This window comes from Danio rerio, chromosome 20 (genome assembly GCF_052040795.2).
Source record: "Danio rerio strain M-AB ecotype USA chromosome 20, GRCz13ab, whole genome shotgun sequence".
In the NCBI taxonomy this organism is placed as follows: domain Eukaryota; kingdom Metazoa; phylum Chordata; class Actinopteri; order Cypriniformes; family Danionidae; genus Danio; species Danio rerio.
In genome coordinates, this window is record NC_141040.1 from 28,312,781 (window position 1) to 28,384,869 (window position 72,089).

Consider the following 72,089-nt stretch of genomic DNA (forward strand, 5'->3'; position numbering starts at 1 on the left):
ATTTAGCAGACGCTTTTGTCCAAATAGACTTACAATCGAGGAGGCAATTTAACAAACGAGACTATTATGCTAATTATACCAAGCAACTGGTAGAGCTCAGAGAATTCAGTGCTAGAGTAGAGGGGAGATATTTTTATAGTTTTTTTTTTTTTTTTAGAGTGAGAGAATGAAGAGTGTTTCTACAGGTGGTTTGTAAAGCTCACTCACATGTGTGAAGCACTCTTCATGAATGCAGTTCTTCCAACTAGCAGAAATTTATACAAGCAAACAAAAACATGCTTAAGGTAAAATAACACTCACAAGATGTACACTACATGACAAAAGTCTTTTCATCAATCCCAGTTGTTAGAGCAACAAATAATTACTCGACTTTTAGTTGATCATTTGGAAAAGTGTCAGAATCATCTGTTGAACTGCATCCTAATCAATACAGATACTGCAGAAGTATAGACATATTGGAAGACATTTCATTTCCACAGAATCAGTCAAGATTGGTAAGAAAAAAATCATGGTTTGGGGTTACATTTAGTATGGGGTATGCGAGAGATCTGCAGAGTGGATGGCAACATCAACAGCCTGAGGTATCAAGACAATTGTGTTGCCAATTACATAACAGACTACAGGAGAGGGCAAATTCTTAAGCAGGATAGCGCTCCTGCTCATACTTCAGCCTCCTCATAAAAATTACTAAAGCAAAGAAGGTCAAGGTGCTCCAGCATTGGCCAACCCGGTAACCAGATATGAACATTATTGAGCATGTCTGGGGTATGATGAAGGCATTGAAGATGAATCCAAAGAATCTCGATGAACTCCGGAATTCCTGCAAGAACACTTTCATTGCCATTTCAGATGACTTTATTAAAAAAAAGTTATTTGAGTCATTGCAGAGATGTATTATGTAACTGGCAATTTTTTTGTATAAGCAAAGTCAGACCTCACTTTCCTAATTAAATAATTAAAAAGCAAGGCAAATTAATCATAATCTAGAGGCCTTTAGCTTTCATATAATCTACTTTTGATGCCAAATGATCAACTAGAAGTCAAGTAATTATTTGTTGCTCCTAAAACTTGGATAGGCGACAAGACTTTGTCAAGTATACTGCTGTTCTTCACAAAACACTGACATCACTTCAAGTGATTTTTAATTGAAGTTGGATTCAAATCTTTTCTTGACGAACAATGCATCAAACATTACTACAGGGTTACAGTAAGTGTACTGACACACAATGCAGACACATTGTGTTGTAGTGCTCAAGTGGGGATTTTGGCTCAAATCCAGTCTGTGTTTTATCCTGAGTATATTTTATCTCACATTTACTCTCGTTTCTCTGATTCTGTTGCACAAAACGAGCTTAAAACGACCTATTAAAGTTACATAAAGACCTACCGTTGTGGTATTTATGTGGTTCGTAAGGGATATGTTAAAAAAAATTATATTTGATGATAAAATTATACTCAGGTCTCAGCAGAATTGCATGGTTTCAGCAGCAAAGCTTCATTTATGTTTATTCAGCATCTCCGAAGTTCTTCCTGCAGAGCTGAAACTCACAAACGCTGAAAGTACATCCCCATCTCTTACTCCCACTGTGACTCAGAGTGTTTGATCAGCAGAGGAGCAGGGGAAGCATTATTTATGAGGAAGTGTTGGCAGGACCCTGCTCCTGGACACTGACTTTGCCACCTGTCCAGAGCAGGTTAAGGTAATGTACAGGAGACTATATTCACCCAGGACTAATTACATTACCACCCTAATAAACAGCTTGTACTTTGATCAACTTTTTTGCTGGTGTCTATACTTTTGGACTTGCTGCCTTTCAATAAATATTAATGACACGCACTGAACTCAGAAATGCTTTTTCCCCTCTTCTTAGCCTATCTGTGAGTCAAGGTTATGTATCTTTCTAATAAAACATAGCCTGTTTAATTAAGATATGAGCTTGAAATTATGCAGTGTAAAACACGTCTTTTAATTAACAGTTGTGTGTCTTCATGTATTTTAATAAACTGTTCATAGATTGTAATTCAGTGTATTATGGGACCTTTATTTGTACACAGACACCTTTTGATGTTAAACATTTAACTCTGCAGTTTAGCAAAGTAAACTTTATTGAGATTTTAAGTATTTTAAAAGATATATTGTCTCATTGTGTCATGCAAATTAAAACACACACACGCACATACACACGCACACGCACACAAACGCACACGCACACGCACACACACACACACACACACACACACACACACACACACACACACACACACACACACACACACACACACCTTGAGCTACTTCCTATGTTATTTACAAACTTATTTGAGTGTAATCCTATGTATTTCAAAAACTGAAGAAGCATTTCTATCAGAGCGTTCTTTTATCTAATATTGTAGTTTTGCAACACTTACTGTACCAAGTGTTTAGAGTTAAATAAATTGGATAATGCACTAGGTTTCAGAAATAGCAGCAACTATAATCTTAATTCATGTTAAAAATATATATATATATGACAAAAAATCCACTTGCACATCAGTGTAAAGTTCTATTTACTTTAGACAACTTTAATTGTTTGAGTATCAATTGATTTATATTTTTTACTTGAATAAAGATAAAGATTACTTGAATAAAGATAAAATATTTGCCAAATATAATGTGCTATTGCAAATAAAAATGTTACCCCTTATGTACTGTTGAGGATGTTTTCATCCACTCTGGGGTGATTTTGTGTCTTAATTTGACTGTAACTTTTTCTGTGTTTCAACTAGCAGAATGATTTTTGGTAATAAATCTTATTTTGACACAAACTATGAAAAATAATTATAATAAAAAAAGCCTCAACAATACACTCTGGGCAAATTTACTATCCTTTTGTTATGTTTGGGATGAAAACATTCACTTAATTAAATTGCTGTAAAATTACATCAAATAAAAAGAAAATCTATTTAATTTTTTTTCATAAAATCTGTTAATCAACTTCAGTCCTAATCACTGCTAAATTGTTTGGTGAATTACAGGATTTTAACTCTTCAATTGCGAAATTCATAAATGATGGCACTAATTTGGTGAAAAAAAAACACACCAAATTACGTACTTTCAATATTTCAACAATTCACACTTAGCTCGTGATTTATACATAGCTTGTTTGGCATGCTGTTCCATGAGAGAGCCCTCAGCTCAAGGGACCCACTACCTCCCCTCAAAACTCCCCACCACCTCCCTTCAAACACTCCCCTCAAAAGGCTAAGGTGAACTTCCTGAGAGCAAGACATTAGAAAAAAATTATTTAGGCCTGTTTTATATATAATATAGAGCATATTTGGACGGTGCGAGACAAACGGGTAACCCGGGGGAAACCTACGCAGACACGGGGAGAACATGTAAACTCCGCACAGAAATACCAGATGGCCCAGCGAGGACCCAACACCATTGGTATTCTTGCTGTCAGGCAACAGTGCTAGTCACTGGCCCACCGTGCCGCCCATTCTGGTTAAAGGTGAAAGAAGGGGAGGAGGGGGGTGTTCAGACGAAGATAGTTGTAGAGAGGAAATGAGGATATAAATCAGGGGTCAGTAACCTCTGTCCTGGAGGGCCAGTGTCCATGTAGGGTTTAGCTCCAATATGCTTCAACACACCTGCCTGGATGTTTCAAGTATACCTAGTAAGAGCTTGATTAGCTTGTTCAGGTGTGTTTGATAAGGGTTGGCGCCGGTAGGACACCGGCCCTTCAGGAACAAGTTTGGTGACCCCTAATTTAAATAGTGACTTGGGTTCCTTTGACTGGAGGATCGTGATTAGCTAATGTGGGCCAGCTGGGTCAATGAGCATGAGCATGTGCATCCTCTAGAAAATAGTTTAATATTAAACTTCAGAAAAAGTAACTGTGGACTTTTTTTTTTTTTTACCTTTTATCAAAGTCTTGGACATGTGACACAACTTAGCCGTTGATGCATTCTTTTTGATTCATTTTTTCTAATTTACTGTTGCTGGCTGTTTTGGCCCTATTGGCTTCCATTATAACATTGTTATTTGATAACAAAACCATGCCAGCATATAATCATGCATTTTTGATTGTTGGAGGTTTTTCCTGTTAGGAAGAGATCAAATTTTACTGTTGAAAATCAATTGGCACCATTAACCCTTTAGATAGGCATGTGCAATAAAAAAGCTTATTTCTCGATTTTATATGGTGTATAACAGCAAATAGTGTGTATGTGTGTCTGTTAGTGTCTGAGAGTGACCTTAATGCACTTACCTTGATGTGTCTGAATGAATGAATGAATCTAATTATGCATCTCAGCTCTCAGAACTACATGGATTAAACAAAAACAAATACTGTGTATTTGTGCAACATCAAATTTGGCTATAAGTCAATGGGACAAGAACAGCCACCAACAGTAAATTAGGGAGAAAAAATAAAATCTAACAATGCATCAAAGCCAATGTTGTTACTGATGTTTCACATGATAAAGACTTGATAAAAGGTTTAAAAAGATCCAGTCCACAATTACTTTTATGTTAAAAATATGTCTTTTTTACCAAATCAGTGACATCTTTTACGGATTTTGCAGTTAAAGAGTTAAAATCCTGTAATTTTCTAAACAATTTAGTAGTTTTGATCAATACTGAGGTTGATTAACAGTCTTATGCCAAAAAAAAAAAAGTTTATCCGATGCATTTTTACAGCTGTTTACAGTGTTTTCATCCCAAACATAACAAAAAGGTAGTAAATTTGAGCAGTGCACAAGAGTTAAGGATGTTAAGATTCCTATTTGAAATTATTGTTTTTTTTTTTGGTGATCAAAAAGTCCATTATTGACATTGTTAAAAATACAAATATTTTCAAGCACCAAATTATGATGTGACAGTAAAGACTTTAGCTTTGGAATTTAGCTTTGTAATCACAGAAATAAATTACAAATTTAAAATAAAAAATATTAACAACCAAAATTCTGAAGGGTATTCTCTTAAAAAATTGTTTCTGAACTGATGACTTTTGGTATTTTCTATCATACTGCTTGTTCAGATTAGGCTAAGCAGTAACAACAACAGAAAAACAAGGTCTGCTTAAAAAACACAAAGACCATTACCTGTTTTCTTGTCTTTAATAAGCACATTGTGTAAACATTCAAAGTGCATGGTGAAAAAAGGATATGAGTCCCACACTGGAACATCTCTGTTGACTTGTCAATGGTTCATAAAACACTACACAAGAACAGTGCTCTTGGGAGGACGCCATAGAAGAAGCCAGAGTCCTAAACAAACTAACAAGCAAAATAAAAAAGAAAAATGCTGAATGTTTGAAGATCACAAAAGAGTCTTTGGATGAGCCTATTGGAAAAATATTCGGTGGACTAAAACCAAAAATGTGTTCTGTGGAGGGGAGCAGCCACAGTAGACTAACATCAAAAGCTCATTTTGGTTTGGAACTGCTGCCTCAGAGCTATCAGTGACGGAAAATGTAACTTCCAAGTTTATCAGAGATAAATTTGTTGAGGCTGCTAATTGAAGCTCAACAGATGTTGGGTTATCCAACAAGACAGCGACCCAAAGTGCATTAATAATTCAACAACAGAACAGCTTTAACAGAGGAAATTCAGTTGCTGCTGACTGACCTACTCAGAGTCTTGACCTCAACCCAACTGAAATGCTTTGCCATGACCTCAAAAAAAGGAATTCACTTTGGACATCCCAAGAGTGATGATTAAAAGTGGTTTTGTAAAAAAGAATTTTTCTGACTCTTGGGCATGTCGGATTCACAGAAATATTTGGTGGAGGTTATTGCTAGGGTCAACCAGCTATTACATTATTCACGTACATTATTTAAAGGTAAACAAAACATATTATTGGATGCCTGTGTACATGTGACTAAATAATATCTTTTTAAAACAAAATTAGGCCACGCACATTACCCTTTTGCCCCCATTTTTTCACTGCCATTTATTTCAGCCCCATTTTAAGTTTTCTATTTCCTGCTCCCTGCTTAGCCATTATATATATTATATAAACCTTAATGGATAAATGATCATGTGTATTAGTTTTTAAACCTAATGCTCTGCCTCGGTAGCAATGTTTGAAAACATAGGTCTACTTCCATTCATAATGCACAAGCACTAATGCACATATTCTGTTATATGGGAGCAGGAGCTGAGAGGGGCACGGGAGACGCATGCAGCCGTTTGATCAGAGCTAATGCGCTGGAAGCAGCCGAGGATGTTACCCTTACCGCACTATTCCCAGGAGAGACGGCAAGCGAGTAAAAGAAAGAGGGAATGAAGATGTTCCCAGCGGACTCCTGCAGAGCATACATCACCTTCATCCATCAGGAATCTCCCCTATGAGTTAATGCCGGCAGGGAACCATCCTGACAGGTTTGGCCTTAATGGCATGTTCTGTAGAGAACTGAGAATATTGTAGAAGTGCTAGTTAACTTACGGTGTGATCCTGCAATGCTTTTTGTGTGGTGTGTTTACATCTCAGAATCACATCAGCTTGGTGGCACGGAGACCAACCTGAAAGTGGAAGCCAGTTATGAGGGTCAGACAAAACACTTAAAACTTGAGAAAAGCTTTCAAACCTTGCAGTTCCACTAGAGTCTTTCAAAATGTGCTGAACATGAATATAGCACTCACATGGTGAATTAGTTGGTGGCTTTTACGCAAACCTGAATTGCACTTAGGTCTATTGATTGAGGCTGTTATTGTTAAAGACTGCTCATATTCACAGATGAAAAGTGTGAACGCATTTTTACTAAGTCTGTCATGCAAACGGTCACAAGCAGTTACATCTCTTTGTGTTTCTTAGCCCTGCAATGTCAAATGTATAGTTAATGCACAGATTATTGTAACTCTATACATTTTATCTTATAATAGAAGGCTTTGATGAAATAGAAAAATTACATGTGTTTGTGTGTAAATACAAAAGCATGAAAGAGCTTGTCTCTGTGGGTTGTGATGAGGAATACTGGATATGCTGCAATAAGCCTAATTGTGTTAAAGTAGCCCTATATGGCCTGTTTCCACTGAGTGGTACGGTATGGTACAGTTCAGTACACTTTTATAGCTGTTTCCAATGTCAAAAAGTACCAAAAGCAAACCGCACCATACCACTTTTTGTGTACCTTTTATAATGTTAAAGAATCTACTAAGGATCTGAGAATCCTGTAGCAAACTTATTTGTGTGTTGTTTCAAAAAATCAACCATTTGTTTGTGTTGTGTTTTATTTTATTTGTTTGTATTAATTTATTCTTCATTATTTTTATTTTTTCCTATTTAATCATATGATCATTAGTAATTTATATAATTGTTTATTAATTCATTTTCTTTTCAGCTTAGTACCTTTATTAATCTGGGGTCGCCACAGCGCAATGAACCTCCAACTTATCCAGAATATGTTTTTTATGCAGCAGATGCCCTTCTTGCAGCAACCCATCACTGGGAAACACCCACACGCTCCCATCCACACACACTTTTAGCTTACCCAATTCATGTCTTTGGACTTGTGGGGAAAACCGGAGCAGCCAGAGGAAACCCACTCAAACACCATGCAAACTCCACACAGAAACGCCAACTGACCCAGTCGGGACTCGAACCAGCAACCTTGTTGCTGTGAGCCAATTGTGCTACCCACTGACCCAACATTCTGCCCTTTTCCTAGCCAATATAGACTAAATTATAATTATTCTTGACAAAAGGGTCTGACAGAGATGTATTTAGAGCTGTATTTATGCGTTCTTAATTTTTATAAATCATAGGCAGAAATTAATACCAACCTCTGCAAAAAAGATGACTTCTAAAAGTATATTGGCATCCTTTCACTTCAGAAAAATGATGGTAAGAGCATATGACATGATGCATAAATGTGGAATAAAGACTTAAAGAGCCCATATTATACATGAAATAGGGTCATATCTTGGTTGTAAGGGTCTCCAACAACAGTCTAATATGCATGCAAGGTCAAAAAACACTTTCATGGTCTTATAATCTGCATTTATTTTTACCTAATTATCCCAGCGACTCCCGTATGAATCGTCCAGTGATTCATTTGTTCCCAAACCCCACCTTAGCGCGAAGCTAATCTGCGCTGATTGGACCGATGACAGTCTGTTGCGATTGGTCCACTGCCTTCAGTCAGAGAGTGAAATGCCCAAGAGCTAATCAGCAATATAAAAAGTAATCACAGTTCATACACGCTCGATAGTGTAGGCGTGGATTTTAGCTGCCACACACACACCTCCGGACGACAACGCTCCCGCTTCCGCCCGCACCCGCCAGGTTTTAGCCTGAGAACCCGCTCCTTTTTCTGCCCGCCGCGCCCGATCCCGCTAGAGCGGGGGAGAACACAACCAAAAATCACCCAGCTATACAGTCCAACAGCACCAAGCACACAAAGCTCGCTCTCGCTCTTTCTCTCTCTCTCTCATACGCGCGCGTGCGCACTAACACACACACACAAGCACCAAGCAGACTCTCTCTTTCTCATTCGCATAGCAATATCCGTGATATTGCTAGACAGCCCGCTCCCGTCCCAAATTAAACCTGTTACCGACCGCTCCCGCGATTTATTCGGAAATTTATTCCTGCGCCGCAGAAATCTGGCGCGGGGACAGCCACGGGAATGCAGAACTCTACCACGGAGCTCCATAAACAAAGCAGCACGCGTCGCGTTTTTAACGTGACTTTGCATGCAATAAGAGAATATAGCCAGTTAACCTGATACAGTACACTCGGTTACAAGTAACAAATCACAACTAAATACATTTGCAAGCTAGAGTCAACGAGGCAACAACTTTAACCACACGTACTTACACTTGAGAAAGGTAGGAAGAAACCCATCCTGACATCCATCAGTAAGTTACTCTTTACTGATCCTTCCTTCAACAAACTCAGATGAAGTATTCTTTGTAGCATGTAGCTTCCAGAAGTGTTCAGTAGTTTCCAACTGCTTGGTTATAATGCTGATGTTTCATCTTTGGGTAGAGACTCAATATAATATCCATCTGCAGTGTGACTTCAATCGACCGGTGTTACACCAAATTCTGCGACCGTCGTATTCTGTGACTCTAGTAGGCGCTGTTCTCACTGTTTAACTTAAACTCGCTCCCACAGGCGGACTGGACACGCAAAAAGCGTACATACTCTCACGTGAACGCGCTCGGTGCCTGTACACATTATATGAGCGCGTCAATATATTTCATCGTTCTCTGTTTACTATTATTTTTCTTGCCTTTGATATATAGATGCTAAGTTTACATATATTTAACAGCCCATCAAAGAAAGCATTTTACTAAAATATGACCAGTACAGCGATAGATTATATCTATCTATCTATCTATCTATCTATCTATCTATCTATCTGTCTGTCTGTCTGTCTGTCTGTCTGTCTGTCTGTCTGTCTGTCTGTCTGTCTGTCTGTCTGTCTGTCTGTCTGTCTGTCTGTCTGTGTAGTTTGTCTAGTTTGCCTCGTTAATACCTTGTTAATGCACCCAGGTTGCGTGTGCTGAATGAATTGTTCAACGCTAGTATCTAATCACTCGTATTTCACACAGAAAAAAATAATGTTCTCTAAATGCAAACAGCTTACATGATAATAAAAAAAACTACAATTTTGATAATACATACACAAATAATCTACTGAAAAAACACTAATTTGAACATTAAACCGATAATGAAAAAAATAAAAAAATAAATAATTTATATATATCAAATGGTTCAATCAAATGGTTTGTAATAACGTTTCTGGACAGTTTTGCTCTCTCTTTCTCTTTTCACTGCGTACTTGCATCTTTCAAAATGATATACAAGGCTTTTTAATGCTCGTTTTAGTATTATTATCGTATCCATATTAAAGGACTATGTGTTAATTCATGCATCAGTATATAGATCTACACCATGGTTTCGTTTTGAAGTTTTTATTTGGTCAGCAAAAAACTAATTTTTTTTTGCTTTTATTTCTAGCATTAAAGATAACTCTACACCTAAGTTTATTTAAAGTTTATGCAGATTATTTTTTTCCAAAATGCCAAATCACAGTCCTCCGTGCATGCCAAAACAGTTAGGAAAACCATTATAACTACCTTAAAAATACATATATAAGTGTTACCTGACATAGCCAAAATAAAAATAAACAAAAATGCAAGACTCTTCCCTGTCTTACTATCTTTTTTAAGTTTGGATTTTTTTTTTTAAATCACACAACAAAAAATGTATGACACATATAAAAAACAGTTACACAGTTGTGACAAGACTTTGACTTACTGTGGAGAGTCTCTGCAGTTTGCAAATAATATCTCTGCAGTGGACAATGACAGGGAAAAAATTGCCATGAGACTGCTGAATGAATCTGGTACTTTGTTTTTCACTGCATAAAAATAATCAAGTTGTGTGAAAAAAGGTATAATTTGGAGATATTTTGCCTTTTGATATTTTTTATTATAGAATTGTGCAAATTTAGAAGATTTTAATTCAATATTACATTTTAGAGATAAGTAATTGCCAAATTGTCAAGCTATTATGTCCATGGTAACTTTTTTCCCACATCACTAAGACCCAATTAACCCTTCATATAGTTGTATATAAATGTATATTTTGGTTCAATAGATGACCTTAGTGAGCTGTGCCACTATTGTGGGGAGAATAATATAGAAGTGGAAAAAGAAAGGGGAAACGTACAGAAAACCATTACCTTGTTCCTGGGTAACCTTCTTTTAAAATAAGATGGCAATCTCAAAACACTTATTCCTTCGTTACAGATTCAGTGACACGTGTGACCGGAGGTATCACATGTGTTTGAGCCTGACCCCATGAAGCCCCTACAACTGGGCAGAATGTTAATCCCATACCCTGTCTTTATGTTAATAGTTTTCAAGTAATTGTTAAGTTAAATGTTATCTTAGATTAAACCTTTTTGAAAATATACACATAAAAACATTTCATTTTAAATTAAAGTATGCACTTTACTTATTTTAATTTGTGTGCGTACATTCTATTAACCAGTATTTTACACACACATTCCACATTTACTTTAATAATTTTCTTTTTAATTTAAAAGCCAATTAAGAAAATTCTATAAACATATTTAGGGAAACATTTAAAAGGGATCAACAGTAATCTACATAACTGCTTACAGGGGAAAAAAGGCTAAAACAAACTAGACTAATTACACAGACAGACAGACAGACAGACAGATAGACAGATAGATAGATAGATAGATAGATAGATAGATAGATAGATAGATAGATAGATAGATAGATAGATAGATAGATAGATAGATAGATAGATATAATCTATCGCTGTACTGGTCATATTATAGTAAAATGCTTTCTTTGATGGGCTGTTAAATATATGTAAACTTATCATCTATATATCAAAGGCAAGAAAAATAATAGTAAACAGAGAACGATGAAATATATTGACGCGCTCATATAATGTGTACGGGCGCCGAGCACGTTCACGTGAGAGTATGTACGCTTTTTGCGTGTCCAGTCCGCCTGTGGGAGCGAGTTTAAGTTAACAGTGAGAACAGCTTTAACAGTGAGAACAGCTACTAGAGTCACAGAATACGACGGTCGCAGAATTTGGTGTAACACCGGCATGTTTGTGTGCGTGTGTTTGTGTGTGTCTGGGTTTCTGCGTCAGAGGGCGGGGCCTCAGGTTTGAAATCTCCCGGGTCTGCGCGTGCACGTGAATAACTTGGTTTCGTTCGTACGTCATGGCGAAACACCTAATGACTCGGTATCAAGGCGACTTGTTTAAAGCACTATGAGTCGACTCTTTTATAGATGAATCAACCGTTTTAAACACTGTATTTTTGCAGATTTAAGCCTTAGCTGGATACTTCACTTCACTTAGAGCTGTGTTACACACTACATGGAGGGGAATTTTCAAAAACCCATAATATGGGCTCTTTAAAGTTTGCAGTTTGTTCATTGCTTAATTACAAACATACACTTGCTAATGATGTGACAATTAAAGTGATTTGTTTTGATTTCATTTGACATCTTTGCCTTGCTGCAAAAATGCACATAAAATACAACACCCCTGGTGATGCAGTGGCACTGTGGGTAGCATGTTCGCCTCACAGCAAGAAGGTTGCTGGTTTGAACCTTGGCTTAGTCAGTTAGCATTTTCTGTGTGGAGTTTGCACCCTTTCGTGTTTCCTCCGGGTGCTCTGGTTTCCCCCACTATAGTCCAAAGACATGTGGTATGGGTGAATTGTGTGGATGAATATGTTTCCTAGTGATGGATTGCGGCTGGAAGGGCATCCGCTGCATATAATAATATGTGCTGGATAAGTTGGCAGTTCATTCTGCTGTGGCGACCCCAGATTAATAAAAGGACTAAGCCGAAAAGAAAATAAATGAACAAATGAAACGTTACTCCTGTAGAGCCCTGCTATTGTAGTGTTGATTTTTTACAGATTTATTTGAGCACATTCTGCTACCTTACAAATGGGTTTAATTTCAACTTTACATCTGAAATTGTAGTTCATTAAGAAGAATATTAACTTATAAATTAATAATTAAGTAATTAATTTTATATGTTTAGGTTAATGACCTCTAGAGGTTAAAAGGGCGGGGCTTGTAGACGGAAGACAGTGAATGGAGAGTAGAGAGTGTGACACTGTTTTGAGTTTTGTATTTTAAAGTTTAAAAACAAATTTTTGTTGAAGTTTCTGGTTTTACAAAGACCTAACATACACATTATCACATCTGTCGATCGATGGACATTTTGTGCTGTTAAACGTTCAGTGCGAGGGAGTGAAAGTTGTTGGACCTGCCGCGGACGGGAAGATTGACTAGAGAGAGACCGAGGCTTTGCTGATCGTGCCTGTTTGCATCGTGAACGGAGGATTCGTGAAGGCGGTTATACAACTCATCTTCGTGAGCGCGGACGAACGTTTGTAGACTTCGCCATTTCATCGGATTTTGTGAGTACTTATAATTGTTTTTTTTTTCTCGCGCCAACGAAAGACCGAAATCCCAGCTGGGTATAACTTTATTTATGTATTGATTAATATAATTTTGCTGTAAATGTTTGTTTACTGTGTATATCCATTTAATTGAGTTTTGCTGTCACTGAAAGTTAATTGGGTGGTTTAAAGTGATTTAAACAAAGAGAAAAAATAACACCTTACCATAACACTTAATAAATGTAACAAGTTTATTGATAATTATGCATATGTGTAAAGAAATTTCTGTAACGTTAATTGTAAGATTTGAATTATTTTATCTTATAGAATAACGTAAATAACTTCTACTCCGAATAATATTACAAATATCTGAAATATTTGTCATCACTAACTGATAAACACACATTAATAATTTAAAAGTTATTGGAATGGACCTTAATTTTATTTTAATTGTACTATAAATTTCCCCATTTCCCTAGACATAGGCCTTCTAATTCTCTGAGCCAGTAACGGGGAGAAAGTTACACCCCCATTCAGGATGCTATTTAATGTGATTATTTTTTAAAATTCCAAATTGCTTACTCTTCTATAAAGCATGTCCCATTATTAAATAAGAGTCCCAAGTGTTAGTGTCTAAGTACTTAAAAATATATTGGCTGGTCTCTGTGGGTTAAGAGTGTTATACTGGGTTTTATACTGGCCCTTTAGTGTTTTTCACAATAAACATAAAACATGGGCAAATGGTACATAAACGACTGTCCAAACTTTTTTTATGGCTTTAAGGTCCAGTTCGGATTTTTGACCATGTACTTGGGTTATCAAAGCACTCTGAATTGTCTATAGTTATGCAAACTTATGCTGAGTTCAGACTGCATGATTCTAGCCCCGACTAGCCGACAGCCGACAGGTTTTGAGAGATCGAAGACAAATGCCTGAAATCACAGGCCAATCGGTACTCATGCACGTGAGTGACAATCACACTGTATGATCTGTCAAAGACGCGATCTGAGAGAATTGCAGATGAGTCGCAGATGCCTGTGAGATATTTGGCATGCTAAATATTTGGAGCTGTCGGCGATTTAAATCATGTCATGTGAAGTGAGTTTTGACTGCAAATAACATCGGCGATCGCCTACAGCCAATGAAAGAGCAGCATTCACTTGTGTCTGTCTGTGAACCTGCTGGGCAGCGGGAGGTTGAGGGAGTAGTTAAAAGCGATCATTTTCAGTTCATTTGGACCCAAGAAATGGAGGAAAAACTAATGGAAGTTTGACAGGAGCACTTGTGTCTGTTTGACGTTTCATGCAGAAAGTTAAAAAAGAAAGTTGAGGAGAAATTGCTCCCTTCAAACCCAGGTGAGCATGAACATTTTCTACCCCATTAAAGGCTTCTTTCTCGTTATGTAGTTAATAACAAAATATGTACTTCATGTTTTTGGCTGTGAGACGTAGTTTGGACGAAGTTTGATTCTTTCTATTGTAAAGTCATGCAATATGAAAGCCCCTGTTGCAGCGACAAAACACCAACCCAGATAGTCATGTAGTCGTGTCACAAATGTTTTCACACTGCTTTCAAAATCATGCAGTCTGAACTCGGCATTATGCGTAGTAGAATGCAATTTACTGTGTGTTGTGCAGTAGTCCTTCTTTTGGCCTTGACAAGATGGGGATAATCTTTGTGCATTAATGAGCTTTGGGAGCTAAACCACTTGTCACTGGTTTGTGTACTGTATATGTCTCCTCAGACCACTATTGGTAAATTCTCACCACTGTTGACTGATAACAACCCACAAGGCGTGACCCATAACAAACTGTCTCTCTGCAAATTCTCCATTTCTGCCCATTCCTTCTACACCTATTACATTAATTTGAGAAATGATTGTTTGCTTAACCCCTAATCCACCCTCACCTTAATATCTGATGTAATTTGAGCATTGATATTTGCTTCACCTTTGACTGGTCAAGGGTCATTAGTTTATAGTAATCATCTAAGTTTTATCAGCAAATTTTATGTTCTTCTGCTTCCCTTTGATCTTGACTGGAAGCTATTTTAGTTCCCAAAGATAGTGATGGGATTTCCTATTGTTTTGACTCTTCAGTAAACACCTGCATGATTAACTTTAATGTTGTATGGATGTACAGTATGTACTTTCCAGTATGTACTGAGTTTCATAAACCACTAGTTCCAGCCAATTTCATTTGCAACCTATCTATCAATATCCTCCAGAGATGGATGTGGAGGTAAAATTTTGGGCCACGTGTTAGTACAGTTTGTGGATGTTGTTGGCGAGTTATTGCGCGATGAGATGTAACCTTGCTTCCTGAAGGAGCTTGTACTTGCTCTGAGGCATGTTGGTAATTATGTCAACATAATTCATAGCAACTTGGACTTCAGGGAAGAACAATGAAACAGATTTAACAGATTTATTACCTCACAATCTGGATTCTCCATTGTTTTTTCTTGCCCTCCCTCACGAGACCATGTAAAGCAGCCTCTCTTGAAAGTTGCTAGCAATGCCAGATGTTTTATAGAGAAGAAAACCTTGACACTACGAAGTGTATAGGGAACAAACAGAGGCGTGAGGAAGCTGGGAATGTCACTGAGGTACACACGAAAAGCTGAATCACTTGATCAATCATGTGAGCAGTAAATCATGCAGTCATCCACAGTACAGTATATCGATTTGGCCAGTTTTGGTGAATTTAAAATGAAACATATTATTGCTTTGCATATGACTTTTGATGGAAAGTGATGAATTGCGTTAGATTTTCTTACCTTCAGCCAACAAAGACTCTTCCAAAGAAAATTGCTGTCTATTTTATTCCCTAAGCTACGTTAAATTTATTTGCATGCCATAACCATACGAATGCTTTTCCCAACTGTTTACTGCAGCATAATTTGTTGAACATAGGAATCGTCCGTGTGAGACACGAACTGGAAAGTGTGTTTCTTTTTTTTGTATAGTTATTTTTTTTTACTCCTATTCATTATTTATTATTCACACAGCTTGTGCACATTTGACCTGCATTGTCTGTATTTTAATGAATTGTACTTGTTTGTAAAAAAATTAAATGGGTAATTTTCTTAAAGGGACCAACATAATCAACTATAATATATTTATTTTCTTCTTTGTCCTTTTGTAAAATGTTAGCATTTGTAAAGTGTTAGCAATCCACTTATATGGTGGATTGCTTTAAAGCAAGCAGATTGTCAGCCTCGGTGTTGCTTTCAGTTAGATTTAGTATTTACATTTCTACAAGAAATCATCTATTTAAAGTGTACTGAACAGAAAAAAAGTGCAACTAAAAATGTCTCCTCAAAGAAGTTCGAGCTCCAAAGCCATACCTACAATCACCATCAACCAATGATAGTTTGAAGATGTTTACCAGTAACTTTTAGAATGTTTTTGAACTCTTAAAATGAACTTCATATTTGGCCTGATTTTGTTTGAAAGGGTGTCACCCAAGTTCTCTCTTTGATTTCAAAGTATAGTTTGAAGTATATCATGGCCTTTAAAATCTTTAAACTCAGCATGGGACAACAGTTGAAAAAGAAACAGCTTCTTTAAACAAAATAAAACGAGGAAAGAGACTTAAAATTGTCCATCAGGAGTTAAATAGGATCACTGATGTTCATTATTGTCCTTGCAACAGAAAAAATACAAGGTCATTAAAGAAGCGATGAGACTGAATTAAATAATAAAACTAATAATAATAACAGTAATAATAATGATGTGCAAACCAGCCTTAAAGGTCCAAAATTGAGATTTAAACATAATCTGAAAACTGAATAAATATACTTGTCATTAATGAATTTTAGGATGACAACATTTGACCAAGAAACAACTATTTAAACTATAAATAAAACATCTAAATATTGAGAAAAAACCTTCAAAGTTGTTTAAAGCTCTCAGCAATGCATATTAGTAATAGACTATTCTGTTCGTCCCACAGGTTTAAAATATACCTGCGGTGGAAATCTGATTGAAACACATCTTTTACACACGGCACCTGGTTATGCGACAAATTGTTGTTGTTTTTTTTATTAACAATAATTTTATTTTAATATGACACTGTTACACACTGTTTCTTCAGTGGGTTAAAGTAAAAAAAAAGACTGTTGAAATAAAGAAATCCACTATTTGTTTAACTTTTATTCTATTAAGGAGCCATGTGCACCCAGTGACTGGTAAAATCCGCTGTTCACATTTTGTACAGTATTGCCATATTATGTTAGATATGTATAAAATATGGAATATGTCAACTTCATCTAATTAAAAAAATATATACAGCAAATGAGTATTCAATGACAAAGGAACAAAAAAGACAATATATCTAAAAAGTATCATTTTAAGAATAAAAACATGTAGATTATTTAAATAATGCAAATGAGTTAATTTACCATTTATAACGGTGTATTATATACAGTTGAATCAGAATATTAGCCACCCCCCTTTGATTTTCCTTTTTTTTCCTTTTTATTATTTCCCAAATTATGTTTAACAGAGCAAGGAAATTTTCAGAGTATGTTTGATAATATATTTTTCTGGAGAAAGTCTTATTTGTTTTATTTTGGCTAAAATAAAAGCAGTTTTTAATTTTTTATTAACCATTTTATGGTCAAAATTATTAGCCCCTTTAAGCTATTTTTTTTCGATAGTCTACAAAACAAACCATCATTATACAAAAACTTACCTAATTACCCTAACCTGCCTAGTTAAACTAATTACCCAAGTTAAGCCTTTTAATGTCACTTTAAGTTGTAGGGAAGTGTCTTGAAAAATGTCTAGTAAAATATTATTTACTATCATCATAGCAAAGCTAAAATAAATCAGTTATTAAATATGTTGAAAAAATCTCTCCGTTAAACAGAAATTTGGGGGAAAAATATACAAAATAAAAAGGGGGGGCTAATAATTCTGACTTCAACTATATATTTTGCAGCCAGTTAAGATTAAATTTTGTCAGATTAGATAAAATAATTAATTATTTAATGTTTCTCTTGCGGCTCTGCACGCGCTGTCGAGAATCAACTGCAAAGCCAAGCAAAAGTAAATCAGGCTTAAAAATAAATTTGTAATGCAAAAACGCATACATTTTAACGGCGAAAACAAAAAAGTGTAAATCCATGATAATAGTACAAAAATAAATGTCACCAAATATACTTGGGTGGCCATTATTATACCTGGGTAATACCTGGGTATACCTGCCCAAGTAAAGTCTATGTGTGGGAAGGACTTTTACAAAGTGTCATCATCGAAGATTATCTTTAGTTAATGTGTGTTTTAATTCTGACTCATGCAATGTATTGTTGATTATTCCTACAAACGTATCTGTACAACTGAGACGCACCAAGCCGAAGGTTGGCCATTGGGCTTTGAGAGTCTATCGGTTAGGCTAGATAATTTTGTTTGTTCCACATGTCCACTTTCATCGGGTTAACATCGGATCAAGGTGGCCCAAATTAGTAGAAATCTGACCATTAGCTTAAAAGAGCAGTCTAACTGGTTATTCAGCAATGAATCAGAGCATGAGTGTGACGTATAGTGAAGTGACATGACAAGTAAACAATTCAGGTCAAGAAACATTAAAGAAGTCGGCTACAATTTCACTACATTTCGCAAATATTACAAATTACAAATATTCGCAAAGGATATGGATTATCAGACATATTTGCATAAGCAAATTCCTCCATGTTGATTGGCAATTACTTTGATAATGGTACTAAATCAACATTGTTTATGCTTTGCATGCATTGAAAGTTTGCTTTTTTTTTTTTTTCAATTCAATTCGCCTTTATTTGTATAGTACTTCAAAGCAGCTTCACATAGAAGATCATAGTAAATTGAAAAAGTGTCAGTTCAGTTTTCAGTGTTCAGTTTAGCTCAGTTCAGTGTGGCTTAATAATCACTACTGAGAGACACTGAAGAGCAAATCCATCCATGCGCAGCTCTACAGATCCTGAATCATGCAAGCCAGTGGTGACAGCGGTGAGGACAAAAACTACATTAATATGCAAAGGTGAAGAATTAAAAAACCTTAAAAGAAACCAGGCTCAGTTGGGCACGACCATTTCTCATTTCACCTGTCCAAACGTCTTGTGCAGAGCTGCAGTCTAGGCGCTGGAGAAACCAGCTTCATTTCCCTTTTTGGAAGGAGAAACCAGATTACTGCCCCCTGTGGTGCCAAAAGACATTTCCTTTTGCATTGCTGCAGAATGCGGCTCTTGTATTCATTTGGTGTTCACGCGAATGTCTTTTTGTCCAAATGCGAAACAGCGCAAAGTGACAACACAGTTGGGATTCATTAGTGATCATTGTTTAGTGTTGGTTTGGTTTGTCCTGGCTTTAAGACTTGTTTTGTTAACCAGGTTCACAAATAATTTAGAACAGTAACTGAAATTCTCCCCAAATCAATCAAACAATCAGTCAGTCAGTCAATCAATCAATTGTTGTCAATTTTGACAAGTTTGACAACCAACATTTCATTTCACATGTGTTAATTTCCAACTCTTGCCTAAGTATGATCAGAAAATAACTGATCTTGATAAATCTTCATAAGAGCATTGAAATGACACTTTTTAGATGTTAAGAATGTTTGTTCCCTATAACTGATAAATTCATGCATTTTTACAATACTTTAGATGTTCTTAACATGCTGTCTAATGTCATCTCTATTTAGGATTGCTTTTAACACTTCAGAGTTCACTAGAGATTATTATTCAGAGCATGGCCGAGCTTGAGGGAATTCAGTATTCTTGTGCAGTAAACATTGTTTTGACATCATGACAGCTGTGAAGCAAAGATGCCTGCAGCAAGTTTGCGCCGTTGCACAAAACTTTATCTCTGCTGTGCCAAACAATATTCAGCCTACTCCAGTAGATGAAGCCGTGCGCAGCAGCACGGTAAACCTGTAACTACTGCTCAATTAAACACAAACCCTTGACATCCGAGTGAATGAGGGCTGACAAATGTCACATGACGGTGAGGTGCATGAGTACATCTGAGTTTACTGATGCAAAGAGAAAGAGGGACTTCACTACTAGCCTATCATTAGGAAATGCGGTAGTGGACTCAAACTTACTCGCAAGGACGAATGCCTTAGTTCAGTTTGCACAGCTGTCTGATTCTCATGTTTGAAATGCTCGTGAAGAGTTGGAACATAATTGGTTTCTCTCTCTCGTACACCTACGTACAAGCTCTCTTATCCGCTTGGATGGACGGCTCACTATTGCGCTCTAAATGCTCTTCCCTTTCGCCATGCTGTAAACCTGAGATAATGATGAGTGTTTAGGGCTTGTTTACCATTTTTTTTTTCTAAGCAGAAACAGTATTTCCAGGGCACTCTGCACTCATTCGTGGCATCTAAGGAAATAACTGTTATTGTGTCACGCTTTAAAGCTGAAATGTGTTATTTTTCTTTCTATCTTAAAAGACTTGCTGCTACTGCAGCTTAATGGAGGGGTGACTAGAAACAAGTGAACTGTGTACTAGATTTCCCTGAAAAACACTGCAGTAAGGAAAATAGTTTGTTTTGCTTTGATTATATTTTTATTTATTTATGTTACTATTTTCTTATTTTTTTATTACAATTTTTTTTAAATATTATTTTTATTTTAGAAAATATGTTACTTTTTTATCCTATTTAATTTTTAATTTAATTTAAATTAATTAATTAATTTTCTTTTTGGCTTAGTCCCTTTATTATTCTGGGGTTGTCACAGCGGAATCAACCGGCAACTTATCCAGCATATGTTTTGCAAAGCGATGCCCTTCCAGCTGCAACCTATACCCATCACTGGGAAACATCCTTACACACTCATTCACACACATAGACTACGGACAATTTAGCTTACCCAATTCACCTATACCGCATGTCTTTGGGCTTGTGGGGGAACATGCGAACATGGGGAAAACTTGCAAACAGCACACAGAAATGACAACTGACCCAGGCTAGAACCAGCGATCTTTTTGCAGTGAGACAATTGTGCTACCCACTGCGCCACTGTGACACAGTGGGTGAAATTTTAATTTAATTTAATTTATTTTAATGTCTAAATTAAGTATTTTATTGGCAATACCATTATGGCTTTTTTGTACCGTAGAGAAAGGCAGCTTTTTATTGTGTGTTATAAGTGTTTATTGAGACTTCATTTCCTGTCAGCTAAAAGTATTGCAGACCTTATAAAAGGTCAGGAGCTAAGTCTGGGAGCAAATACGCCCACTATGCACAAGATAGATTAAATACTTAAATCCAAGTGTATACTGCTTCTCTGAGACCGTATAGCTTACTGGCAAAACATGACATTACAGCAGGCTATTTTTCTACATATTCTATATGCGTGAAGACATCAAGCTTTCTATACTATGGATCTCATACTCAATGCTGCCTTGTATGTGCAGTTCGGATTTTATTTGCCTAGAGTGTATTTAAATGGACGTGTACTTTACATGGCTTTATGGAGGAGTTAGTGGCAGATGTACGTATACTGCCTTGTTATTGTTAAATGGAAGTTGCAGTAGTGCTTGTATTGTGTCTCCTATATTGGAATGACTTTATTTAGGCAGAACTTTATTTTTGTCTCTCCATTATTTACTGGATTGTAGCTATTTTTCAGTCCTTCAAATTGTTAAAAGGAACACTCAACTTTTTTGGTAATATGGTTATTTTACAATTCCCCTTGAGTTAAACAGTTGAGTTTTGGTTGCATATGCCCCCGAAATTTTATCTATGCGACATCAAAATATATTTGGAAGCATTTGTGAGAGTGCATACATTGTTGCTGTGACTAGTTTTCACAGCAAAATGTAAATTGCATGCACGAATTTAGGACGCATTCATGCAGAATGCATCATTACAGCAAAAAACGCCTAGCTCAGGAATGGTTTAAAATAGTTCACATGCCAACTTGCTGCAGTAAACAAAGGCTGCAATAGTGATCATGTGATGACTGTTAATCCACCATTTACACATTTCAAAGAGTGGATAAAAGACCATTGGGTTAAAGTCTGCTATAAAAATGAGTAAAGCCGTTCACGGACGGAGTTTGCAGGTAACAGCGTTTGCCACATTTACACATTTTAATCATGATGATATATTCTAACGTTATTTATTCTTTCATTTAATTGTCACATTGCTGTCAGTCGTGTGACTGGCACTACATTCACCATTGCAAAAGAGCATGTATTCACTGAGATTAAACTATTGCAGCTCAAAAAAAGACTGTTATTGCTATTAAAAATGACGTATGCAAATAATAAGTTATGTCAATAACATCTGTGCAATGTCAGACCACCTGTTGAAACAGGTCAATTTTAGCATACATAATTCACCTGTACCACATGTAAGGTGAGATGGCTTTTGCGATAATTTGATTTGATTTTACAAAATTGCAATGGAACCTTTTTTTTTTGTGTTTCTAAAATAGCACATGTAAAAGTCTCATGATCATTATATATACATATGCCTATGCATTCATCTGTAGAAACTGGCTCCCTTGGGCACAATGCTGCAGGTGGTAAGGCCATATTGCACAGCATAACTTAAAACCTTGATCATCCATATCATTAAATTCATCCAGAACTTCTGAATCCACAAGTTTCTTGTGAAATGGTGCACTATTACCTCCCAGAAAAAAAAAAAAAAACATAAGTGGCTGTTTCCAAGTCTAGGGTGTTTGCCTTGCCATTAAAGCTTGTATAATGTGCATATGTCTCATTCAGTGAACAAATAATAGCTAATGCACTGACAGGAATATGAATAAACATAATACATGTTGCCATGGTTTCTTGAATTAGTTAGCAAAAGGACAACTTCTAATTGGATAATATTGGTTAATGGAAATGTTATCATTATGCAGTCGTTTTTATCAATAATTAACATTCCTAATGTTTTGTTTCTATTTTACCTTCTGTTTGCAGTAGACATTTATTACACTTTCACATTCAAAAACTTCAGCATAAAAAACTTCCGCTTAAGTCTATATCAATAGCAGACACTTTTTTTATTAAAGAACCTTAATAATTGAATACAATTAATTTGCAGTGTATTAAAGTTCAGTAGAATTACGGTGTGTGTGTGTGTGTGTGTGTGTGTGTGTGCTGGTGGTTTGGCTTGATTAAAAATAACTCTAACACTTTGGGGTTTTAGGTGCAGTTGATTTTAAGTGTGGATGCTGTTGTCTGAACCCTGGTGCACACCAAACAAGTGAACCAAGACCCCAGAAAAGATTGCTCCTCTGAATCCAATGTTTTTGGCTTCCAGTATCATTCACTGTAAGATATTTTAAGCTGTGCAGAACAGCCCTTCATGCTGCTTGATGGTAAACTGGTGTTTTTTGCCACATATTTTTAATTGTCTTAATTATAAACATGCCAGTTCGAAGTGCAAACCCACTTTGTTATATTTTTATTATTTGCTAAATAAATTGGAAGTCACATTCACAGAAAACTGGTTCACTAGCATGTTGAAAAAAGATAGATCGAACATTAATTATGAGTCAATGCTGTATATGTTTGACAATTTTCAGCTTTTTAATGAAGTTACTTTCAGATTCAAATGGTCAATCAGACTGAAGTGGTTCAAATAATGGATTATTTTTTTGATTTTGTTGATTAGAAAATACCAGGTTCGATCATCTTAAAATTGTCATATGTTGTTGTTTCCAGTGAAATGACTGGATAGTATTATTGTGTATTAGACAATTTAAAGACTACTCATACTATACTTAATAGACAACAATATTACAGTAACATTTGATTTCATTGTGACTTTAGTAAAAATAAAAGCTTATATTTCATTTTGATATTTTTATTAAATTTTACCATTTAAATATAAAACCATTTTCTGTTGTAAATCTCATCTCAACCGTGTCAAATCTGAAATATTAGCATCAAGATATTAAAGTAAAAAAATGTGAACAAAATCTTGTTTTGACAACTTACAATGAGTTGTTTCTATCATTGTTAGGCTTTAAACTTAGGAAACAATGCCTTGTGATTTGAATGCATTTGTTGAAGTTGCGTTAACTGTTTTTCTTAAAAGAGTTTCCAGTTCTTGAAAGGGATCTCTAATGATGATGTTAAATTAATACCCTGAAGCAGATAAACGTAACAGTTATTGTAACAATTGGTCTAACAAAGTAGAAAGTAGCAAGCAATTGTATTGCTAATGTACGTGTTTAGCCATCAAGTAGGAGCTAAACTAGTTTCCACATTAAATGCTTACTCTCTAATGAGATCCCATGCAGTATTCACAGATGGAATTTGTTAAATTTTAAATACTCAGAAACAGTTTTGTGGAGTTGTTATCTTTACAGCTCATTTCGCAAGCTACACGTATATCCTTAAGCTGCTGGTGGATGCCATCACAGTTTACTTGACTTCCTCAACTCTCTTCCAGCACTTTCTCAGATGCGGCAAATTTGCATTAATTAAGCAAACTCTGTGATTCAACTGAGGTGCAAGAATGCCGTTGCAGTTCGGAATATATTTGAATCAATTTCACAGAAAGGAAGTAAACGAACAGACTGTCGGAACTCATCAGTTGTTCATGGTGTGAAAAAGCTGCTAGACTGGTGCTGCTTTTACAGCATTTTATAAATGTGCCCTGCGTCTAACTCTGTTTTTTTTTTCTTCACCCGTTGATCTCTCGCATCAATGCTACAGTTTATTGTTTTATATGTGCTCTCAGTGCAGTTGATGGTCTATCAAGCAATAAGTGTGACAGACTTCAATGACAGCTTTGTTGTATGCCATATGCGTTTGTTTTAGGATATTTTTACACTTGTGATTCATCGGATTGGGCATTGAATCATGTTTAAGAAATAGGCTTATATTTTAAAAAAGCATAACAGCCCCATTAAGTTTCTGTATACAAAACATGGTAACTGTTCATAAAATGAATTGCCTTTTATTAGAGCCTAAACAGGTGCTTTAGTAGGTATGTTGTGTTATTGCTGAAACACCTTCTTGTGATATCTTGCAAACAACACGTTAAATGAATACTGATAAGTAAATCATGCATATTTGAATACGCCTATTTAATGGTCACATCTTTTGACATCATGTCCTATTTTTCAAAACTGCTGCAACTAAATAATGTTTTGCCACCTGTGGCCTATTTTGAAGTTTCAAGTTTATACACCAAGACTAATATGCACGCACACTGGATTAACTATAGCAGTGGGCATTCACATATCACGTGTTTTCCATGCGCAAGTTCCTTATTTCCCAATTTAAGAATATATGCCAATATGTGTGTGCAAGCGGAGCGATGCGCTCACCTTTCAGAAGCACAGAGTAGAAACCATTTCATGCCGTAGCTATGAGAATTGTGCGCGGCTTTCAGTGCAATGTAAACAAAATATATCTTAGACGAATTATTACAAATTATTAAAATGATTATGTATGTATGAACGCAGATAATAACAACAGTTCATTTAAATACTTACCTAATATAAAGCTTAAATTTACATTAGACGTGATAACCATGAAAACATGATTATTCTTCAGACTATAATCGTACAACCAAAATCTACATTTACACAAGTGCCAAAAAATAAATAAATAAGGGAAAGAAAAAACATTGATATAAACATAAGATATTCCTTAAAACACCTTAGGGTTCTTTTGCTTAGGTCACTCTTATGTTTCCCTTTTAAATTTGAATGTTTCAATAACACATAATAATCTTTACACTATATTAAAGACATAGCTGCCAATACCTTTCAGTTGTCCAGAGTTTTTGCCAAGTTTAAAAGGTGTTTGTGCATGAAGCATGTGTGTGTGAGAGACTGGGCGCAAGAGCACTCAATTCACAGCTCTGTCGATATTATGAGCGGCTGGTTTTCTTTATTTATTTATTTTAGAGATAATACATAATATGATTACATCAGAAAGACATAAAAACTTACAAATGACGTGTCCGCTTTTGTGGTGTCAGATCTAGTTAAAAAAAGTTATAGGCTACTGAAATCATTTAAAGAATTACAAATATTGGATATAATAAAAACTAATTAATTAAACCATTATAGAACAAACAAAAGCTATAGCAATTTAGAAATAAATTAAACCATTTTGAACTATTTTAACTTACATTTTTTAAATTTACAAATTTGAAAAAAAGATTTTAGAGATTTTCTAAAAATAATAAACAATGGAGGAGTTTTGAAATATTATTTCTAAAGGATTTGGATGATGGTCTTAATCAAATCGAGCAAACAGAGCATTTTTGTGTGAGCAAAACCATCAGAAACTACCTTTCAATTTCTTTCTGTCATCCAGTCCTGCACTGCTTTACAAACAGATTGGGAAAAACTGCACAAAAAAGTGTTCCATTTCCTCAAACAAGTGTTTATGTTTTTATATAACGTGTTAAAAAAAATTAATTGATATTTTAAATGTAGAGCTTTATCAGAAGGATATTTCATATTTTAAATAGTAATTATGCTTTGAGGAGAATCAGTTTAGATTGGCTGTTCCGAAATATTTAATACTACTTTTTATCAAATATATGACCAGCTACATTTCTTTTTCTTAAGACTGAATCAGATTTTGGTAAGCTGATGTACACGAGCGCAACAATATAGGCTGGCCTATAATTTATTACCTACTCTTATGTCCTGATACACTATTATGTCCTGAAAACGATTTCCTTTACTTAAGATAACCAAATAGCAACATCCTTAAATTATTCTTGTAGGTCTCTCCAGAGCATTTAGGCTGAATGTTTGACAATGTCTACCGAAACAAGGATGTTATAACAATGTTTATTAACAGATAAATTCTGTTATTTTTATATTTTGGACCGTACGCTGGGTCATCCCTCTGTTAGTGGCGAGACCACTTGATGTACTAACAGCTAACGGCGAGACTAACAGTCGGTCGGTGAGTAAATGAGTAAAATGAATGAAAATACAAAGGCCTATGTGTATACACATACAATGCTGTAGAGCAGGGGTCACCAATCTCGGTCCTGGAGGGCCGGTGTTCCTGCAGGGTTTAGCTCCAACTTGCCTTAACGCATCTGCCTGGATGTTTCAAGTATACCAAGTAAGACCTTGATTAGCTTGTAGGGTGTATTAGATTAGGGTTAGAACAAAAATCCGCAGGACACCGGCCCTCCAGGAATAAGTTTGGTGACCACTGCTGTAGAGTAATGTGTAATTTGCTTGTTTCTGTTGTCTCCATTTTAATCGCTTCGTGATGATGTGATGGTGTGCTTTTTCTGCCTGATTCCCGCTAAATTGGACTGGTTGTGTGATGTTTGATTTGTGGGGTGTTCTGGGGGCGGGGTTTGTGTGATGCGCTGCAAGTTATTGGCCTGACAGTGGAAACCTGACAGTATTTCAGCCTCACTGCTCAACCTCCATGACATCCCGATAAAAGCCCTGATTCGCACTGGCCTGACAGTGGAAATGCGGCTATTAATATTATTTTAACATTTCCCAAATGATGTTTGACATAGCATTACCTTAAAGTTAAACAACACTTATAGGAAATATTAAAAAAATAATACAAATTTCATAGAAGGGCTATTGAGATGCTTTTTATTTAAATGCCTAATAGTTTAAATTTTAAAATGTACAGTTTAATTAGGATGCCATCAGATTTAGAATAATTTAAAATAATTAAAAACATTATTTAGTATGTTTTAATAATAAACATGTACTGTTATATATATTATTAAATGGGTCTTAGCAATCAACAGGTCTGACAGAATACATTGTCACATCATATTTCCAAAAATATATCTTACAGTAAAAGTTTTTTTAATATAATAAAAAGAAACTTGTCATTTGTTACATTGTAAACAATGAAAGCAATCCCGTCAAAAGGCATTCCGGCACCATAAAAGAGCTTTCCATTCATCCATTCCTCTGAGATGAAACGTCTATCTCTTAATCTGCAGGAACTGAATTATTAACATGCCTGCTGGCGGTGAGAGAAACACACCTTCCAGCAACAAATTACACACAGCACCCGCAATTAACAAGCTGACACTCTGCTCAAGCACTTCATTGGGCTTTTAAGTCTTCCCATTGCTGCTAAAATGCTAATCGCTTACAGAGATGCCATTGTTAATTAAGCATGTGTTTAAAAATATACAGACTTTGCATCTGCAAATCAAGTCACATGTTTGTATTGACATCATGTCATGTTTAGGTAAAGGTAAAGTGCAATGACCTATGTAGAGTTTAATGCAGGCTATGAAAATCTCAATTCTGATTAGTCTTATTCAGTGGTGTAATATTTTCTAATATTGACAGCCATTCGACACAGTATATAATAGTAGGCTTCTTATGCATGGAAGTGAAACAGTAATATATTGTTAAGAAAATAGTTTTATTAATGCATAAAAACACTATCATAAAAATAATTTATATTCAAATTCTGATCTCTCTTATCATGGATCTGGATTGAGTGTATGTATGTGTATATATGAAGAGTTTTGTTGCAAAACGAGATATTTTCATTTTGAAAAATGTTGGTTATTTGATATTATTATTTAAGACCTCAACAGTTAAGTTCATTCACAATTTTCGTGCATTAAACTATTACTCTAGCTCAGTGAAGGCCAGAAACGCAATATTTTCGAATGCAGGATATTTTTTATTTAATTTTATGTCCATAAATAGTTCATAAATAAGTCAAAAACCAAGCCAAAATGCAACGTATTAATCTTAACATTGTCAAACATCTAAAATTGGTTAAAAAAACTATACATCATAAATATATGTAATAATATATAAAAAGATTGATTAATAATAATAAGATTCTGAGTTAGATTTGGCCAGAATGTACACAACATAGCATAACATAACTTTTTATTATTATTATTACTTTTTTTTTTTTTTTTTGCAAAACGCTATATGTCCACCTTAGACTATATTAGGCTAGCTGGTACTTGAACCAGCCACCTTATTTCTGTGAGGCGACAGTGCTCACCACTGAGCCACCGTGCCGCAATATATGATTCTTGTTTACGTAAGTAAATAAAGGCTAAACATTTAACTGTACAATTATGAAATGTATGCACAGCCTTATATGATGATATGCAGTAATTGAGTAACTTGCTATTAAACAAAAGAAGAAAAGAGGTGTGTACAGTAGAGATCTTCTTCCCAGCATTCATTACGTTGGTGATTCACAGGTTTGCCATTCTATTGTGGATGTTTTTTAAGCTCATGGTTAACTGGAATTTAGATTTATTTTTTTCTGTTTGTAATTCATACTTTTCAGTTTATATTTTACAATAATTTCTCCAGTTAGTTTCAGAACTCTCTATTTAATTTTGAAGAATTGTCAGTTTATTTTTAACTCTGTTTAGAATTTATAATATCCAGGTTATGTTTTAGAATCTTTGTTTATTTTTGAGAATTCTTGCCTTTTATATTTAAAAAAAATTCTGCTTGCATTTTTATTTCTCAGTGTCTATTTAGAACTGTTCATATTTCAGAATTCTGTTCAATGTTGGAATCCCCAGATCATACATTATAATTGTGTTTATATCTTAGATTTCTTGGTTCACGTTTCTGAATTAGGATTGCTTAAAAAATTCTCAGGTTATATTTTCAAATTATCAGTTTGTATTTTAGAAATTTCAGAATTTAGATTTAAGAATTCTGCTTATCTCAGAATTCAGGCTTCAATGACACATTACGAAAACTAGTCTACTCTATAGATATACAAATATATATTTGCTTATATATTAACTGAACACCGATTTATTCAGCTAAACTGAAAGTGCCAAAAGAAAAATAAATAAATAAATAATCATTTTAGAATCATTAAAACAGCTTAGCCTACCTAGCTTGTCAAGTCTGCGTCCAACAAACCACCGCACACCATTTATCTCAGTGGGATACATATTTGTTGCATCAGATTATTATGAATTCATGGGAACGAAGCTCTCTCCATCTGTCCTAAACAAAAGATGGCTTCAACCACAATTCCTCCTGGCTTTTGCTGGAGACATCACTTTTGCATGGTCCAAATGATTTAATGAAGTTTCCAGTCCTTTAAAACATGTTTAATAGTCATCATACAGTTCCAGAACACTCTGTAGGGAGTTGAACTATTACAGCAGTGCACCACAACAAGTGAACTCCCATCCCGACCAAGCTGTGCTCTTCCAGGATGAGGAGTTAACATCCAATCAATAAAGATTTCAGAGAAAACCAGTACACACACACACACACATATACAAACTAGTTGAATTGAATTACCATTGTCTAACTTTGTGTTTTATTTCAAAGTGATTCCATTATTTTGCAGCCTCTGAACAATTACGTATCCATTCTCTGCATTCACAGACTCAAATGAAGTGGAACCGCAGATGAGAGACTCTTCTGCCGTCCTATCTCTCTAGGGAGCAGGGGAGGGAGCCTTTTCCATGAAACCTTTTCAAAGCCTCATCTGTGTCTTCCATTAGCCATGCAGAACGAGAAGAAAGCAAGACGCCCGCATAAAACACACCTTTTCTGGTGTGAGGGGAAACACCAGAGACTCTGATCAAATGTAATGTAATAATTTAGCACACATTTGGGCTACCCTGCCTGTTGCTTTCTTTTTATTGGAGAGATGGTTATGATTGCTCAATGACTTGATTTGATTATTTGCTTGGGATACAGCGGTCTCCATTACTATTGACACCCTTGCTTAATATAAGCAAAGAATGCCAGGGAGAAAATGTTTTGTTCAACCTATTGGTTTTTTAGCTCAAAATAATACCAATTATACTGACGATGCTTGAGCTTGTTGACAGTAGAGGCTTTTTTTTTCTTGAAAGCCATTCTAATAATTTATAATAATGTACAGTAGGTGACATTGATTGTAGTTTTTATGACTTTGACTCTTAGTCCTAAGTAATTTTTGCAGTTCTCCACCTGTGATTCTTAGATTTTTTGGCCACTCAAACCATCCTTCTCAACTATATTTGGACCAAGCGGCAATCTCCCGCTCTCCCTCGTGAAGCAAATATGGAAGCAACTGAAACTGCTATAAAATTCCGTTTGTCTTGGCTCCATGATAGAGCAAATTTTCAGCAGAAAAAAAGGTGTTAACAGCCTGGTATGAAGAATGATTTTGGTTCAGATAGCTAATATTACCCTTCATGACAACTGTGAGGAGGGTGAATTTTTTTTTTATAACTCATCAGTTTAGTTTATATTAAGTTATATTAAGTCTGCATAATTAAGGGCGTGGCCACTTAAGTGACAGCTAGGTCTCTCTGGTTGCCATCATTTCATTTCAGCTGATTAGCCTCTGAACTCCGCATATACGTTGTATTTTTGTTTTGTTTTATGTGGCTTTACACAGTCAGTTGCTTTTTGGAATTATTTCTTACCATTATCAGATAATATAGTATGCTGTGTGCACTTAATTGTGCTCACAAACCATTCACATGGCCTCAATTTCCTAGTTGTGTGAAATTATATTCTTATATACCATCTGTATAAATGGATTTGTTTTATTTTTATTTAAGACAATTTATCATTTATATTTTTCTTTAGTACTTGAATGCACTTCAAAATCTGAAAGATTGATTAGCTGTAGGCTCTAGAACAGTCATCCGAAATGTTGTCATACAGTGTTATGCCTGGATTTCATAAACAGCTTTGCATTTAGTAACACAGACTATATGTGAAGTTTTTGAAAGTAATTAGCATTTTTCCTCCTGTAAAAAAAGTCATAGGAACAATGTTTAGTGGCTCAATGAATTACAACAGTGTTTTTAAAGGACTAAACACTCCCAAAGAAAAGCTTGTCTAAGCAAAATGCTAGCAGGTGTCTCTTTTAAGATAGACGCGGCTCCAGTTGGTGTTGATTGTCCTGTCTCTAAAGATTTGTGAAGTAAGGGATCAGTGTTTTTGTTCGTTTATTCAGATGACAAAGTTAGTTCGTATCGCCAGCAGTACTCTTTCAGTGTTTAAAGACGGACCCTAGTTAAATGATTTTTAAGTTAATATAGTTTACTGTTGGTTAATATCACTACAATATTATAGACTAAAAGATCCACTGTAAACGCGACTCTCCGAGTGTAAACATGTAAGCACCGCAATCAAACTATTTCCGTTGTGTAAGATTTTCGCCGCATTTTGTGACAGGAATAACACACACAGCTTTCTGACGCTACCCAAGTGAGTACATCTAAGTTTCCGAGAAATGCTAAGTTTTTTTTTCTCTTATTCGCCGTGCGATATCAAACATTGCATTAAAAATACATGCTTCCAGCAATTCCTCTGATCAAATATCTTGTCACGAGGGGCATGAATGAAATTCCTGAATGAAAGTGCCCAACTGCAGTTAAAGTCCACTATTTAATAATTTGTCAAATAATATGATTACTGATATCCATGTAAACACAGTCACTGTCTTCTCCTCTGCGTCTGTGTGTTTGTTTTGCCTTTGTGAAAATTAGCGTGTGCTCAAATCGAAACTCCTATTTTTATGCACTTTCCTTCTTCTGACACTCCCCCCTAAACAGAGCCGGACACGCCCACTTTCCTGACTCTTTTTCTAAACTAGCCCTTCATGGCCCTTTAAGAGTAGAGTTGTTGTCACAGCCTCTTTATCTCTTTTCTGTCCTTGGCTAATCACATGCTCTCAAATAATTTCATCTAGGTGTTGTGAAAACAACTAAATAACATTTTATTTTGTATTATACATTACATATATTGTCATGTATTTTACTATATGCTGTTTAAAAACAAACATTTTTCTTATTAATTAATACGTACATAGCCATTGCATGAAGCATTATGTCAATAATATTTAACTGAAAGTCTCAAATAAGTCATGGAATTTTGACTTTATGTTAAGAAGTGTTAGTTAAAGTATTTGCAAAAATGTATCTGAGTCAATATGGTAACATGTTTTATAAGTTTTGACAAGCTATGAGTGTCTAGCAGTTGGGGTCAAAAATTAAGCTTGTGCAGCACTGACAAAATACAGGCAATTTGTGCATGTATTTCAAAAGAAAATGGGACTGATTATTCTAGCCAATCACCAAGAAAAAAAAAAGCTTTTAAAGTAGTGACTGCAGGTTGAAGAAAAATAAAGGAATAAAACCGTCTATTTAAAAAGTAAAAATAAAAAAAGGTACTCAAATAAAAGTAAAGTTACAGATTTTTTTTAAACTACTCAGTCAAGTTACTTCCTGAGGAAAAAAAAAAAAACTACTCAATTACAGTCATTTGAGTATTTGTTACCTTTCACCACTGATAATTACATGCAACCCTAAAATAAACACCTTCAAATAAAGCGTATACTTCAACTGAACTGTGTTTGGAGTTATTTGTTCTCTTTGTGAGAACAGATTGTTAATAGTTTGACCTACAGGTTAAAAGGTTAAACAATAAAAATAATGACAGTAATAAAAGAAACGGCCTAATTTGTTTTATTTTCTTTTACCAAGGGTGCCAGTTTTAGTGGAGGGGACTGGCATGTTTTAAGATTATAACAATCTATGGTTCAGATTGCAGATAGGTAAACTGTGAAGAGGGAAAATAAACATAGAAAGAGCTGATATTTTGAGATCAGGTTTTGGAGGGCACCCCTCTGCCCCCACGCTGTATGATCTCATTTTGCTGACGGTTATTTGATGTTAAATTGAGTTTCGCAAGCACTCACATATAGCTCATGCATGCTAACCTGACAATGATTCATGTATGAGAGTCATTGCTCTTAAATTATTAATTCAAAAGCTTCAATTCAAAACAAACGAGCCACTGCAATGCCAGCAAAAAAAGCTTTTTCTTTAGGGACAGACATTTACTCCTCCGGGGACTGAATGACAAATGTAAAGAAAGTGAGAGAATGAAAAAAAAGTGAGTAAACTTCAATTAAACTACATATCTTTGTTATTTTATTAGATGTATTTAAAATAAAAATATGGCTTAAAGTAACAGTACAATTTCGCTTCTTCTTCAGTGACTATTGTTGAATAGTTGCTATTCTTAAACAACATATTGAAAAGCCCATTATTTCTTATCACAAAAAAGTGTTTATGTAGTCATTTTTACAAATATTATTGTGTAAAATTTGTATTTTTTTTGCCATTTTTGCTTAAGAAATAATAATAATAATAAAACTATAAAACCTCTATTTAAGCTTGTTGCCAACAAAATACATGTAGTTTAAGATTTGAATTAGGATAAAATAACTAAAATTAAAATAAAAACTGTATAGAAGAGCTTTTTGATTATGGAAAAAAATCTGTTACAGTCACCAGTGATCTAGCTACTGCAGATCGCTGGGGAACTACAGCTCTGCCACCAAATAGACTATAAATCACAGCATGCACCGCGCACACACACACACACACACACACACACACACACACACACACACACCGGTTTTTGATCCTGTCTGATTGCAAATACTAACAGCTGAAGCTGCTCAGGGACTCAGACTATTTATACACCACATTTGCTCACACACATGGCTCAGTGTTATTTTCTTTGTTTTGTTAGTCAAATGAACTTGTAACTTTACAAAGTGTTTCATTCTTGTCTAGCCATGTTCATTGATTCTTGTCGTGTTTTATGTAATCTGTTCCTATAGCCTTGTTTTTGTTTTTCTTACCTTTCTCTGGTTTTGACCATTTGCCTGTTCATCGACGATGACTTCTGGATTATATGTATGAACCTGATTGCTCCTGTGTTGACCGTTGCCTGCCTGACCATTCTGTTAAATAAATCTGCATTTGCATTCGCTCCTATGTGAAAGTCTCCTTCAGTTACAAAACCATTATCACAACTATTTTAGCCACAATTAAATTCACATTTCCAACAGTGAAATATATAAGGCTGCTGAATTTTTTGTGTGACCTTGATAGACAAATACGAAACTTACAATCATGCTGTTTTAATGTTGTTATAAAATATCTCTAGGATGCTGAAGTGTCCGTAGTTTCACGCGCACATGCACTTGTGACATGTAGGTTGAAGTGCTCATATATTCATATGTCTTCTGCCAGGACACACACTGCTCTCTCCATCTGTATCACTGACCGCTACACAGTCCACTCACCCACATGCTCATCTCTCTTTCACAGCAGCTCTAGCACGCTGCTGGAGGTGGATGATCACCCATGTACCCCATCATGTTTCTGCTGCAGGTCAGACTTTGAACATTCCTGCAGCTACTTGGATCAGTTGCATCTTACATTAAAGTTTGTTTTATAGGTGAAGGGTGTAATTTTTGGGATGTTGAAACACTTTCACAGATGCATGGACAGATTCAAAATGTGTGAATGCAAAGGTGCTTTGGCATATAGCTGTGCAAAATCCATATTTTTAAAATTGACTAGTCGGTGGGTTTCCTGCATGAACAACTAATAGATTTAAAAAAAACATGAGGTTTTGCACATTCGTAGCCCAAATTCAGTGTTGCTGTGTCAGGATGCTTAAAGAAATGGATCAATGCTTCGATAGCACCACAGATTCAGAATTTTACCTTGAAATATGTTGTATTAGTCAGTTGTGTAATAGTTTAGGTTAGCCTAACCCCAATCAGACAAATAAAACATATGAGAAGTAGACAGCCTTGACTGCCTGTTGTTAAATGAAGAACTCAAGACATTATTAAATACCCCTCGGTTGGTTTCATTTCTGCCTAATAGGGATGTCCCAATCAGGTTTTTTTGCCCTAGAGCCTGTGTCATTTGATTTTGAGTATCTACCAATAACAAAACCTGATCCGATACTTCTGTAATACTTAAAAAAAGGATAAAGTAGAGCAAAGAAACAGATCCAAGATGTTCCTTATTTTTTATTTAATTCAACTTGTATTAACAATTAACAACTCTTTTAACAAACAGCGCTTTTGTGAGGTAGCTTGAACACAAGTAATAAATAAAATAAAATTTTTACTTTTGGACTTTAGTGCAACAGTAAATATATAAAGAAATCTAATATAAAAACTAATAGCACCTCAACTTAAAATACCCGGCAGGCTATCCCAAGTTTACACATCTCACAGTTTGCTATGGCAATGTTGTCGTCATCAACTTTATAATACCTCCAGACCCCAGACATACTCGTGCATTCCACTTCAAGCTGCTTCCGTGTTTTACCTTGCTGGAATTTAACTGATAGCGTCTCTGCAACAAAGTGATGTCATGCCGCACACGTTGCTGTTTCTGTGTGAAGTAAAGAAAGAGGTCAAACTCTGTGCCACCACATAACTATAGATGTGTTTAAAATAATATTAAATATTTTTTCAATATTTCCCAAATAATGTTTAACAGAGCAAGAAAATTTTCACAGCATGTCTGATAATACTATTTCTTTTAGAGAAAGTCTTATTTGTCGTGAATAAAAAAAAAAACAGTTATTAATTTTTTTTTATTTGTTTGTGTTGAAACAAAGCTGCTCTCCATTAAACAGAAATTGGGGAAAAAATAAACAGGGGGTCTAATAATTCTGACTTCAATTGTGTGTGTGTGTGTGTGTGTGTGTGTGTGTGTGTGTATGTATATGTATGTGTATATATATATATATATATATATATATATTATATATATAATATATATATATATACATTGTGCAGCCCTAATTAAATAAGCATAATTACATGCAACCTATGCGAAACCAAACCATCATTGTAACCTTAACTTCATAGTAATTATACAAGTTCTAAAACTTCACTTCTCTAACACTGGAAATTGATTGGATTGTTCTATCATTTGCTATTGCAAGTTATTCTGACTAAAATTAAATACAAAAATTAAAGTTTGCTATTAATATACTCACTCTTGGGCCATCTAAGATGTAGATTTTTAGCCTTGGTGATTCATAAAATTCAGGTGAATAGCTACCATCACTTAGAAAATCAAAACAGCACATGTAGGCAAAACAAAATTACTGTTAAAGTTGCTCCTGATAACACAAAGTCTCATTCATTCAGTTTTTTGTCGGCTTAGTCCCTTTATTAATCCGGGCTCGCCACAGCAGAATGAACTGCCAACTTATCCAGCACGTTTTTACGCAGCGGATGCCCTTCCAGCTGCAATACATCTCTGGGAAACATCCACAAACACATTCACCTGCACCCATACACTACGAACAATTTAGCCTACCAAATTCACCTGAACCCGGAGGAAACCCACGCGAACACAGGGAGAACATGCAAACTCCACACAGAAACGCAGTCTGAGCCAAGGCTCGAACCAGCAACCTTCTTGCTGTGAGGCGACAGCACTACCTACTGCACCACTGCGTTGCCCCAACACAAAGTCTTATGAAGCTAAATGACCGGTCTGTGTAAGAAACTGAACAATATTTACAACAATGTTACCTTTAATTTCCAGCCTTAGCAAACAGCATGAACTTCCTATTGCATACTGATTTACAGTATAGTGATGTACAGTGCACAGGACACAGGCAAAACTCACTGTGCTGTTTATTTTTTAGTAAATTAACCAATGCTATCTCACTGCAATTCGTAACTTTTTGATTTGGTGACCAACTTGTATGAAATCGCATCTCATTCATACAATTTAGTACGATTTGCTTATCCCCCAATGTTGATTGGGTTTAGTGGTGCAATTGGGTGCTAAGTCTCTAAACAATTCTACATTTTCATACGACTGAACTTCAATTAACCACTAAATTGACAAAACATAAAATAGTTACGTTTTCTTTTGGGATGAGACTGGATTATCCTTTTAAGCGGGCTCTATAGAAACACCTAACCGACACTTTGGCCATTTTCAAAACCCAAATTTTATTTACATATTAGAAGAAGTGGGATCAAGTCATTGTTTTTAAAAGTCACAAGTAAGTCTTGAGTCTTAACCTTCAAGACTCGAGCAAGTCAAGTCATTTTTTTGTGAAACTCAAACAAGCCAAGTCACTGCTTATTTTAAGCAGAGGTGTGACCAAGTTATTGTAGTGCAAGTTTTTGCATTCAAGTCTCCAGTCAAGTCTAGAGTCAAGTCCCAAATCTACTTTAATCAAAATCGGGTACTCAAGTCCAGGTCAGGTCACAAGTCATTGACTCGAGTACACAGCTCTCAGCATATTAGTATCATTGAGCATATTTACACTGCATTTATTAAACACAGCATTGATTACATTTGCCTCTACTGCTATTGACATGTCTCACTCACCCAGTCTGTCACTCCATTGCTTTCCCTGTCTCTCTGTCTCACCTCAGGAGCCCTGCTCTGTCTGCTAACATATTCGTAAAGAGTGTGAAAGGAATTGCCACATTCCTGGTTGCCCCCTCCAGCACACAGTAGGAGAACAGAAAGATCTGAGAGGCAGACAGACAGAAGTTTTTACCTCATGCTGCACGGTGAAGGTCCTATCAGGCAGCATTTCTCACCATACCATGCTTTGATGCATAAATGATGAGATATTCCTCTAAACTCATTGAGTAATATAGTCTGTGAGGTTTTCAGGTCGACTTTTCAAAATTTGTTTAGCCTGTAATAACATGGATGGATGATATAAGTTGATGTTACTATTGTTCCTTACTCTCTGCATCCCAACACAGATTTGCATCAAATACAATATATATTATTTATTTTTGCCTGTCAGATCCTTGTATTTTACAAATCTGTGCATGAAGCAGCAATATTCTGTATTATTTGTCTTGAAATAGCTTTTAATGGCTTAAAGTTCACTATTTTCCACAGTGATTTTGTTTCCTCAAGTGAATCAAATTAGATAAATCTTCGGTGATATTTAACTTTGCGCAGACTGCAGGCTCACAATAACCCACTTCAATATTACCACAACCTTTCGGATGGAATTTGTATTAGCACAGACTGCTTGTCCCAGAATTACGCAAAGCTAAAGTACACTTTATGTGTGTGTATTGAAAGTTTAATTAAAGTTCTGACTAACTCAATGTTTTAAGGGAGGCCCATGGGGATTCTTCTGCCCTTTTTTTTTTTTTAAATATTGCTTACTGACTAATTCAATTTCAGAGGCCGCTAGCGGCAGACTGGAGCCAGCGATTCAGTCACACTTCTAGCATGGCTAGGGATATAATAAGGCAGAGGTAAGCTAAATCACTAAAGGCAACAATATCATGTTATCCTAACGATATAATGTGACTATAAGCTTGTAACTGTACTGTACATTTACATCATGGCCATATTAAACTAAACATATGAAAACAACATTAATATTATACCAGACACTGTAAAAGGCTCATTCCCAGCCACTAGACTTTTCTGACAGGGTATTATTCAAGTGTCATCAAGTGACAGATATGTATGTTATAAGTATGTTGTAAGTTATTATAATGGATTATAGAAAGCAAAACTTTTTTTATTTTATTTAATTTTTTTTTAAAGCATAACAGCAAAACAATATTAAAAAAAAATTCGGCATCTCCTTACTACTATGTGCAGCCATGCTGCCGTTGTAGATGGTGTATTCAGGAAAGGTTCCATACCCCTTGGTTTCGAGTGTGGTCCTGAAAAATCTCAGTTTCAAGGGCTACACCCTTCCCCTTACCCCCTACAGCTTCAAGCTAAGGAAAATTAGGAATTGGGTAAGGGGAAGGGGTAGAATTGGGATTGGGCCTTAGTGCATTTCTAACCCTAAGTTTCAGAGGCAGTTTTAGCTACTTAAGGCACAAAAAGAGTTGGTTTTCTGTACAATGAATCAGTGGGTTTATTGCTCTTTGTGTCTTTCTGTTCTACGTTTAATGGGTCAGAGTAATATCCAGTTTTACTGTAAATGGGACAGGTTAAAATGACACCATTTTCAAGTGAGTTATTAAACCTGGTGATGGTGAAAAGAAAGTGCGAGAAGTAGAGAATTATTCCTGGTTGAGTGAGTCAGTGAGTTTGAGGAAGTCAATCTGACACAACGCCTTAACCAGGAATAATATGGCAATATTCCAGTGACAAGCAATTTTTCTGTCTACACCAGATGTGACATAGCTTTGAGCTGTGCCACATGAAATAAATAAATTATAACCAATCAGAAGAGAAGTTAGGAGTTTAACTGTACTAAAAGTACATTGTGAGTGCCTGAAGCAATCTTATAGAGCAGTGCTTCCCAAAATGGGGGTTGTGGGACAACAAGGAGGGTCCCTTGATGATTTCCAAAAATTAAAGAAATTTTATTAAACCATTAGAATTACCACATTTTATCCATAACTTTGATGAGATTAAAAATAGCATTGAATAATAACAATAATAATAATGATTATATATATATATATATATATATATATATATATATATATATATATATATATATATATATATATATATATATATATATATATATATATATAAACAATGTGCAAATAAAAACCAATCAGCTTTTGGATTTAGACTTCTTTCGTGATTATTATATTTACACAGCAATAGCCTCAGTTGAAGCAGATTGAATTCATGGCACAATGTTAAACTTTGATATCTTTACGCCATTTACATAGTCTACATTAAAAATAAACACCATGAATGAACATTGAAGATGATCTCCAAGTGGCAGCCTCCAAAATTGAACCAAGAATAGACTTTTGCTGTAGAACACAGTGCCTACCAGTCTCATTAGATGAGGTTAATATTAAATTGTGTTGTCAATTTGCTCGTTTTTATATAGGCTTTTTGGTGTGTGTCGTTATGTGCAATATTTATATTTTTATCACCACTTCTGAGGATAGTGGAGGTTTGCGAGTAACTGGAATTGTTATTTTGGGGGTCGTGGGCTGAAACGTTTGGGAACCCCTGTTATAGAGTTTGCTTTACAATGAGTTCAGCTTTAACTTTGATACTCATTTAAACCTATTTTCAGCATGTTAAGAAATCATATGTAAAAGCAAGACACATTATTTTTATTGTTTCAGCAGTGACATCACATAAATAGAAAGTGTTCTTGAAATACAATTCAATGTTATTTTAGAGCCACTTGTAGATCACAGTCAGGATTTATTGTGTTGATGCTGGTGAAAGTGTGTACTAAATACTGATAGAGGAAGACATTGTAACTCTATATCCAAACTCTATATCTACACATTCCTTAACCTCCTTACCTCGATTTTTCTCTCTCCTTCTCTCTGTTACAGTTTCACAGTCTCTCTTCTCCTTATTATCATTTTCACTGTGGCTGGAGATTGAGTTTGAGCAGGTGTGCCACTTTCCTCCTTTGCCAGCCCCCCTCTCGCACCGCTACGCCCTCTGCGCGGTGTTAATCGCCTGATCTTGGCGTCACTTTCCCTGCCACTTCTCAGAAATATTCTCCCGTCCTCTGCTCCCTGCTCAGGTAGCCTGCTATTTTTACTGCCTTAGGGCTGCCAGCCTTTTTGTGAGTGTGTTCGCAAGCTTTCAGAGCGGAGCAAACAATGGAGGTTGACAGGAAAATAGGGGAAACACTTTATTGATTTGACCTATCCCTTACACACAGTGAATGGCACTGGCTGCTGATGGCGCCCCGTGTGCAGTCTGGGCCTTTTCACAGAGTCTCCGACTACGGTCATCGACACCGCGTTTTCAAAGGATGACTCATTATGGGTACACAATGAGCTGGGACCAATTTGAACACTTAAACACAGCTGGCATAAAAAAAACAAAAAAAAAAATTCCCAGTGAATTATACCTAGAAGGGATGTGAACCTTATTGCTAAAGTTGAAATCCCAATTAAAAGGTCCAGCATGATGGTTAAAAAATAAACCTTGATGGAATTTTGCCAGTAAATTTATGTAGATGCCTTTGGCCCTGTTTACATTGGTTTAAAGAATTTTTTTTGTTGTTGATTGCAAGCAGAGCTGGGCGATTAAAAACGGTGTCGGTATTTAATGACTGATCACCATTGTCAATATCAATAATAAATAAATAAAAAAGTTTGGTATGAAGTTTCAGTATGAAGGCTATAGTTTTATTAAAATGTGGCTGCTGAGTGTGTGCTTTGGAAGCAATGCCAATAAACTTAGGGTGTAAGTTTGTCATTTCCAATGGAGACGCATCCTTATTATCCAGGTGCACCTAGTTGAAAACATCTCAACTTTTCTGAATGCCGCAATCCCACCATGATTCATGTAGGAAGAACTAACCAATCTGCTTCACTTTATTTGAAATTATCAGTAATAATGGTTGACTAATTACTCAGACAAACATAACGCACTCAAGCACTGCAGTGCTTTTTACTTTTGTCCATAAACTTGTATCCGAGCTGAAGCAATGGTTTGTCTGTTTGTCATCCTCTGAAAAATGGTTGATGGTCGCCTAGTTATGAGAGACGCGAGTGCAGAGTGCATTGAAGATGGTGAAGGAAACCACATGCTCGCGCTTGTCTCTTCAGTTCAGAATAACAACACATGATGCGAACATGTATAGCAACAGTGAGGAGATTGTAAATAAAAAAGGAAGTAAGGATGTCGCCGGAGTGGCTTTTTGTTTTTTTCTTGTGCATCCCAGCCACTAAAACCCATTCTGAAAGATTTTTTAGCATAGAGGGTAATATAGTCATTTAAAAGAGATCAGATATTTTGTTGAAATATTTTTGTTTTTGACTATTAAAAATATTTGCAATAGTAAAGTTTGTAAATTAAAATGAAGTGGTTAAAAAATCCTAATATACCTAAATGAATTGTTAAAAAAATTCAGTAATTGTTGATACTGAAGTGGACAATACTAAATACGTGGAACAGAAATGATAGATGATTTCTTTATTGTTTCTGACAATGCAAACCTAATATCAGTCGTAAACAGGGTCTTTATAGAACATGAAGCAAGCTTTGAACTGAAGAACCATGTTGATCAGTTTCTGAGCTGTTTCACTTTTCATTTCACTTTTCAATTATTCATTCATTCATCTTCAACCGCTTTTCTGGGGCCGGGTCGTGGGGGCAGTCTTAGGGGAGAACCCCAGACTTCCCTCTTCCCAGACACTTACTCTAGTTCCTTCGGGAGGATCCTGAGGCGTTTCAAGGCCAGCCAAGAGACATAGTCCCTCCAGCGTGTACTGGGTCTTCCTCAAGGCCTTCTTCCGGTGGAACATGCCTGGAACACCTCCCTAGGTAGGCGTCCAGGAGGCATCCGAAACAGCTGAAACCTCAGCTGACTTCTCTCGATGTGGAGGAGCAGCGGCTCTACTCTAAGCCCCTCCTGGGTGATAGAGGACCTCACCTTATCTATAAGGATGTGCCCTGCTACCCTGCGTAGGAAACTCATTTCGGCTGCTTGTATCTGAGATCTTGTTCATTTCGTCATGGCCCATAGCTCATGACCATAGGTGAGAGTAGGAGCGTAGATTAAGCGGTAAATTGAGAGCTTTGCCTTTCGACTCAACTCCTTCTTCACCACAATGGACCGTTACATCGACCACATTACTGCTGCCGCTGCACCAGTCTACCTGTCAATCTCACATTCCATCCTTCCCTCACTCATCAACAAAAAGATACTTGAACTCCTCCACCTAGGGTAATGACTTTCCTCCAACCTGGAGATGGCCACCTGTTTCTGGTAGAGCACCATGGCCTCAGACTTGGAGGAGCTGATTCTCATCAGACCTCTAGGTAGAGAACACAAGTTAATTATTCTGTATTTTGTATGGCTTACTGATGTTTAGTTATTGTGGCACTCTAAATCGCTGCTTGCCTCTTTCTATACTGACATTCATTTGCTGTATCTGCGACAGGTTGCCCACATACAGGGTTGGCAAGTCTGCAGTTGGAGGGTTTGCACAAATTAGATTTGAATATAAGGATGTTTGACCAACCAGCAGCCAATGTTATGCAAGTCAAACCAGGTAAGACGGATACAATTTTTTATAGAAGGAGACAGGCCAGCTGTGGTTATGATTGCACTACAGTGAATGCACAGGTAAAATAGTGTGTCAGCAGAAATGGTAACTATAGAAAATTGTTCTGAGAAAATTGTTTTTATACAACAGTTCAATAAACAAGAAGTTAATACTGGGCAAATTGCATTTTAGACACTACATTGCAGTTACATCACCCGTGTTTTTGCTTTATCAACAGAAAGAAGAAATTATCTTTATGAGATAGTCTTTTAAATAATTCTTTCAAAACTTGCTTTGTTTCTCAATGAACCAGGATTATGAACTGGTTTAGTGAATGATTCATATTAATCACTCATAAAAGAAATCACATGCTTTGTTGCTAAATCAGATTCAAATTGCTCTCTAATGAATATAATTATTTATTTCATTACAAAATCAATTAGCAAATGTATGCTTGAGAGTACTTGATATGAGCTGTCTTTCTTAAATGAATTTGCATTTTTTGATTGATTGAACGAAATGGCTTGCTCATAAAAGTAAAAACTTCCATAATTTCTGAAAGAATGACACTTGAATGCATAATTTCTACTTATGTTTTTATATTTGAATATAATATAATATAATATAATATAATATAATATAATATAATATAATGTATATGCATGCCAAATTTAATTGTTTATTCAATATGTCGCGATGCAGACGTGGATAGTTCAGCATTGGTTCAGTAATAGATCATAACCGGTTATTACGCAGTGATGTCATGTATCTCATATGCGCTATGTTGCAGTAGAATACTATGGCAAGGGAGGTGAAAGTAGGTGAATAAGTTAGCTAGCATGAATGTGTCTTTTGAACTCAGGTGCGCACCCATGAACCGTACCCGAGTTCGCCTAAAAGAGGTGGTCTGGGTTACGGTTTGTGCGAACTCTGGTACTTTTCACTTCTGATATATATGCAATCATACCAAATAACAGCAGTGAACCGCCAACTGAACTTTAATTTTCATAATGTTCATTCGTGTGTATGTCTGTGTATCACATACCTTGGTGACAGGTGGGACTGACCCAGTGCAAACAGTGATAATGTCTGGTTGTCTTTACCAAAATGGCTACTGCAGATATTGCTTGATTTTTTTTTTTTTTTTTTAACGTTTTAAATTATTATTATTTTTTTTTAACAGATAGATACAAGTGGTTCTCTGTATTTCGGTTTTGGTAACAACACCAAAAGATTCAGTAAAAGCAGTCACTGTGATATGTGAACATCTCCATTTTTGGCGGTTTGCTTTCATGGTAATCACCTAGCAACAACTGTACACAAAACAGCAACTTGATGTTGCAGGTGTACCAGGGATCAGAAGGAAAAAAAGACGTTGTTAACACAAACCTGCCGAAAAAGTGGTAAGGGTGGAAAATCGAACTTTGGTTTGCTCCTGGCAATTGAACCACATGTGAAAGAACCCTAAAATGCTTTAAGTACTTTAAAAGCTGACAAATGTGTACAATTCACTGCTTGCGAGTTTGCTTCTTTCATAGACACTGATGAAGATACAGCAGAACCCAGCCGCTACTTCACTGCTAGGGAGAAAACAAAAGCTAAAACTCTATCTCCCTCTTTCTTTTCAGATCTTTGAACTGCTTGCATGTTTGTAATGTAACTTTTCCTCTCCTCTTGGCTGTTAAAGCATTATTTGTGGATTCAGATATGAGCTCAAGTTTTCTCCACTGCATCTATCACAAATCAGCTGTGATAACTGCACGTAGACCGTAACCGCATCACTCATCAGTGACAGTGCTGACAGTTTTAGAGCCAATAACTGCGCTTTCTGTTGAGCACGTGAACACAATGACCAATAGGCGTTTAAGAATTTGCTCGACATCGCTTAAAAAGCAAGCAAGATAATATTTAAATTTGTTTATTTGCTATATTTCAGGGGTGTCCAAACTCGGTCCTGGAGGGCCGGTGTCCTGCATAGTTTAGCTCCAACTTGCTTCAACACATCTGCCTGGACATTTCTAGTATACCTAGTAAGAGCTTGATTAGCTGGTTATATATAATATAATATAATATAATATAATATAATATAATATAATATAATATAATATAATATAATATAATATAATATAATCTCTGAAAAGGGTGGGGGCATAATGTTTATCACTGGAGCTGTAGTGGTAAACATAATGAAAAAAAAAAACTATATCGTAGTGGTACATATGAACAGACAATTTTATTCATATTGAAGCTCATGGGAGATTTATCTCTCCTTTGATCATTACTCTCGTGTCATTCAGTAGATCTACAATAATGGCTGCATTCACAGCGGTGCTATTGAAACATTATTGAGAACATTACAAGGCACAGCTTTCAGCTTCCAAGTAACCTAATGTAAATCATATTTGTGATGCCTGCCCACTTAAGATGGAGTCTGAGTGGTGAAGTGGCTTATTGAACGAAATAGATTCAAAGAAGATTATACCCAGAGTAACTATTTGGGTGATATTACTTGGCGATGAGTCTGGCAAACGGATTAAACGCAGGGCAGCTACTTTGGGCATTAGTTTCTAAGCACGTAATATGTTATGTCGTAGCTACCTTCTTTTCCATCCCCAGAATTCAGCACATGTCATTTCGAAAAAGTGCTTTTACATGTCATTGAGTGGTTTAGCACATGCTAATATAATTTGCATGGCACTTAAATTTGACTTACTCATTTCAAACCTTTTTCTTAAAATCCACTGCTACTTTACTGTAGCTTGAATTTCCTGAACTCGAGTGCTCTTAAGACTTTCATTTCTGTTTGTGGATTGGCTAGTGAGGAGATTGCGAGTGAGACAGAGGGAATATTGTAGAAGATGAGACGCTGTGCATTAATGTTTGCTTTTTATATTGCCAGTGCCATGGGCATCTGTACATATCAGTCTCAAGGACTTTCATTCACTCAGTTTCTTTCCCTTTCATAATGTTTCTTTCTCTTATTTCTCTACCTGCTTTTACAACAGGCTGTGGGTGATTTCAGACCTTGTCTGCAATACTTCTCTGTCACTCAATCAGAGAAAAGCTTTACATTTTCTTGTCAGGTACAGTTTCTCTATGTAATATTAGTGTTTTATTACTAACTAGCTATGTAAATTATAAGATATTCATTCATCCGTTTATTTGAAAGCATATTCTTCAATTTTCTTGCAGAAAAATCTTTTCCCACAAACACAATTTCATGTAATTTAATCACTGTTGAATGTTTTGGTAAATTGGGTGACTGTTGTTTGCTTTATTGGCAGATGGTTGAAACTATAGACCAATTACCAACCTACGTCACACAGGATGTCACAGGGGTCCCCGGTTGTCAAAAAAGACAGCCTGCAATAGCAAACAAGTCGTGTTGTGCGGTAGGATGCCAAATTCAAAAACTTGACTTTAACTTAACTTTTACCATACGCCACACTACTTTATTGTCAACTTAGGCTTTAATGATGTTAATGAAGGGAGCTGAATGAAGTGACGACCTAATTAAAAATGATATTTCATACACATTACTCGTTTTTGATTGCAGCAATGATTTCAGCAAAAAACAGTTACGTATGGTTATTTAAACTGCGGACACTGAATGCTAAGAATAAAATGTTTTTTATTTAGGTAAAGTTGGTTTTATATTTACACATTCATTCAGTGACAACTTGTGACACACTTCCTATATTGTTTACCATGGCACTTTGAATATTCAGTCTGAAACAACCTTCAAGTGTGACTTGAAAAACTGTTTATTTGACTGTGAACATGTTGTACTTTGATAGTCATTGGCTGCTAAAATGATTTCGCTATTTAGAGTATGCAAATAATACTTTTATGAAATTATATTATTAAGGAGAAAGTCAGAATGTGCGAATATAAAACCAACTTTACCGCTTTGTGTAAGTTCACATACCCTGCCGTACAGGTGTAGTTCACTGTCAGAATGTAGTCTTTTTGCTTGTTGATGATTAATTACCCAGGCCTTGTAAAGCTCCGTCTTCAAAACCTCGTTTTTTAGCACTACATAGTGTTGAATCTGGTAATCATGGAACATAATTTTTTTCACATCACCACACAGAACAACAATGTTGGCATCCAAAGACTTGAAGACCTTTAACTTCTCTCTTGTAAAATCACTTGGAGCTTCAATGAGATTGTATATTTGGGACTAGCTGCTTGATTATTTCATCTTATTCAATATCCATTGGGAGGGGCTATCGCAAATGGACCTGTTAGATGAACGCTGCTCACTTTAACGGTAATTTTGCCAAACCACTGTGCTTATCACTGGGTGGCAAGCTGTTATAATATGCTGAAAGCATTATGTAAATAATATATATAATATGTAATCAATATATTCAATTAATATAGTCAATCTTTCCGTCGCTGTAAATGCCAGCGCTCCCTGTTTTTTTCTACTACCTCCCTGCGTGTGCATCCTGAATGTTTACAAACAGGGTAATTTGTCTATAGCATTTTTGATTGAACTTGATTATGAGACATGATGCATTTTATTGATTTGTACCGTTTCCTTCAACATAACCTTTTATGTCAATCAATGGTTATTGTTTATTGTACAGTGATTTGTTACACCACGTCAAATCCACATTTACATTTTTGTGATAAAAAATGAACAGAATTGGATAGCTGTGACCTTATATTAAAAGTAGCAAAGTGTAACATTGTGATTATTGAATAGCAGCTGAGCTACAAATAACATTTAGTGTAGTTTATGTGTCAACTGAAAGTAGCATATTAGAAAAGATGGATTTTGAGATTTGGGAATCTATGTTAGTATTGATTAAATATGAAAAATCGGTATTAAAAACAAGCGCTATAGTAGCCACGCAGCTGAAATTTATATCTGTGGATTTAATTTCGCTGGCAAACAAGTCTACTGTCAACATTGAAGTAATATATGCTCTTACATTACATCTCGATTTCTTTATCGCTTAATATAATGTTGGTTGTATCAAAGCAACTTACCATGCAGGAGATGAAGAAAAGAGAGTAAAAAACATAAAGAAGGTTGCTGGGTCGCTGGTTCAAACCTCGGCTCAGTTGGCGTTTCTGTGTGGAGTTTGCATGTTCTCCATGCCTTCGCGTGGGTTTCCTCTGGGTGCTCCGGTTTCCCCCACAGTCCAAAGACATGTGGTACAGGGGAATTGGGTAGGCTAAATTGTCTGTAGTGTGTGTGTGAATGTGTGTGTGGATGTTTCCCAGAGATGGGTTGCGGCTGGAAGGGCATCCGCTGCGTGTAAACTTGCTGGATAAGTTGGCGGTTCATTCCGCTGTGGCGACCCCGGATTAATAAAGGGACTAAGCCGACAAGAAAATGAATAAAAGTTTTTTAACACTCACAAAATATTATTTAGTTCAGTACACACTGTGCTTTAGAATCTTAGTACAACAGCAAATCTAAGCCATGAACATCCATGTCATTGCCACATGTTGAGATGAAAATGTAAGAATGTATTTAGATTGAAAAGTTAATTCTGTGCCATTCCTTTCAACCATAAGATATGAGGTAATTGCCTTTGAAGTATATATGCTTTTCTTTCTCTATCTAAATCCATTCCATCTGTTTTAATCATCCGTCTGTGGTCTGAATAATAGACCAGGACACCTACATACATAAAAGCCCTTGACTCACTGACCCTCCTTTGAGAGCGTTTGACATTAAGAGGGTGTTTATTAATGCAGACGGTGTGGTCAAGCCATGGCCATTTCCTGTGCAAGGAGTTTGACTTGATTACTTTTTGATTTACTCAGTACTTCTACAAGCACTACATCAACAGCCTGTATAATCGCATGTATAATCTCGCATGCAATCACAGCCTGCTTTCAAAAAACTTCAAAGATTGGTGGGATTCCATTGCATATGGAAATGATAAAAACAATTTTTTCTTTATTCAGTTCACTGGTTTTGGATAGAAAAAAAAAAACTATTTTAATATTAACATATTGTTGCATTATGTATTGTGTAGATTTTATTTTGCATTTACAATCCAATAAACGGTAAAAAAACAATCCCCATACATCACCATTAATTATATTCAATTCATCTTCATTTCTATAGCCCTTTTACAATGTAGATTTTCAAAGCAGTTTAACAAAGAAGTTATAGTAAATTGAAACTGTCAGTCCAGTTTTTAAATTTCAGTTTAGTTGAAGTTCAGTTTAGTTTAGTTCAGTGTGGTTTAAATTTTACTGCTGAAAGTCCAAACTCTGCAAATCCATCGATGCACAGCTCCACAAGTCCCAAAAAAAGCAAACCAGTGGCTTCACTCCTCCACAACCTGTGCTCAGGATACGGCCTGGTCTAGGATTAGGGAGACCTCGAGAGAATAAAAAAAAGAGTAGCAAAAGCTTAGATGCTGTTCCAATTATAATGTCTTTTGGGAAGTGTTAGAGTGAATTAGACTGAATGCATAAAAAAATGCCAAACATTATTTTTATGTAACTTTTATGTTTATATATTTAATTACATGCTATATTTTATATTGTCAAGTTGGTGACTTTTTAAAAATATAAATTATAAAAAACATTATATAGTAAAAAAAAAATGTGTGTATAAATGGGCAATATGATACAAATAGCAGTGTTATATGGCTGTATTTCGGCACTGGTGGGAGGCATGCGTTGGTTTGAGGTTGAGTGCCTTAGTGCCCCCCACCAGTGCTGATTTACAGTCATATCCCACTGCTACGAGTGTAATGTTGTGTTTATCCAAGAGTTTGACGGCATAATCATGTGTATAAAAAGGAAAATCAAACACGGAGAGTCTCAAACCTTTTTTTTTTTTTATACAAGAAACTACTTTCTTCTGCCATTTATTCACATCTGCAGCTGACTATCAGAACAATAGAAATTGTTGCTCATTCACCAACATCACTTTACAGCTAGTATTTAAATGATTCTCTAGCGTAATGTCTAAAGTGATGACAAAATGGGTAATTTTTGCTCACATTTTAAGATTATACACTCTCAGACAAAAAAAGTACAATGAGGGTACAATTTTGTTCCAAGAGGGAACAAAATATAAAATTGTACCTTTAAAGATCCCATATTGGTCCTTAGGGTACAATTTTGTACCCAAATGGGCTATAAAGGTACAAATGTCCAGATTTAGGTTTGAAAGGTACATTTTTGTACCTTTTATAGCACATTTGGATACAAAATTGTACCGTAAACGACCAATTTGGCACCTTTAAAGGTACAATTATATATTTTTTTCTCTAAAGGAACAAAATTGTACCCTCAGCTCATGATAAGATCAAGACACTATATAACACTAATTTAAATGTATTAATACTAAACATTAATACTAAAATACATAGTTTAAAAATATAATAAATAAATAAATTGATTGAATTAAATATTTTAATAATTATTTTTTTTTCATGTATTTAAATTACATTTTTTCTCAAAAAAGTTAATAATTTAATTTATAATTGAATATAATTTTAATCATTAAAAACGTTGATACTGGTATTTGCTTACTGTTTAAGACCCTATAGTATATGGGATGTAGAATAAGAACCATGCAGAGTGACAGCATCTTCATACATGTGGTGATGTTGCTGTCTCTTTAAGAATTTGGCTTGTTGAGACGTTATAGTAGTGTTTGTTACTGAGGCGGTCGGTAGAGTATGCTGGCTGTTTACACAGAACTTTGCACGGTTTTCAAAGAAAAGTCTATTTTGGAGTCCACTTTTTTCAGGTAAGAATGTATTAAAGATATATTTTCAGTCTCATTTTTACATGTGAAGCCGTGTTCTGTTGATTTTGTCTGACTCTCGGTCTCGGCTTTCCCCCGCTTTAAGTGCTCCGGACTGCCTGGTGTAAGTTACGTTGGCCTGCAGGATGGAGTTTGCTAAGATGTCTGCAGCTTATTAAAGAAGTTAATACATATCGAAGTCACCGAGGGACATAACGTTATAGACGGTGAGTACTATATGCTGTTAGTTTTCTCGGTGTAAAAGTTCCCTTTATCGCCTACGTTACGTATTCGCGCCTTATATCTTGCGTTACGTTAATGCTTTATTAATAAGTGTTGCCACGGCGGAATATAATCGCAACCCAGATAGCAAAATACACTCGGGCCAGTTGCGGCTAGATTCTCGCCTGCCCGAGTCCGTCTGTTGTAACGTTACTTGGGCCAGATGCGACGGCAGAAGCGAGCCGACGCTGCCGTATCCGTGCACCGGAATCGGGCCGTGAGTAATGTGCGGTGTGGCCCGGAGCTGGCGCGACTAAAGTCTTCATATACCTTGATATAAAACCTTTTGTTATTAATACTGGAAATTTGTAATTATCGATAATGTTTTATATTTTGAGGCCATTTTCTAGACACGGTTGACCGCTGAAATGTAATTTTAGACGGTTATATAAGTTACACCGCCATTTTGTGAAGAAAAATCACAATTTTGTCACCGGCAAAGCGACTGATTATGTAAACGTGGCTAGTTACAAACGTGGCGTGTGTATGCTTGTACATATCTTCGTTTCAGTGTCTAAGTTACATTAATGTTGAGGAGTGTCCACAAACTCTCATGTCCAGAATTGTTGGTGCTTTACTATCGTTTAACGTTATACTTATGTTAATGTAGAATTATTAACATACCATGTTGTACAAATCGACGTTTTAAGTTATACTTTGTTCTTTAATGTAATAATTTGTCTCATCAGTTCTAAAACTGGTACCTTGAGCTATTTTACCTATTTTATTAATATCTCAAAATAAATAAATAGTTATTGCTTTATCTTATTGCTTTCCAGAAGTTTTTGAAGTTTCCAATTGTCTTTCAGGACAAGATTAAACAACAGAATGCAGCCTAACAGCATCAGACCAATGAAGGCATGTCATATGAAAGCATGGCTCAGTTACAAGTTGTAAGTATGTCTCATTATCTATACCATGGTTTTAATGGCTTGCATACTATTTTAAATTTGTAGGTTTTTACTTACAAACAACAATAAATGTACACCCACGTGTTTAAAATTATTTTCTAGGTTTTCATCGAAAGATGAGAGATCAACTGAAGAATGCCATGGACCTGACTCTAAGGTACTCTTTCTAAACTTTCTCCACTTGATTAATATTATTAAATTCTAGCTTTGTATGGATTCCTTCATATTTGTTTGTATGCCACATCTTATGTTCCAGGAATTGATTTTACAGCAGCACTTCTCATGTTGCCAGCCTTGTTCAGCGAGAAACTTCAACATTTCTTTGTGCTCCGGTGTGTATGTGTTTTTCTGTTTAGTATATGCTGTGATAAATGCATTTTATAATGCTTGATATTCTTTATATTAGGATGACGCAGTGGGTAGTGCTGTCACCTTACAGCAAGAAGGTCGCTGGTTTGAGCCTCGGCTGGGTCAGTTGGCATTTGTGTGAGGAGTTTGCATATTCTTCCAGTGTTCGTGAGGGTTTCCTCCAAGTGCTCTGGTTTCCCCACAAGTCCAAAGACATGCGCTATAGCTGAATTTGGTAAGCTTATTTGTCTGTAGTGTATAAATGTGTGTGTGAATACGTATGTCTGGATGTTTCGTAATACTGGGTTGCAGCTAGAAGGGCATCTGCTGCATAAAACATATGCTGGATAAGTTGGTGGTTCATTCCACTGTGACGACCCCAGATTAATAAAGGGACTAAGCCGAAAAGAAATTGAATGAATGAATGAATGAAATTTATATTAGTCTTTTAATCTGTGATACTTTTTTTTTTTTTTTAATCAGTGAATATTAATTATTTTACTTTCTATGCATGTTGATTTTCTTTTCATCAGTGATAGAGTGACTGATATTAATGTAATTATTGCTTTGTCATTTACAGTGAACCATCTTCACCACATCCAACAGTTCAAGTACAGGAGGAGGCCACCGACTGGACAAATGTGTTAACAAGACGAGTCACGGCAGTCTTCAGAGTTGATGGGATTGTGATTGGCCGGGCTAAAGATGTGGACGAATATACATTTTTGACATATCCATCTTATTAGAAGAACACCTTGATGTTTCTGCAGTGGAATGTTTTGAATGAACGGTGGACCATGACAAGCCTCAACCTACTCCAGTTACCAGAGTGATCAACCTTGTTTTTTGTTTCTCTACATGCTCTTGGGATAATCACAATCATTAAGTTATTCCAGCACACTGCTCTCATTCATGCATAAAGCAAACTTTTAAATAACTTGTGGTCCTAATGACTATCAAAGAACATTTTCCAGATATGAGTGCTTTACATGTCATGTTTACCAAAAGCATAAACGCATATTGTGTTACCAAAAATACAACTCCATTTGAGGATGATGAGGAGTAATCTACTGATGTTAAGGAAGAGGCTACTGATGTATTTGGTTTTCTTTACTGTTAAAGCAATTTATAGAGAAACCTTGCCTTCATTCTGAAATTCAGAGAAAATGTTGATGACAAATAATTTATTATGACCGAGTATTCTGACTAAAGACTAATACTTTGGACTTTATAAAGTGCAGTACTTGATGTAGCCTGTGTAATGTGTTTATAAATCTTAAACGGTATTCTTGTGGTCTTTGTATTAAGTGTAGATTATTTAGTTTTTATTTGTTATCTAAATTGTTCTTTTTACTGTTTTACATGTCTGCTTTATACTTACTGTGTAATTTTATTTCTTAACACATTCAGTTGTGAGTTGTAATGAAATATTTCTACATTAATAAATAAAAATGGACATCTGTGAACCAAAATATTTTATTTATTTATTTGTGCATGGGGGTACAAAATTGTCCCTTAAAGGGTACAAATGTAGAAGGTACAATTTTGTACCTTTAAATAGAGGTACAAATTTGTACCCTTAAGGGTACCACCCCAGTGACGGGCCATTTGTACCCTAAAAGGTACAATTTTGTACCTTTTTTTCTGAGAGTGTAAGGCTGAACGGCATGAAGTGCCATCAGTTTACAGAGATTTCCCAGTATTTCTCTGTTGCAATTAGGAGATCTCAATAATTAACCTCAAAACAGCCAAAGAACACTACCAGTTTCTGTGTTATAAATATAGCACTACAAAATACAAAAGAGAGACTGACTTAGAATGTCACTCACCTGACTTAAAATGATTTGTTCAACTTTAGTTTGAAACTGATGCTGAGAAAATGCTGTTTTCTCCCTCTAAGGACTTATTATGTGGTTTCAGTCATCATCTTATGGCAAAACATAAATTTTCTTTGGTCTGTTTAGACAGGCTGATGGTGGCCAATGCGCTGAATATGGAATAAATATTTTAAAAAAAGGCACTATCCTTATAAATAAACTGCATATTTTAAATCCAAACAACCGCATTCTTGATTTAAAAAAAGCCTAAAAAGTGCATTATGTTGTCCGACAGCAGCAACATTTGTCAAACTGTAGTGTCCTCTACTTGTTACTGTATTTTGGTGGAGTGATGCAAAAGGGTGTGTAGCATGGCCATCAGCCAATCAGATTCAAGAATATATTGTATATATTTATTTCTTATTTATATTATTTATTTATTTATTGATTTATTGTTTTTTTTACAGTAATGCAAGGCAGTAACAATTTGTAATTTTCTGTAAATTTACTTATATATATATATAAAACCTCTGTATAGAAAGTCTGTGGAATAATGTAAAAAATCACACAAATAATATTAAGAGACCCTTTGGTTTAAAGAGGGCAAAACTTTGTTTTAAAACTGTAATTCTGGCTCAAAGCAAGATAAAATGCAGGATCTATTTTAAGAAAATTGCCCTTACATATCCCAATTGAAGCCCACAAACTGACAAATGACCTGTGCATGAACCAACACAATGTCTTGCCTCATAGCCACAACAATGAAAATTTCAATAAGCAACAAATAATAACAATAAAAACTCAGAAATAAGCAAAATTACAAAAATCACGTACCTGCAATGTGTTAGCATAAAGTACATTTTAATTTCAGTTTAGCGGTATATGGTATACTGCCATAGGGCTTGCTCTCAGGTGGTTTGCTAGCACGTTCCCTTCCTCTCTTGCACACACAAGCACACACACACATGCTCCTGGTGTCCTTCACCAGCTCCTGGATGAAGTCCAGCGATGCTCTCTTCTCACCCGAGTGAGAATGATGGGTATATTATGCATCCAGAGCAGCGGCGGGGGCAGAGTTGCAGGTGTTGTGCAGAAAAGGCCTCCCCCGGGCGGGGCCTGAAGAGGGAACAAGAGACCCCGCTTGGTATTATTTCCCTGACTCTCAATGCAATCAATCAGAGACTCTGGCCATGATGCATTATTAACTTCCAAGGTCCTAATAAAGCACAGTGACCTCCGATTCATCATACCTTCCTCTTGTTTCTGAGTCTATGTACTCTTTCACAACCAACAGAGTCAGCAAACTTTCAGACCTTTTGTATTAATATGCCAAGAGACTCTTCTCTTTAGGAACACTTGTATGCGATAGAAAGTTTACTTTTCTGCTGCCCCTCCATAAGTGGAATTATAGGTTGTTTGCACCTGATTTGCATATATTTGTGAAGTTGTTAACATTTTTAAAGCAGCCTATTGAGGAGCTCAACATCCCCAAGCGCTCATGTCATACATGACTAATTACTGCTGGCTTGAAGGAGATGGGTTTCTCCTTTCTGTTCAAAACTTTCCAGCATCTTGATTTATAAAAATATACAGGGCCATGCAACACTCAAGTACCAAATGAAATCCTTCCACCTTGTCAAACTTTCACTGCATCTTCTGTGGAAAATAGCTCATATTTTTACCTTTTATTCGGTCACTTACATATTCAGTTAGACCCAGACAAAAGATAACGGTCTCGGATCAGTTTGTGTCTTGTTCGTATTATCATGTTAATGAGGACACAATATGCAAAAGCTGATTACTGATTAGCATTTTTTATTGTGAGATATTTCTGAAAAGTATAGTCCAGTAGTTCTAGCTAATTGCGTGCTGCAGTTGAAGCGTGTAATTCACAGCTCAAGAACTGGAGTCTCTGGACTCGCATTTCTCTCACACTGAGATCTTCTGAGTGAGACATCAAGCCTTTAGCCATAATTTATTGATAGGCGTCAAGAAGAGGGGAAAGAGACAGAGAAAGAGAGAGAGAGCACGTTTGCATGTTTTGGCAATGCAGGATTCACAAAAAAGACAAAAAGAATTCTTGATGAACTTTGAAGTGCCTTTTCCGGAAGTCCTCTCAAATGCATATTGATGAAGAAATCGTCTTTCCTGGGGGGGATAGGAATGTCGACTGCCTTGCTTATCTTCTAAATATTCATGAGTCGAGAGGACATGGCTCTCTCTGTTTGCGTGATAGGAATGGTAACTGTAACACAATTGGTTCTGAGCAGTGACGATTAGATGAAGAAAAAAAGCCCTGTGAATTCATGCGGAATTTTTATTTAGTACAAAAAAATATACATCATGTCACACTGGATACTTTATCAAGTTTCCATTGCTGGTATCAAGTTAGATCCTCGTTTGCCTTCAGAAATGCCTGAATTTTTTGTGGTCTAAAGAGCTGGAAACATTCCTTGCAAGTCTACAGTTCCAGCACATCCCAAATATTCTCAGATGGGGGAGATCTAGTCACTGGAAGTAATTTGAGGTTAGTGATTGTCATGTTCAAGAAACGAACATGAGATTATCTGAGCATGACACATTCTCCTGCGTAAAAAAGTAGGCATTTTAAGATAGGTACTTCATGGTGTAATAAAACCCAACAACCAAATTCTATTAAATAAATCACCAGTGGTGGAAAGAGTACTGAAAAATCATACTCGAGTAAAAGCACCATTCCTAGCCCAAAAATGTAATACAAGTAAACTAAAAGAATCTGTTGTAAATATTACTTGTGTATTAAAAGTGCTACTTTTTACTCAAACATAGAGTATTATTACGCTGTATAAAGTTGATGCATTTATATTTAATTTGTGAATGTGTGTGTAAACCTAACATTCTCTAGTGCGGTTAGTTTGGATTTTTTAAGGCCATTTCAGTCATTATACAGTAGATATCCGTCATCTTCTCATTATTAACATACAGTCTGAACAGGCTCTAGGTCATTGCGTGTAAAGATTTTGGACATCTTCTTGGACAGTTTTAATGTGTCCAGATGGTTTGCTGCATTCATAAAGCGTCCATTTCTTGAGGTAGTTCAGTATGATGTGCGATTTGATTGGTCAAGAATCGCTGGACTGATTGTTCTAATCCCCATAGACAGGAAAAAATAAAGTAGTGACTGCAGGTTGAAGTAGTGGAGAAAAAGTACCAATTCAGCGCTAAAAATGTACTCAAGCAAAAGTAAAAGCACACATTTTTAAAACTACTTAATAAATTAAAATTTCTGAGAAAGAATCGAGAAGCTTGTTGCAGGAACTTGTATGTCCAGTCTATTGCATTCACTTGAGAATGAATGGAAGTCTATGGGGTGAAAAGTGCAGTGTGACTGTGGCTAAATTGCTCCAATGTGATTGGCCTATTTGATATTTAAATGAATGGGCAGAATGACCAGCTGTGCCTATTAAAGCAGGGGGATCCAATCCTGTTTCTGGTGAACTTACTGCTGCCCTAATTAAACAAATCAAAACTAGCTAATCAAGGGCTGCGTCTGAAATTGCATACTTCCATACTATAAAGTACACTAAAATCAGTATGCGAGCCAAGTAGTATGTCCGAATTCATAAAATTCGAAAATTAGTATGTGAGAAGTACGCAGATGACCTACTGCTGTACTTCTGGTGAGATTGTGCATGAGATCTCATGATGCCCCGTGAGAGAATTCATAAATGAGAGTAAAGCGACACAACTCACGCGGGTAGGTCATGTGATCATGAAAAGATGGCGGATGTAGTACCATCCATACTGCTCACATTCATACAGTATAGAATGTACTTTTCTGACGGCTGCGTAGTACATTTAAATTCAAATGCAGTATCTACTGAGTAGTATGCTGTTTTGGACACAGCCAAGGTCTTATGTCTATATTAGAAGCTTCCAGACATGCAAGTTGGAGCTAAATATTTCAGGACCATATTGGCCACTGACATGTTTGGTGTGTGTATACTCTTTTGTGTTGTGTTTTGTGTGGTTTACAAGGACACATATTTGTATAATGACAAAGGCATGAACTAGGTATTATATTGTAATGTTGAGGTGGTTTATGAAGAAATGGCTTGTGTCCTTGTAAATTAAAATGCTTAGAAATACCACTTAATGTTCTCTTTTGACTTTCAAAATTAGCTGTGAATTGACATAAGTATTTTTAAAAAGTAAAAAAAGACATCAAAACCAGTGTGTTTGTGTGTGTGTGTTGGCATATGTAAAAATAGCTGATTATTAGGGCTGGTTATTTCCTGCCACTGAAATAAAGGTGGGAAAGCAATTTGTGGTGTGTGCATGCAAAGAAAATGTCTTGTGTGGAATAACTTTGAGTTGGGTGGTAATGACAAAACTGTGGTGAAAAAAAAACGCATTTGCGGCCAGTAAAAAAAATAAATTGGAGGCCAAAAATTCAGTAATTCTCTTATATCAACACACTTTTAGATTCCCATTGTTGTATACCTCTGCTGTGTGATTAGCTCTTAGATCAATATAGAGTAAAAAATCCAAAACGTATTGTTATTGACATTCATTTAATCACAGTTAGATCTCTCTCTCTCTCTCACACACACACACACACGAATGCAAGCACATACCCCCTTTTCTTCATGTCTTTGAGTGACTGTTTATTTCACTTGTATATCTAATCTACAACAGGAATCTACATCAACAGCTGACCGCTACTTTATGTAAATCATTCAGTGTTTAATCTGCCTTGCTGAGCAATAAAGAGTCCTAAACCATGAATGTCTGTCTGAGATCAAGGAGAAAATCGGGAAGTACTGCTTAAAGAGATTATCAAACCTGATTTTGTCTATGTTTGGTTTAACATAGTCATATATCAAGCCGTTCTCCATCGTTCTCCTTGATCTCAGGCATGCCGCAGCAATGAAAATGGCACGGAAACTTTCACCACTAAAAATAATTCAATATATCACCAGGACACAGGCCCCAGCTGATTTGAAACACGGGCAGCCGGGGTGGTTTCCCATTTTAGGAATCCATCACCCTGTCCTCATAAAGCAGCAATACAACCCACACTGCCTCATTTAAAAGACAATTACGATTCATTTCTCTGATTGACCACTACGATCATTCAGCAGCTCCCTGTTGTTAATCTATTTACTTCCTGATGGGTTCCAGCACTTTCTGTGGAGAGGCCAAATGCCTTTTGCTCTTTCCGCAAGAAAACATGCAATGGCTTTGAGCTTTCTCCTCAAAATGCTTCATTAAACTCAGATGTGTTCATTATTGAGCTCTTCCTAGCAATATGTCTGTGGTTCTGTGACTAAATTTAGTTGTGTAGTGTCATTTCAAGGAGGAAAGTTAATTGCGTTTGTTTTCACATGGGAGATCACTCAACTGATTACTTAATGTTATAAACTTCCATCCTTGTTAACTTTTAGCTTAGGTGATATTTCATTATTATTATTATTCACACATTTGCATGGACTGACGTGTTATCTAATTTTGGAAGATATATTACAGGGCTGACAGGAGGACAGGAATTTCTTTCGTGTTGTCAGCTATTTTCATAATTTCATAGCAGTTACACTAATAGAAGGGCGATCAGGGTGCGATGGCTTGCTAATCAGTTTATATGCTTTTCATAACGCATTACACGAAAGCAGTAAATCTGAGCCGACACAATTAAAATGTGATTTCTGCTGGGGGCAATAGCAGAGATGGTATAATGCATATCTATGATCGGGGGTTAATAAGGAAAGATGGGCGTTAAAAAGAGGTATTATCTGGACTGGATTATGGGACTGAGATCTCAGAGCAATGATGTATTTGATGTTATTAAAATTATTCTGTTATCATTCTTAACTATTGCAAAAATGATTGTGATGTGACGTAGTATTATATGCATATTTTGGTGATAGTATCAGGTTAAATGGATTAAGGACTGGAATAAAACTGTTGCAATCACATGATGCACATATGTTAAACTAGTTAGTGTCATATATGTGTGTGTGTATATATATATATATATATATATATATATATATATATATATATATATATATATATATATATATATATATATATATATATATATATATATAATTAAAACTAGTTGCTAGAGAAAAATTTAGAGAAAGAAAAATATATTTGAAATATAAAAAAAAAAATCTTATTTACAGGTTTCATTAACATACTTAAACTTGTCTATAATTATAATTCACAAAATAGTTTTAGACCAAAAGGATGTAGTTAATTTAACATTTTAGATATTTTGCAATAAAAGCAGCCATTATTTATTATACATTAACCTGATTTGGAGGCCTTTTTCAAACATTTATATTGTAAACACAATCATCATCATATATATATGAAAAAGCACTGCAGTGTTTGGGTGTTCTTTGTTTGTCTGAGGTAATCAGTCTACCTAAATGTGTATATTCCACACAAAGTAAGAAGCTGATCAGCTGATCTTGTCACTCGAAGTTTTAAATGGGGGTATCTGGGAAATGCGAGTGCTTGCAATAAATGCTCCCAATTTGTGTGCACAAAAGACACAACATGTCAACAGCCCTATAAGCAGCTACGCTTCTCTTTACATTCAGAAGATACATTCACTTCTGATTCTGCACAAAAATCCAATTTGGCCTGTTTAGGCTTTATTGGACCGTGTTTTTGGGCGCCTGTGTCCTCCTTGGTAATCAGTATTGTTATAGAATGATTTTTTTTTCAAGTGCTTGAAAAAGTTGCTGTTCGAGTTAAAAGCAATCGAAAGTTCTTTAGAGACTGGACATAGACTGAATTTCACAGCCACATTTTTGTTTTTATGCTCAATGAAATCAAAGTAATGTCTGTATTTCCACTTGAACAGGCAAACCTCTTTCAACAGCAACCATTTTAGTTCTCCTGCTATTTGAGAGCGAAAGCTTATTAACTGGGGCAAAGCAGTGGCGCAGTAGGTAGTGCTGTCGCCTCACAGCAAGAAGGTAGCTGGTTCGAGCCTTGGCTCAGATGGCGTTTCTGTGTGGAGTTTGCATGTTCTCCCTGCGTTTGCGTGGGTTTCCTCCGGGTGCTCCGGTTTCCCCCACAGTCCAAAGGCATGCGGTACAGGTGAATTGGGTAGGCTAAATTGTCCATAGTGTATGAATGTGTGTGTGGATGTTTCCCAGAGATGGGTTGCGGTTGGAAGGGGATCCGCTGTGTAAAAACTTGCTGGATAACTTGGTAGTTCATTCTGCTGTGGAGACCCTAGAATAATAAAGGGACTAAGCCGACAAGAAAATGAATGAATCTAATTAACTCACACTTTAGTGGAAAACGTGATTTAAAAGAAGCATTTTGTTTTCTTCTAAAAAACTATATTTGTAACGTAAGTATCGCACTTACATTGACTTTATTGTGTATGTAAATGTACATTTGTATGTATAATGTAAATTTAAAATGCATTCCTCAAACATTTAATTAAAATACAGTAATGTGTTACTGTGGAACGTGCTACACCCAACTCTCGATATAAAAAACAATATGATCTTGAAGAAATTTGGGTGTGGAGTGACGGAAAAAAAAATTATATGTATCCCATTTAAAAAAAACAAAACAAAAAGTAAAATATGAAAATATATCTGTGTGGATAGAGGTAGTAAAACATTGTCTTGAGCACGCTTATCAATCAGACAGATGCAATGTAACATACTTTCTGTCAAGAAATATACAAATAGTCTTGAAAAATCATAGTTTTTGTTCAGTTTAATTTAGAGTCCCTCTGAAGAGCCCAGACAAAGGGTGAATACAGCACAACAGCAGGGTGTCATCAGGGAAAACAGAATGAGAAATCCTGTCAGACAGACACGACACAGACGTCCATACACATTCATTCAACAATGAGCAAAATTACCCTGGCCGTATTCCATCTGATTGTGTTTTCATCCTCATTTTTAGTTGTGTATGCTTGATAATTTCCAGCAGTCTGGTGTGTACTGATATTGTGAGCAAGTGTGTGTTTGTGTTTAGTGCCATTGGCTTTCCTTTATTGATTAATATGCTGAGCGCTTTCCTCTAAAACAAAGGCTGTCCAACCTCCCAACCCCCCCAACACTTATTGTATTTAGCATTAAATAAGCATTCAAAAAACGTCTGCCGAGAAATCCTCTCTCATAAAACACCATCTGTGCTGGTTTCTTCCTCTATTCATTTGCCAGAATACATGACAGGGAGTGACACAATAAGAAAAAAAAAATGGTTGTAGCGCAAATCAGGTCATCCGTGATCTGTAACCAATTAGCATACAGTACATGCTAACATTACAGCTTTGTGCTTCGATGATATTAAAAACACTTTTTCTTTACGAGCTGAACAAACATGACATTCAGTGTGATGGCATTATAGCTGTAAATCTTCAAGGATAAACATAGGACATATAGGCCGGGTTAAAAGAGCCCATAAACTCAGCTGTTTAAGATGCGCTGTGGGAATTTGAACAACAGAAGTGCTGAGATTTGCAGGAACATCTTTAACCTATCTTTACACTCTTGCTTTGAAATTAGCACACTGCTGGATGTACTGTAACATTCATATACTATATTTTAATGTATTCAAATAAGGTGCAAAGGTAAAGTTCAGGGCAGGACTATGGAAGAGCAATCAGCATATTCACTGACTTGAGGCATCAACTGAGAGACCTTTGCCAAAATGGTGAACATTATATATTCAAGTCCGTACAAGAACTTCAATAAGAAGAAATTAGCCTGGTCAGGAGGATATTTTGTATCGTCAATGATAAAGTTGTTTAATTAAAAAAAAAAAAAAAAGTATCAGAACTTTTCTCTTTTCTCTTTGAAGACCATATTCAATCAACTTCAAACTCAAAACAATTGTTTAGGACAAGTGCTGCATGATGCCTGAACAAAGGATTGTGTTGATTCTTTTTAGAGAATCAAAGCCAATATTTAGGGCTCTATTTTAACGATGTAGGTGCAAAGTCTAAAGCACATGGTGCAGAAGCATTGAGGGCCTGTCCGAATTTTGCAATTTTAAGGATGGAAAAATATGATGTGCACTGCGGTGCATGGTCTAACAGGGTTGTGCTTATTTTCTTAATGGGTTATGGGTTTGTTTTAAACATAATGTGCATTAATCCAATCAGAATCTCATCCTCCATTCCAGCTGCGTCGCGCCATGGCGCATTTGCTATTTACACGACGGACTTTGTAAGTGGAAAAACTGAATGCTTTACTAGTGAGAAAACAGTTAAACAGACCATCTGCAGCGAGAATAAAGAATGAGCTGCCTCCATTTGGCCTCTTTACTTTCTCTTTACATTAATTTTACTTTTTACCCCTTTACTTTCGTGGATAATGAAACGAAACAAAGTACACACTCCACTGAAGACACTGATTAGCCTACATATTTAATTTAGTTTGTTTCAAGATTCAATTCTAATTTCCTGTAAACAAATAAATGAACAATAATAACGAATAGAGGTGAAAATACTGAGTCCAAACACATCTTGTTCTTATGCCCCATATAGTGATAGATGGTCAAATCTAAACTTGGTTTTAATTAAACAGATATAAATATGCATATAATAAATAATACTGATAATAATAATAAAATTATACAAATGCAAATTTTTATGAATAATCAGAAAAATGTCTCCTGGACATTTAGGTAGTGTTTTTTATATTTATGTAGTAAATAATATTTTTTGTAACATTTAATTCTTTATTTAATTTTTTTCATATGTAAAGATATTTGTGTATTGCTGTACATCATGTGTGTTTTAAGCATTCGGACCAGCATAGGTGTATAACTAACGCGCTCTGCGGGAAACTTTAGACCAGGTTTTACTTGGTCAATGGGTAAAAGCAATTTTACTATTTCAGTTTTTTAAAATAGCAACGCAGCAACAATGCGCCTCAACACACCCCCTTTAGAGACTGGCATCCCCATGAGCCCATAAAGTAGCGCAAATGGATTTGCAATGTCAACAGCGTGGCGCAAAATGTGAAAATTAGGGTTGTGCTGGTCTAAAAATAGCAACAAATCATGCAAAACACGTCTTGCGCCTTATTGCACTGGGTGTATGATAGGGCCTTTAATGTATCATTTGATTATTGAATGATTTACAGAAAAACCATATGGTCAGACCAGTAGTTCTTTTCTTTTTAGTGAATCAATATGGTGTTTTTGGAATAGTGTAGCATGACTCCTGAACATTCTAGTAAATCAAAACTATTGATATGCTCAGAGACTCATAAATAGTTTTTCTTTAAGTCAACAAAACGACACGTGGCGATGCAGTGGCGCAGTAGGTAGTGCTGTCGCCTCACAGCAAGAAGGTCACTGGTTCGAGCCTCGGCTGGGTCAGTTGGCATTTCTGTGTGGAGTTTGCATGTTCTCCCTGCATTCACGTGTGTTTTCTCCATGTGCTCCGGTTTTCCCACAGTCCAAAGACATGCGGTACAGGTGTATTGGGTAGGCTAAATTGTCCGTTGTAAATGTGTGTGTGAATGAGTGTGTATGGATGTGTATGGAAGGCCATCCGCTGCGTAAAGCATGTGCTGGATAAGTTGGCGGTTCATTCCGCTGTTGTGACCCCAGATTAATAAAGGGAACTTAGCTAAAAAGAAAATGAATGGATGAGTGAATGAAAACCCCATTTGAATGAATGAATGAATGAATGAATGATTATATTGTGAACATAACTAAACTGTATGACCAGTGTAATATGATTTCTGAATGACTGAATTTTTATTTAAACAAAACCATGCAACCAAAACAGTGTTTGAGTAAAAGCAGTTTTAGGATTTGCTGATTAACTTAATAAAAACAGCATTTGTTTTAAGCAGAACACTAAATCAAACATTACATATATGTAGTGTCACTTTTAATAAATGTAAATGTGTGTAAACGCTTTTTATTCAGCATTTGATTTGGTTCATATTTTTTTCTTGAATTTGAATTTTAGCAAGTTAATCAAATTTTTATTTATTTATGTTTAAATTATTATTATATAATTAAAATATTATTATTGTCATCTTAAAAGTATTTTAAAGTCTTTTTAGACAGTTTAATGTCTCTCTTTATCTTTAAAACAGCAGTATGAAAATTATAAAACATGTATGCGAAACTTGGAGGTGTACACCAGAAGCCCTGGAGCTGAACAGCCCTCCTTGGCCTCTGTGTAGCCTCCCTGCATTTCAGGGTCACGGTACATTTAAATAATGTCCCGTTCCATTACATAAATGTCAACCGCAACATCAAAAAGCGATTTGAGTACTTCCTTAAAAAATGCCCAAGGCCATAATAAAAGTGATTTTAATGTGCATTTTAAGTTAAACTTAAAATAACAACCGTTTATTCTGCAGCAAAATTACTCATTATGCTGGATGCCTTGCTATCTAGGAGGGCTGCAGGAAGAAGCTAAAAGATTAAAAATGTTTCTTCTCTTCTGACAGGTAAGGCTATGAATCATGCAGCATATTTCCTGAAAGAATGGAATCATGCATTTACAGAACAATTCTCAGTGGCACCAACCCCAGATAGGATCTTATTTGCCATTTGGTGGCAGGATTGGGATTGTTTATGATTGCCTTGTTAAAAAGTGATGGTTATGACTGCTTTCCAGCATGGCTCAGGGTCTTTCATGGCATTGGCATTAATAACAGGGGTCTGTGATGCAGGTGCAAGCCATAAAGTGCAAGTGGAAAATGCTCAGTAAATGTTACCAAATGCACTTTATTTAAGACTTGCTCTTTTTGCTGCATTACAGCTTTACAGTGCCACTCTTCAATGGCGTAATTACGCATTGTCCCCATATAATAGCTGTCAAAAGAGCCATTATTAAGGATAATGGTGATATTCTGAAGAGCGTGCTATGATAACATTTAATACATACACTTTTGACCCAGAGTCCATTTAAAGTTTAACACAACAATGCAGCCCTAGCTTCCTATTGAAAGAGAAAATAATATCTTTCAAAAGGAGAACATTTATATATCTAACAATGATCCAGAGTGAAAAACTGGCAGTTCTTATCTAAAGGGCCGTACCTAGAGCATCTGAGATGTAACCCTGAGCTTCGCTTACTCTAGCAGGCTGACACACCATTGATTTCTTCATCATTTTTGAAGGCCAAGTGATCTCACATTCTGCTATCACATCTGTAAAGCAGAACTGTGTTGAACCAACAACACACAGACCGTATGTTTCCCTTGAGACAGAAAGACATTGTAAAGCTGCTGATCCTCCAGCATACCGAACTCATCTAAGCAGAGCAGGGGAAAGCTCTAAAAGGATAGCCTCCCAAAATAAAGCATATTTTAAGCTGAAGTAGTAAGCCTCTCTACAACATGTTAATGCTAGCAACATGTTAATTCGAACTAACATTAATGCTTATGGCATTTTAAAATATAAAAGCAAAAGTGTTACACATGCTAAAATTATTTTGTAGCGTTTTGATTTAATGTATCCTAGACAAATGAAAAACATGCTAGAAACATATTAGCTCTTTGTAAAATAAATTATTGCACATTATTACATGGCTGTCTGGAATAATTTATTTGAATTGGTCAGTCACAACATTTCAAGGTATGCTTTCAGATAACAACCACTGAAACACATAAAACAGGGTAATTTGGGTGATTTGAATTGAACATCTATATATTATCTATATATTTATAAATGCTTGCTTGTTATGCTGTTTTTTAACTGTTTGACACCATCTTGTGACTGAGTATGTAGGTTAGTGTATGTTCCATTCAGCTGTTTTCTGTCAGCTGTGGGTGCATTAATTAAATTATAGCTCAGAACAATGTTTTGTATCTGTTTTATGTATTGTGTCAAGTGGTATAAAGTATATTAAGGTAATTGTTTTACCAGAATAAAGCCCTTCTATCTAATACAACACCCCTACACTTCACATAATTTAAAAATTTCTGAACTGCATGGCTTTGTCAAGCCAGCATCAAAGTTTGTCTTCAAACCATATACACAATAAAATGTATACTCACGTTATACTTATATTATATTATATTATATTATATTATATTATATTATATTATATTATATTATATTATATTATATTATAGTATATTATCCATTCAATGTCTTGTCGGCTTAGTCCCTTTAATAATCCGAGATTATTAAATGAACCGCCAACTTATTCAGCACATTTTTAGGCAGCGGATGCTCTTCCAGCCATACACACACTCCTAAACTATGGACAATTTAGCCTACCCAATTTACCTGTACCGCATGTCTTTGGACTGTGGGGGAAACCGGAGCACCTGGAAGAAACCCTCGCGAACGCAGGGAGAACATGCAAACTCCACACAGAAACGTCAACTGAGCCGAGGGTCGAACCTGTGACCCAACAACCTTCTTGCTGTGAGGCGGCAGCACTACCTACTGCGCCACCGCATCGCCCTATGTTATACTGTATTATATTATATTATATTATATTATATTATATTATATTATATTATATTATATTATATTATATTTCATTGTATTATATCATATCATATTATACAACAAATATTTAAATAATTTTAAGTTCAAAATGTACAAAACTATAATTTAAGAATTTTTTCAAAGTTGTCTTCGAATGTTAAAGCATAGAGCATTCATTTTGATAGAAGACAGCAGCTAAAGTTTATTTTTTAATTGTTCACAGTAATGGTTTAATGCAGCATGTTGCATTTTGAAATGAAAATTATATGTTTATTTAATAACAGTGCAGGCTTTGTAATATAACAAGCACACATTTTCATATAGCATGTTAGATATTAGTACTGCACTAAATTTCGTTTCAGCATCGATATCGCAATGTGAGCATTTGCAATAGACACATTGAAGCATCTAAGATGTGGAGTCAGGATTATGGTCTAGTGAATGTTATAAAGCACAGTTGATTTATTCTTACACTTCGCAGTGACTATTTACGAAAATATCTAGTGCATATATTTTTTAAGGTCTTTGACTATGCAAGCATTTCGAGCTAGTTTTAAGCAAATGGATGCAATCATTTATACATGTTTCTATGTAAAGAAATGTGTTATCTTTAAGTTATGTTTCTAACTTAAAGAATTCTTGAAATCTATAAAGTTTTATTTTACATTTAATAATTCAATTTATGTAGCCGAATACTTCTAGACTCCCAGAAAACTATAACGCACTGTTCATTTGACTTTTATCTTCTCTTCTGTAATTATCAGTGCTTGGGATTGGTTTATTATTTTTCATCCAGGTGTGCCAATCTACAAAATTATCAATCCAAACATGACAAATTATTTCCCAATAGAGCCATTCAGGTCATCTGGTGAAAGAATACTTTATATCGCATAATGATATGTATTGCAAAAAAGTTAACCATCAATGTCAATTGTCAGTTTATTCCAATATCATGCAGTCCTATTAGAAATGATAAAAAAGATGTCTAACTGACTGGTAACACTATTTTATTTGCAAAGCTGTTTTTACTCTCTTGCAGTATTATATGCTTAACATTAGTTTTACAGATATATTTTAAAGTTTGTATTTAGTTGTGAATTTTTTACAGCAGTATTCAATTTGAAATAACAGCATTACACATAAAAAACAAATATGTTTTTATGTGTACAAACAAGAGGAGAAACTGTTATTGTTATACTAAACACAAAATTAAAAACATAGCAGCCAATACCATGACGAACAACATCATTATAAAATTTGTAGTTCAGTCATATGTATGATGTAAAAAAGGCGTGGCACCTAACCCTGCCCCTAAACCCAACCGTCATTGGGGGATGAGTAAATTGTACTAAACGGGATCCACTGTATAAAACATATGCTGAATAAGTTGGCAGTTCCTCTTGCTGTGGCGACCCCTGATTAATTAAGGGACTAAACCAAAAAGAAAAGGAATGAATGATATTGCAAATAAACTATTTGTGGATCACCATTTTTTTCTTCAGTATCTTAGAAAATTCAGAGAGCAAAGCAGATGAAGTGTGTTGAAAATAATAAAACCCTATTTTTACAGCAAAAACACCCCACTCTTGTTGGCCTGAGAGGAGAGAAGGACATTAAACCAGAGTCACTTCCTTCTCTCCCCCGCTCCTCATTTAAAGACAGGGACTAATTCATCCAGTCTCTATGGGACTTTCCCCTTTTTCTTTCCATTTCTTACAGCAAAAGAGGCGGATAGGCTTGAAAGTTTTATGCGTTTAGCTCAAATTCTAGCCATAAATTACAGTTTGACGTCCTTCGCTTGTTAACAACACCAGCATCTGCTACAATTCAGAGATATTTAGATAAAATTGAACTTCAAAGGATATCGCTGAACTTGTATACATTCTACATTCATATGCGTGCGCATGAATATGAGCTTCTAACTTAAATCACATGCAAGGTTGCTGTCCATCTGTTCTTACCAGTCTATCGACATACAGTAAATCAAAGTATACATCACTCGTATTAAGTGTATCAAGACACAGCTATGTTTAGGAATGGTTTCACTGCAGTCATTTCTTCCAGATGTGTAAATAAATACTTTTTTTACCTCGTAAACATGAAGCTTTTAATGTCATTAATCTTGTGCTGATGCCAGGTTAAACACAGAGAAGGTTACAAGCAGCTCGGGGTGTTGATTGTGTTGTTACAACATGCGTGTGCGGTCACGGTTTTGAGTTTTGGAGCTGTACACGAGGTCTAAACAAGAGCCCTGATATTATTTATGAGTGTGTAAGTCAGAGCAGCTTCCCCTCAGGCGCAGACTCTTTCACACCTGAAGAAACTGCCGGATAGGAGAGGCCTAAAGGTTTAGCTGCAAATCAGCGCAGTACATAAAATTTTCACTTGCCAAGCTCCGACACTGTGTTTGACTGTGGGAATGATGAAGTTGTCATAAAAAATAAGACCGCATTATAACTCAGGATGTGAATGACAGTTTTCTGGGAATTTTTCCAATGATCAAACGAGGGTTGTCACCTGTCTGGATCTGCAGATATGATAATTTATTTATTATCTGGAAAAGGAAGAAGAACATTAAAAAAGAAAGAAATAGTGTTTTCTCATAGGATCGGCATTTGAGCAGTCCTCTCTGTTCTTGTTTTTAGTCTTATAGTCTTGCAGATTTCAACACCTGCTGAGCGAATTTCATGTTTGAGCTGATTTTTTTGATAGTTTGCAAAATGCACAAAATTGTTCACTTAGTATTTGGATTGATCTTTGTTTGCCCAATATTGACTTTTTTAAAGTTTTGGCATTTTTGGCATTTCTGTGTGGAGTTTGCATGTTCTCCCTTTGTTCACTTGGGTTTCCTTCGGGTGCTCCGGTTTTCCCCACAGCCCAAAGACGTGGTATAGGTGAATTGGGTAAGCTTAATTGTCCATAGTGTATGTGTGTGAATGAGTGATTGGTAGTTTCTGCTTGGCGCAAGAGTTGTTTTGAGGCGTTGCGCTACTCTGTTTAAATAGCAAATGCATTAGCGCTCATATGTGCGCCCATAGGCATTCTGGTCTAAAAAGGAAGGCTTTCTGAGGCGCACTGCTGGCGTGTCGCTATTTTGAGAAACTAAAAGAGATTTTTCATTAGACCAAAACAAACCCGGTCTAAACTCCGATGCAGAGTTGCGCCTCGCTTACACACTGCTTAATACGCACAAGAGAGCAATAGGCAAATATCTTTACACATGAAAAAATTTAATATTAGGATATATATAGGATATAATAAGAATAGATATAGGATATAAATATAAAGGATTAAAATATTACAAAACATACTATTTTCTAACCTACATAAATATGTAAAATAACTGCTTTTTCAGTTCATTCATAGCAATTTGCTTTTGTATAATGTTATTATTATTAGCAGTATTATTTATAAGATCCATATTTATATTTGTTTTATTAAAAACAAGCTTAGATTTGCCCACCTGTCAGGTTTTAGACCATAAGGGGCACAGCATGTGTTTTAGGAAATAACTCAGGTTTTTGTGCCTTGCGTTTTGCGCTCTTCACATGGACCGTCAAAATAGAGCCCATAATGTAATGCTGAACTGTAACGGGTCATTTTTTTGTTTTGTATGTCTTTATTTGAATGGTTTCGTGATGATGTGATGGTGTGCTTTATCTGCCTGATTCCCACTGAAGTGGGCGGGTTGTGTGACGTTTTGATTTGGGGGATGTTTTGGGGGAGGGGTTTTGCGTGACACGCTGCAAGCTACTAGCCCGACAGTGGAAACGCAACATGATTTCGGCCTCACTGCTCAACCTCCCGAGCGATTGGCCCGGCCCGATTAAAGCCCTGGCTTGCACTGGCCCTACAGTGGAAATGCGGCTAATGTTATTCCGAATTCAGACTGCAAGATTTTAGCTCTGACTTTAACTAACAGGTTTTGCCAAATCGCCG

General features: G+C 35.8%; 2 long non-coding RNA genes across 2 annotated transcripts; both read left to right on the forward strand.

Annotated features, from left to right (window-relative positions):
• Positions 1-12,576: 12,576 nt before the first annotated feature.
• Positions 12,577-31,012, forward strand: LOC147832210 (uncharacterized). The gene is made up of 2 exons (XR_015518407.1): positions 12,577-12,923; positions 30,219-31,012. It is a non-coding gene; the product is annotated as an uncharacterized LOC147832210 (long non-coding RNA).
• LOC147839181 (uncharacterized) lies at positions 22,553-28,217 on the forward strand. The gene is made up of 3 exons (XR_015519243.1): positions 22,553-25,384; positions 25,725-26,802; positions 27,316-28,217. It is a non-coding gene; the product is annotated as an uncharacterized LOC147839181 (long non-coding RNA).
• Positions 31,013-72,089: the final 41,077 nt, after the last annotated feature.